Source organism: Coffea arabica, chromosome 3e (genome assembly GCF_036785885.1).
Source record: "Coffea arabica cultivar ET-39 chromosome 3e, Coffea Arabica ET-39 HiFi, whole genome shotgun sequence".
Taxonomy (NCBI): Eukaryota; Viridiplantae; Streptophyta; class Magnoliopsida; order Gentianales; family Rubiaceae; genus Coffea; species Coffea arabica.
Window position 1 is genome coordinate 38233218 of NC_092315.1, and position 70954 is coordinate 38304171.

General features: G+C 35.3%; 6 protein-coding genes across 43 annotated transcripts in view; 2 read left to right on the forward strand and 4 right to left on the reverse strand.

Annotated features, from left to right (window-relative positions):
• The first annotated feature begins 2324 nt into the window (after positions 1–2324).
• On the forward strand, positions 2325–12116 carry LOC113736779 (protein NLP9-like). 9 transcript variants are annotated; one of them, XM_027263883.2, is made up of 7 exons: positions 2325–2518; positions 2860–2914; positions 3054–4275; positions 7229–7273; positions 7437–8192; positions 9879–10002; positions 10533–12116. In XM_027263883.2, exons 3-7 carry the CDS (start codon positions 3334–3336, stop codon positions 11669–11671), a joined length of 3006 nt encoding a protein of 1001 aa, XP_027119684.2. In that variant the 5' UTR covers positions 2325–2518; positions 2860–2914; positions 3054–3333; the 3' UTR covers positions 11672–12116. The 9 variants fall into 9 exon arrangements, with proteins under 9 accessions (XP_027119684.2, XP_027119679.2, XP_071939503.1 ...); XM_027263878.2 differs by having other exon boundaries at positions 3062–4275; XM_072083402.1 differs by lacking the exon at positions 2325–2518 and adding an exon at positions 2541–2737.
• Positions 12117–13243: 1127 nt separating this feature from the next.
• On the reverse strand, positions 13244–30874 carry LOC113736780 (uncharacterized). 3 transcript variants are annotated; one of them, XM_027263885.2, is made up of 11 exons: positions 30595–30874; positions 26421–26487; positions 24189–24249; positions 23918–24022; positions 23432–23619; positions 20415–20559; positions 20258–20329; positions 19198–19231; positions 15465–17241; positions 13720–13934; positions 13244–13593 (listed from the first exon to the last, which is right to left on the reverse strand). In XM_027263885.2, the coding sequence occupies exons 6-10, from the start codon at positions 20480–20482 to the stop codon at positions 13900–13902; spliced, it is 1986 nt and encodes a 661-aa protein (XP_027119686.1). In that variant the 5' UTR covers positions 20483–20559; positions 23432–23619; positions 23918–24022; positions 24189–24249; positions 26421–26487; positions 30595–30874; the 3' UTR covers positions 13244–13593; positions 13720–13899. The 3 variants fall into 3 exon arrangements, with proteins under 3 accessions (XP_027119686.1, XP_027119688.1, XP_027119687.1); XM_027263887.2 differs by lacking the exons at positions 23918–24022; positions 24189–24249; positions 26421–26487; positions 30595–30874 and having other exon boundaries at positions 15465–15800; positions 16032–17241; positions 23432–23590; XM_027263886.2 differs by lacking the exons at positions 23918–24022; positions 24189–24249; positions 26421–26487; positions 30595–30874 and having other exon boundaries at positions 20415–20525; positions 23432–23590.
• A 3557-nt stretch (positions 30875–34431) lies between these two features.
• Positions 34432–38226, forward strand: LOC113736782 (protein FLX-like 2). The gene is made up of 5 exons (XM_027263888.2): positions 34432–34606; positions 35287–35864; positions 36240–36385; positions 36480–36580; positions 37176–38226. Exons 2-5 carry the CDS (start codon positions 35305–35307, stop codon positions 37740–37742), a joined length of 1374 nt encoding a protein of 457 aa, XP_027119689.1. The 5' UTR covers positions 34432–34606; positions 35287–35304; the 3' UTR covers positions 37743–38226.
• A 3188-nt stretch (positions 38227–41414) lies between these two features.
• On the reverse strand, positions 41415–43025 carry LOC113737163 (uncharacterized). Its single transcript, XM_027264423.2, has 2 exons — positions 42575–43025; positions 41415–42473 (listed from the first exon to the last, which is right to left on the reverse strand). The coding sequence occupies exons 1-2, from the start codon at positions 42892–42894 to the stop codon at positions 41615–41617; spliced, it is 1179 nt and encodes a 392-aa protein (XP_027120224.1). The 5' UTR covers positions 42895–43025; the 3' UTR covers positions 41415–41614.
• Positions 43026–44770: 1745 nt separating this feature from the next.
• On the reverse strand, positions 44771–49845 carry LOC113736783 (uncharacterized). 2 transcript variants are annotated; one of them, XM_027263889.2, is made up of 6 exons: positions 49482–49845; positions 47372–47817; positions 47047–47192; positions 46461–46737; positions 45990–46262; positions 44771–45539 (listed from the first exon to the last, which is right to left on the reverse strand). In XM_027263889.2, exons 2-6 carry the CDS (start codon positions 47678–47680, stop codon positions 45060–45062), a joined length of 1485 nt encoding a protein of 494 aa, XP_027119690.2. In that variant the 5' UTR covers positions 47681–47817; positions 49482–49845; the 3' UTR covers positions 44771–45059. The 2 variants fall into 2 exon arrangements, with proteins under 2 accessions (XP_027119690.2, XP_027119691.2); XM_027263890.2 differs by having other exon boundaries at positions 47372–47833.
• A 13522-nt stretch (positions 49846–63367) lies between these two features.
• LOC113736785 (uncharacterized) overlaps positions 63368–70954 on the reverse strand; it is a 14997-nt gene continuing 7410 nt past the window's right edge. For 7 of the 27 annotated variants that reach the window (XM_072083413.1, XM_072083409.1, XM_027263891.2 and 4 more), the window contains 5 exons: positions 69686–70954; positions 68642–69493; positions 68427–68512; positions 66419–66520; positions 63368–63890 (listed from right to left, as the gene is read on the reverse strand). The exon at positions 69686–70954 is cut by the window's right edge and continues 1909 nt beyond it. In XM_072083413.1, the coding sequence (XP_071939514.1) occupies positions 70048–70954 (907 nt within the window). In that variant the 3' untranslated portion in view covers positions 63368–63890; positions 66419–66520; positions 68427–68512; positions 68642–69493; positions 69686–70047. Of the gene's footprint in view, positions 64371–66418; positions 66555–68426; positions 68513–68641; positions 69494–69685 lie in introns of all 27 variants that reach the window. The other 20 variants (XM_027263907.2, XM_027263906.2, XM_072083412.1 and 17 more) reach the window with 20 other exon arrangements.

The window sequence follows — 70954 nt, forward strand, 5'->3', positions numbered from 1 at the left end:
TTCACTTGATACTTGATACAAATGCCATATGTGAGACTTGCAAAAAAAATATTGTAAAATTGTATGTTGAACAAAATAATTTATGATAATAAATCAGATAATTTACAATTTGTTAGAAATGTTAATACTATATCTTTCTGATTTTTGCAACTGAAAACCGTGGCCTTTGTGAATCTCTATTTGTACATGACGTGCTGGGGGCATGATACAATTTACAGGAAATGGGGATAAAATTAATTATATTAAAGCCCTTCAACATATATTACTATGTAAATGGAGATTTTTTTAGTTTTAGTTTTAGTTCTACCCTCCAAAAATTTGGGTTTCCACAATGTAACATTGTAAGAGTAACTTTTCTAATTATCATCTTGAGCTTCCAAAATTACCATGTTGTGGTCTATTAAATATAATAAATTAAGGGAAATGTTGATTGCACTTTCATTTTGTTAATCACACACTCACTATCATTTTTATCATATGGTTTTCATTTATGAGACTATCTGAAAAAAACTAATGGTGGGATTGCGACTAACAAAAAGTGAAGTGTGATTAATATCATATTTTATCTTATTACCACTCAAGTAGTTTAGTGATTATAACTGTTCAAAATACACATAAATTTGGTAGGACAAAATTTGATTTCCCATCCCACCACATAAGATCACAAGGGACCAGCATAAAAAACTCCACCTCCGCACCAGCGGATGTTGGTGCAAATGGAATAGACTTGCACTCCTTAACCTTAGGTTTGAAATCTATGGAAATAAAAGGGCAACATCAGGAAAGTTTCTCTCCACAAAGGGTTTAACCTGACTCAAACAGAATTAGTCGCAAATTATAAAACGGATGCTGATATTTGTGGTTTATACCAAAACAAAAAATGAAAAAACTCCACCTCCTCTATTAACGATTGCAAATTGCAGATGTTGATTAGCTCCTCAGTTCGGCTGGAACCTTTGGGTTGCCAGGAATAAGGCAATATTTGAACCTCAACTAAGATTTAATGCTCATCAGAGGAGAGCACCCTTGCTATCACTTTTGAATACTCCTCTTTGGAACCGAATCAGAATTTAGTGAGTAGTAAATGAAGGTTTTTTTTTAAGAAAAGAAACATTTATTCAATACATTTTTTAAACAACGCATTCACGGGACGCAGTGTTTAAGAAATTATACATAAGAAAAATGAAAAGTTACATACATCGAAAAAGTTGCATTTGCTAAATACATTTTTCACTCGAAAAGATATAAAAAAAAAAAAACATCATTCTTTGGGAATTCTTTTTAAGAAGTAGCACTTTTTGAGATTTTACTCGGTAGATGAGTAGCTAGACTCTCCAGAAATCTTCGTTATGCTGCTAATATTTTGGCGGAGTTAAAGGGAGATAAGAGATGGATGATCTCTTGCTAAATCTCTAAATCAACAGGCTGTGGAGATTGAAGTTGATGCACTATGTTGCGATTGATTTGATGAAAACTACTAACGTTACAACCCCATGAAATATGCTTCTATTGTTTAAGCTGTACTTAAGCATGCCAACTTAGAGGCAAACATATGTGGCAAAAACGACAGCTCATCATTGGAATGCACTTATAAGAATGGACTCTAAATCACGACATTCTTTAAACGGTAGGCACAAATATGAGGTGGGTATCCATTAATTAGTTTTTGTCACTTAAGTCGTATGTCATTTAACATAGGATTTTCCTTTCCAACGTGTGTTGTGCAACTTCTTGTTAGATATGTTTTCCTATTTTGTAAATGTTGAATAGTGTTTTAATGATATCTGAATTAACCTTCTAAATTAGGCTACAAGGGTTGCGGGTCGATCTAAAGTACAAAGTGAATTTTACAAATCTAGCAAATTTCAAAAATGTTGTCCAATCTTCCTATTTCAACCCATACCAAAAGAATTGAACAAAAATGTAATTATTTACCAAACCAAACCACCAATTGGTTGGATTGTGTTGATTTGTGGGCTCTTTCTTAGATTGTGTTTTGCACTAGGATTTCGATTATCTTTGAATGTTTCTAATTTGACTGTTCTTGTGTGATTTCAACTTGTTGAAAAAAAAAAAAAAACCAAACCAAACCAAACCAAACGAGAGAGACTCTAGAGTGAAGGGATGAAACCTGGGAAAGAAACGTACGCTCCTGAGACTCTCTGAATAAGCCAATAAGCAGAAAAGGAAAGAATCATTTCTTCCTATATTTCTATTTTCAGTAAGTAAGCTGTCCCTGAACGGCTGAAGTCAGCAGCCGTAGATTCCCCTACCGGCAATTTTCTCTTTCGCATTTTCTTTTCTCAGACTTACCCAATTATGACTCTACTTCTGTTTTTTCTTTTCTCTCTCCGCCCCTCTCTCTCTCTTGTGTGAGCTCAGCCGCAATTTTGCTTTAGTTTCAAGAACAGCCCTTCATCTTTCTCTCTCTCACACACCACGCAACATACTCAGCCTTCCATTTTTGTCGACATCTATCCATGTATTTTTTACTTATTAACAGATGCAAAGTACAATAGTAAGTTTTTTCTTTTTCTTTTTTTTTTATTTGAGAGAGTAGAGTAGTAAGATATTAGTCAAAGAATTTCTGGTCTTTTTTCGTTTTAGGCTGTTGCTTTATTCAGTACTGAGATTTTTTTTTTCTATGTATGACCCTTTATTTTATGTATGTGATGAATCTGGACATGGTTTTATCGGAGTTTCTGAGCTATGTATTAGCTGCGCATATGGTAGAGAAGTGGGATTTTCATTTGATTTGTTGTTTGTTTGGTAATTCTTGGACTTTTTTGAAAACTCTTTTCCCAAAGCACTAATTCAAGGCTCTGTCCTTTTTTTTCCTGTTTTCGTCCCATCTTGCAGAATTCAGGCTTTTTATAGGCGGAAATATCTTTTGCCAATTTTCTGAATCCCTCAGGTCAGTCCTCCCTCAAAGCTGCACTTTGTTCTTTTCTGAGGCTCAAAGAATATAAAAGGGATTTAAGAAAACTTATTTGTCTGGTTATTGATGATATTTATGCTACAAAACTGGTTCTGGAGAGTGATTTTCATCATAGTTTTTCAGGGTTTGGTGTGGATAGCGATAGATTGGTCGATTGGATTTTTCAAGCTGGGAATTCTCAGTGGAGAGGAGCTGAGTTTAGATGAGTTTGAGGTTGAAATGTTGGGTTCTTGGCGTTCAAGTAGGGGAAGATTTTAGGGACGGAGGTTTTGGTTTGAGGATTTCGAGGATTCTTTAACATTTGCTGAACTAATATAGAAATAGGATAAATCCTCTTTTGTGGAGGGTTGGATTTTACACTTTGTCTTTGCTTTTATAATTTTGGGTTGTAAAAAATGGAGTACCCTTATCCATCTACGGAAAAGGGTGGTTTTTGGGCATCGCCTCGGGCTCAGAAAGATGGAAATGCATCATTTGATGGAAGTACTAGGACCTGGAATTTGGAAGATTCGTTTCAAGAATTGATGAATTTCGATGCATATGCCGGATGGTGTAATAGTCCAAGTTCAGCGGACCAGTTTTTCGGTCCTTTTGGTTTGTCTCCCATGAGTTCAAGTTATGTGCCTTTAGATGGAATGAACTTTGGAGAACAGAGTATTGAGGGCTTCCGGGTGGCAGATGGTGAAACCGGGGGAAGTTCTTCTGGTGGGGAAGATAAAATGATCCGTCAGGATTTGGAGAACCGGTTCCATGTTCCGATGGATACAGCTAGTGAAGGGGTTGACCTCACTGGTCGAAATGATAAGAGCTGTAGACAGCATGATGATGATGTTGTGAACACGGTGAACTCTTTGATTTCAAGGCCACCTTCCCAAACTCTTCCTGAGAAAATGCTCAAGGCGTTGTCTCTGTTTAAAGAGTCAGCTGGAGGGGGTATTCTGGCGCAAGTTTGGATTCCAATTAGGGATGGTAACAGATACATCTTAAGCACTTGTGAACAACCTTATTTGCTTGATCAGGCTCTCTCTGGTTATCGTGAAGTGTCCAGGGCATTCACTTTTTCTGTAGAAGTGAAACCAGGGTCTTTTTTGGGGCTTCCTGGACGTGTATTTGCCTCTAGAGTTCCAGAGTGGACATCGAACGTTATGTATTACAAGGAAGCTGAGTATTTGCGAGTGCAACATGCTCTTGACCATGAAGTATGTGGATCAATTGCTTTCCCTGTTTTTGAGGATGATTCCTTTGATTTGTCATGCTGTGCAGTGCTGGAACTTGTCACAATTAAAGAACAGCCACACTTTGATTTGGAGATGGATAGTGTTTGTCGTGCACTGCAGGTGAATCTTTGTGATCTTTTGTTGTCTCATATTGCTTCTAGATTATGTTACTTTATGCTTTTCTATCAGAGCTCGTAACTAGATAATTTGGCAAATTTGATCTCTGTGTTACCTGCAAAACTATCATTGAGGGTGCTCATAGAGATGCCATGTGGTGAAGTGGATGCAATGAACTTTAAAATGCTTGTGCATTTCCTTTTCAGCTCTTTTCTTTTTGTTTTGTTGGGGGGGGGGGGGGGGGGGGTTGGTTGTTGAGGTTCAAGGTGTCATAGGTGCACTTAGTTCACATTGATGATTCCGTTTTGCCATCTTCAGATTATCTTTTAAATATGTAATCAGAAGTTAAGAGAGTAAAGCAAGAAGTTCATTGACCATACATGGTTAAGGAGGATGAGGGTCAACCTGAAGTTGGACTACTTGCTTCTGCAAACGAGAGTCGATTCTAGGGGAAGGAGATATTTTCATTAAATTTTTGAAAAAATATTGCTTAAGGTGAAGCTTTGAATGGTTTTCTGCTCCTGCTTTTCTGACAGTTTATTCTAGTCCTGTTTTTTGATGATTGATGTTTTCTAAATATTTCGGTCATTTTTGGCAGCTTAAGGAAGATGTCTTCCATTTCCGGGCCCATATACTTACCCACCCAACACCCCCCCCCCCCCAAAAAAAAAAAAAACTCAGCCTGTTTGCTGGACCTCCACAGTTTTGAAGCATCTCAATAGCTTGATTAGAATGAGTATTAACTGTGACATCTACGAATATGAAGCAAATTTATGGAACTTATCACTAGGCATGATGGTTTTCTACGATGCTTTAGCTAAACTGTCCACTATTATCTGTTACACTTTTACCGACCTTGACTGGAAAGAGAAAGTGGGAATGGGAAGGCAGGATTTCTCATGCAGCTGGTCTTGCCTTTAGCATGATTAAAGGTGCAAGGGAAACCAAAGTTGATGAAACTTGTTTTTTAAGTATGGAATTGCACAGTGTACAAGAGATTAATACGTAAGCATAATTAATATATATTACTATTGAGAAAGCTTTTTTGGGTCTAACCACCCGGTATCCCTTTCGGACTAATCCGGATTCGGCCCGGGGAGCGCCCGCAGAGTTTGACTCTTACTCGAGGGTGAAGGCCTGGCCCTGGAGTTATCGCAGGAGCGCAGCGAGGATCGAACCTTGGTCGTCCTGCTCGCATTACCAGCCGCTTACCACTGGCCCCAACTCCTCGGGTTTCTATTGAGAAAGCTTTACAGATTTGAAAAGAAAGTTACTTCTCATGATGATTAATACTGTCAGAATTCCCCATTGGTGATTTGTTTTGTAGAAAAATTTTGGTACATACAGATTTTGCAAATATAATCTGTGATACCAAGGGTCCTGAGGGTGTAGGCTAGGGAAGCCAATGACTTCTTCTGATTAAAAAATCGCATGGATAACCTGCCGCCTGCTTCTTAGAGATCATGTTAAACCACATATCTGTTTGTTGGCCATTAAGTTAATTGTGAAGATATCAAGTTAGTTATGTTCATTTTTCCATTTTTTTTTGTTTCACTTGGATTACAAACTGAAGAAAGGTTGAATTGATTTTTGTAATTCAACATCATACTCCTTAAATGTTTATAGTATCAATTTGTCTGTGTCTTCTTTTCCTTTCCAGATGTATTTTGTGCTTGCATGAATAAGTTGGTAATCAATTCAATGCTCACTTATAATCTTCTATATGTAGGAAAAATTTATTTAGTATGACTAACATCTTCTAATCACCTTTTTCATTTTTTTTGCCTCTTGGAGGACAATTTAATTCATGAAACATTGTATGAAAAGTGTCAAGCTTAACTGTTAGTTAATGGTTTCATAGTAGTTAAGTGGATTGCTACACATTATAGGGATAGTGGAGTTCGCTTGTCTATGGAAGTATTTGTTAGCTAAGTGCAATATATCCTGCTCTTTGTAGTATCTTTTAGATGCTTCTAACATGTGAGCAACATAAGTAATTTGTATACAAAACTCCACATTCGTTTTTATTTAAAATTCCCAATGGATGGCTGTTGATGCCTGTTGGTATGTACACTGTGCTTTAGGTGTAATCTGAACTTTGGTTGAATCAAGTACCCTTCCATGCATTTGACTATGCTATTTGATTGGACAAGTCATTAACATGACTTGGTGCCTATAACTGACCCAATTTTGTGGCTTGTCGAATTGAAAATGCCAAATTGTTTTTAGTATGATGGCAGTAAGCTGTAACACCAAATAGATACATGTTATTTCCATGAGAAGCTAATCTGCTCTCTTGTGTGAATCTTGTGTTTTGCTTAGAGAGAATGGAATTTACTTTTGACAGATGGAAAGAGCAATAATTGATGTGTGTTGCAGACATCAGATCAAGAACCTCTGCTTCTGATTATGAATATAGTAACTTCCTAAACTCAACTGCCTCTTAATGACAGTAAATCACAGACCAAGAGAGGACATTGTAAATCACAGACCAAGAGAGGACATTGTAAATCACAGACCAAGAGAGGACATTGTAAATCACAGACCAAGAGAGGACATTTTTTCCCATTGAACATAGGTCCTTTGATAAATGATAAGATGAATTGGTAAAAAATTTGCAATTCCAACTGATTAATTGTCCATACATGTAAGCATTCTTCTTTGTATGACAATAAGAAATTAAAATTATGGGAGCATTTATGTAAGACACTGCAAACATGGATGTGAAAGCTCATAATTCTTTGTTTCAATTTTCTTATCATGATTAAAGAGAGTCATGAAAATGTTAATTGAAGTATTTGTATTATTGTTGTTGTAGACATGTCTAGTTTTTGCTTGGAATTGGCATTGTATGTCCTAGGGAATCTGATCCTTTTTATATTTAGACACTGGTTATTTTTTGTTTTATTTTTTAGCCATGAGATGTATAGTAAATTGGTCTTTTAACCATTTGCAGGCTGTAAACTTGAGGAGTGCTGCACCACCTCGACTATATCCCCAGGTATCATGAAGATTTCTTGATTGGAGAATTAAACTCTATTAGGAAAAAGAGAATTAAACTCTATTAGGAAAAAAAAAAATTAACTCTATTAGGAAAAAAAATAGTCTTGCATGTTCAATCTAATTGGATTGTAATGCGGCTTCTGCTGTTGGATGATTTGCAGTGTCTATCGAAGAATCAAAGAGTTGCATTAGCTGAGATAACTGACGTTTTACGAGCTGTATGTCATGCACATAGGTTGCCTTTGGCTCTGACATGGATCCCATGTAGTTACACTGAAGCTGTTGATGAACCTGTAAAATTACGCATTGGAGGAAGTGCTGCCAGTTCTAATGAAAATTCCATACTGTGCATTGAAGATACTGCTTGTTATGTCAATGATCGAAGTATGGAAGGATTTGTGCATGTGTGCATGGAACATTATCTTGAGGAAGGACAAGGTATTGCTGGGAAGGCTCTTCAATCTAATCATCCATTCTTCTTCCCTGACGTGAAAGATTACCATATAAGTGAATATCCGCTTGTTCATCATGCACGTAAATTTAACCTGAATGCTGCTGTAGCAATTAGGCTAAGGAGCACGTATACTGGTGATGATGACTACATATTAGAATTCTTTCTTCCTGTCAATATGAGAGGGAGTTCAGAGCAGCAGCTTCTGTTAAATAACCTCTCCAGTACTATGCAGCGGATCTGTAGGAGTTTGCGGACAGTGTCAGATGCAGAATTGATTGGGGGAGACGATATTAAAGTTGAGTTGCCCAATAGGTCAGTCAATAACTTACCTACAACTGCATTACCGAGGAACTGCTCTCAACAATCTCTGTTGAATAGCAATTCGAGTTCTTCGGATCATTTGTTCTCAGGTACATCTGAGACAAAGAGTTCTCATAAGGGAGATACTGCTTCTGGTGAGCAGGTATTCTGTTTTCATTACCTTTCTTGCCTTCTTATTAGATTTTAGTACTTCTTTAATCTATTGTTCTGATTTTGAAGATTTGGGGTCCATTTGTTGTCCGTTGAGTATGATTTACTCTGAGGAATTTAAGATTTTATTAGATACTAACTGTAGTAGCTTAAGTATTACGATTGACATTATTTTAGTCGAATTGTCTCAATTAGTTGCCATGATATGTTTAGCTTAGAAAGAAAGAGGTTCATGTTTAACCTCAAATACGATCTCTTGTTTCTTTTTCCTCTTAATCTTTCAGTATTATTTCTAGTTGTCCTGATATGTGCCATTTATTGCTTTGATTTCCTTCATCTATTCTCAGTCCCTGTGGGACATATTGGGGTTATGTTTGAATTCTTTTATTGTTCTCCTCTAGTTGATTTCAAGTGCTTCATGAGACCCAAGACTCTAGGCCTTTCAGTGATAATGTATCTTTCTGATTATTTAGTATCTTGTGTCTTATATTTCTTAGTTACAGTTACAGTTGAAGATGAAGCAAATTAGTAACATGCAGCTTAATTGACAAACCAAACATGATTTTGTCGCCTGTATCTCTTGTCCTTTTTATCAGTTGAGGGTGGAGTTTGGTTTCAAACAGTAACCTCTTGTTGGTTTATAGCTAGCCCTGTTTCAAAACTGATTTTTCTTGTTCTAAGACATTCACGTAATTCCATTTCCTGGAATAATTTCATATGGACATTCAGTGACACAACAAGGCCATGGATAACTTCTGGCTGTATGTCTCGCCTTAGGATTAATTGTTCTCGACTTCCAAGTATTTATATTCCATGTTACATAAACTAGCTCATATCATCGACCAATTGACAATGTGTTACTTGACTTGGGTCATAATCCATCTTAGCTCATATCATCTTTGTAAACATGCTTTTAAGTCCTCCCCCATTATGTTATTTAACCAAATCAAATTTGACAAGCTACAATTAGGGTTTTACATATTTGGGAAAATAAAAAATTCATATTGTACAATTAAAAAAGCAGTTAAGCTCCTGCATGTGGACCCACCGATATGCTTGGGTAACATTTATTGCATAGATAGGTTTTGTAGTGAGCCCCTTCCTAGGTGATGCATGATGCTGTGGAGCCATATAGAGAATTCTTGTTATACCATCTTCTTTCACTGTACTCACTAAAATTCTGCTTAATGTTATGTCTGTAACAGGGATGAAGATGAACCCAATATCTAGAGAAAGCCATGAAGTTTGGATTCCTAACCATTTTTCTTTCTTGTTAACTCTAGGAGGTTGAGTAATTGGAAGATTTATGTTTATTTGGTGATTAGCCAGTATAGGACTAAGAGCATTGTTTATTATTCCTTCCTATGATATTGTCAAGGATTCTTTTTTGGCTTCTTCATACGATGTCTGGAGCGAAGTTGAGAGGTTTGGAGTGAGGGAGAAGCTCTAATTAGTTGTTTTAAACAGCAGTCACATGCTGCCTAGGAGAGCAAAATGAGATGAAAATAGTAGAGTTACTATATGTGGTATAAAGACGCTTTAAACACTTGTATAGGATAATGTTGCTTAGCAATGCATAAAGACTAAAATTTCCTTTTTCTTTCAGATATTTGTGATTCATTCTTTTTGGTGGTTGGTGGAGTTTGATCCATCTATTGCTTCTTGGTTTTTATTGTAGGCAATGGCTGGACCAAAAAGGCAATCTGAGAAAAAGCGAAGCACAGCGGAAAAGCATGTCAGCTTAAGTGTTCTCCAGCAATACTTTTGTGGGAGCTTGAAGGATGCTGCCAAAAGCATTGGTGGTGAGACTTCTTCCTCATTTTCATACCAAAGTTTATTGTCTTTGCCTATACTAGAAACTATGTTGATTGCTTTTATAAGAACTGTGTGAATGGAATTTTGAGAAGGATGTCAACAAATTAAACTTTGATCTTTAGTTTCTTGTTCCTTCTAAAGTCTTTCTACTTGCTACCTACATTGTTAGCTACCTGTGAATTGAAAATGGTTCTATTTGTTTTTTTTTCCCCTTGTTTTTGGACCTGATACTACTTTGTATTAACTGCTCAAGTGCTTGTAGTGAATAATGAAAATTATAACAGCAACTGCATCACACTGATTTCAACCTGCTTTATGTGGAATTGATGGAAAGCAGTTTCTATTGGCCCCTCTTGCACCCACATTGCTTTTCTTCTCTTGTGACCATGTAGAAAGAGGGAAACAGGGGCAAGAATAATGTAAATGGAATTTTGTTAACTTAATTCCCTTTCTCTGGAATGATGAAATGTTTGTCACTGGTCACTCAGTGCTTACAGTTTTGTTTCTGTTTTTGCAGTTTGTCCGACTACACTAAAAAGAATATGTAGACAGCATGGCATCTTGAGGTGGCCATCCCGCAAGATAAACAAAGTGAATCGTTCTTTGAAAAAGATCCAAAGTGTGCTTGACTCTGTTCAGGGGGTGGAAGGAGGTCTGAAGTTTGATCCAGCTACTGGGGGCCTATTGGCTGGTGGCTCTGTCATCCAAGACTTTGATACTAGAAAAGGCATGCTCTGTCCAGTAAAAAGTGCTTCTCTCAGAAACCCTGATTCACTCACCCAAGATACAACTTCTGCTTGTCAAACTTATTGCATGGATGGCGAGAATTCTGTGGTCAAAATGGAAGAGTGCGATATGGATGCCATTGAAGTGCAGAATGCTAATATGCTGAGTCCAAACTCTCGTAAGGAAGCAAGTAAACTGCAATCAAGCACAGTAGTATGCTGCAATGACGGCAAACTGGCTGCATTAGATGCAGGGCAATCACAGCCAGCTAGTCCTTGGCCATATTCTGGTAATGCATCTCTTGATTCTTACCTAAAAAAGAGTAGCGACAAGGAATGGTGTCTAAATGGTGATAGGCAGAAGTTAGGTAAATCCGACCATCAGTTAGTTTCCCTTAGTTCGAGCTCTCTTGTTGTTGTTGATGAGATTGAGGCGAAGATGAAGAGTGATAATGGATTGGATGGTGATGACGGAGGCCTTGAATATAATCAGCCTACCTCCTCAAGCATGACTGACTCATCAAATAGGTCTGGGTCAATGATGAATGGCAGTTCATCAAGCTCTAGAAACTTTGGTGAACAAAAGCATTCAAAAAATGAGTCAAACTTCGGAGACAGCAGTTCAAAACTGACTGCGAAAGCTACGTATAAGGACGATACGATTCGATTTAAATTTGATCCTTCTGCAGGATGTTTACAACTTTATGAAGAAATTTCAAAGAGGTTCAAACTACAATTGGGGGTGTTCCAGTTGAAGTACATGGACGATGAAGAGGAATGGGTGATGTTGGTAAGTGATGCAGATCTCCAAGAATGTCTTGAGATCCTAGACTTTCTTGGTACTCGGACTATCAAGTTTCTGGTACGAGATACACCTCAGACCGTTGGCAGCTCAGGTAGCAGCAATTGTTACTTGACAGGAGGTTCATAAAGTCAACGGCGCAGGCTGATAACTGTTGTTTCTTGAAGTGAATTATGTTGGCTTCGAAGCTGATCTCAAGGAGTGACTAAAAACATCTTGTTTTGCACTCATCTTCTGGAGTTTTGTCTTTATACTGGTTGTGCCAATTGTATTTTGGCTGAAAAACCAAGCATATAAAAGAATAAGAAGGAAGAAGCAGGCCAACGGCTAGCATTTTTTCCAGTAAGGTTTCTGATTGAAATCCATCCATGTCACTAGATCTTTTTTTTTACTTTTGTACATGTAGAAGTTACTGAGGTTTGCAGTCTTTAGAAGAGCTAGGCCGCTAAATGTTTGTGTTCTAACCCATTCTGTATAGTAGTTAGGTAAAACATATGTAGGAAAGTATGAGAGTATCAGGGGCTAATATCTCTGCTAATGTATGTTTTTGTATGAAAGGATAGTAGATTTGTTACTTTCTGTTTCTATCTTACCCTATTTTGTGCTGCCTTGTCGTTGTGCATTAGAAGCCCTTACAGGGCAAACCTTACTGTTGTTGTTTTACATTTGGTGACCCGAATTGTTTCACAAACCATAACGATAGAGCAATTGATATGATCTTTTCTAGCAATTTTAAAAGCATCAAGAATGATGAACTAAAGGTTGAGTACACAAAATCTCCAATGGCCTGGCGAATTTGAACATAACCTTATTTTAATTTTATAACCTTACCCTTTAGTACGTTGTGTATAATTGTCAAGTTTTCTAGTAGCAGTTTTACGAGTAAAACAATGATGCTATTAGCCAAAAGGGTGTGTTTTGGAACCTGATTAGTGAAAAGGGTGATAGGCATGAAATCTTCAAGTAATTTAAGGTCGGATAAGAATCAAGTAAGCTATTTGCTTGTTTTTAGGCATGTTAGTTGGATTATGTGAGCTGAATTTTGATACGTACGAACTACATGAAATATCATTGTAAGTTCAAATTCATTACTCTTTTATTTGATTGAATTTAGATAAATAAATCTTCTCAATTCTCACATAAACTTATAAAATGCCAAAATTGAGTAAAGAAATAATGAATAAAAATTTTAGGCAACAAACTATATATGTGTGTGTCTCAACTCAATTCACGTTGCATGAGTTCAAGCCAGTAAATTTAGGGCCAAGCAGAGCAGCCTAGCCCAGCCTATTTGACAGGCCAACTTCTTGCCCATCATAACGCAAACAAAAATTGAGCAAAACGGTCGTTTGCTTTGCATTTCATGGACTAAACCACATGTACATAAAAACATGTTCTTCAACGCTATAAGAATTTGAGTTGATACCCTCTTTATCATTAACTTTTGAAAGATTTGCTTATTAGGCTTGAATGGTTGGCTTCTTCCCAAAATTTCCCTAAATCAATTGCAATAATACATGTTCCCTTTGGTTGTTTATTTTAATTTATCAATTGTTCTCCATTGCCTTCATCCACAAAGGTACTGCTATTGCACATCTTCTCCGACACTGAGCTGCTTAATTACCAGTCATTACAATTATTTGTCTACCGAAGCTATGCTTTAAATTAGAAATTTTAAAGAGCATTTTTAAGCAAAATGTATTGCTACGAACTGGCTGGTGTAGGATTGAATCAGAATAGGTTAGTAATTGTATGGTGATTTCTTCCCCAAGAAAGACTCACTAATGACAACTAAGCTTTATTGAATTCAGAACTCTCTAAGCACAAACACCAGGATGGCAAGTGTAAACCGTCTTTGACATTTACCATGAATTGGATCTCCAATCCCGATGAAATATGCTCTAGAAAACACCATAAAGCACAAACACCAAAAGCTAAATACTGCCTCCATCCAGGAAAATTTGGACAGCGCAAGATATGCAATGGTTGCAATGGTTAATGATGTATCTCTGTCTCTGTTGTCCCAGATTCGAGTATCCTCAATTGCAAACCTGCAGCAATTTATTGTAGTTTATTGCTCCTGACTAAATGAAAGGTTCACCAAAAGTGAACCATATACCAACTCAAATAGATAGATGGCAAGTTTCCCCCCAAAAAAAAAAGAAAAAGGAACTTACTCATCTACGGTGGATGACAACACGAGGTTTGCAGTGTCTAAGGATGTGCTCATTCCTTTCTTTTGCTCTCCATTTTTTGCTTTTCTCACAAATTGACCTGCATATGAAGTTTGCGAAAGTCCAACCTTCTCATGAACCTGAATAAATTGCTGTGGCGGCCTACTATTTTACATCCATTACTCAACGCAAGCATGCAGGCCTAGCACGCTTCATACCTGCGGCATGATGTATCATAATTGTCAAAGGAAATAATGAAATTTAGTAGATAAAAGAAACTTCAAAGGGAGAAATATATATAAAGAAATAAAATAGCACCAAGATTTGAGAATAAATGGTTCAAATCTGGTCTGCCGCCATAAAGATGATGCTCATAGAAATAACTTCAGTGCATAATCAAGAATGGGGATGTTTAGGGAACCCACATAATGCCCGATTATTGGAGTTTGTTGCTGCTATAATCCAGTGAATGCTAGATACATCAGCTCTCGAGGCATGGAGTCATCTTAGGCCATCATCTTAGGCCATAAAGGACAATATCTACAATTAGGACTTTCCTTTTGGAGTCAAATTTATGTTGTCAGGTCAAACTTATACTCTCAATTTTCTTGGCCTTTAGCATCCAAAATGTTAAGCATCCTCAGGTTTAGTGTTTGCTCAGTGCCTGGGAAGCTTTCGGCCTTCAAGTCTCGTTTCTTTACGTACACAATTACTTTCATGAAGGTCTAATGGAACAGACAAGGTTAGTTGGACTAGAATCTCTCCACTGAATTGATGGACCCTGTCTTTTGCTTATTTTTCTAGGTCTCCTCTTCTAAGATTTTGCTGGTGCCCTTTCAAATCCTCTAATGTTTACCAGTTTCTGAAATGGAAGGATGCACATCCATCTTTAGCCACTAACTCTAATTGGTGCTGGAGTGCTTGCTATCCTGCTTTCTACTAGAAAAGTAAGCAGACAATGAGTGAATTGGCACCGATAAGTGATAGCCAGTTACTATTGCATAATCTCTCCCAAAAACTCCCTTGAAATTAGAACTTCATAGATTTCATGACTAGCTATCCAACTTTCCAGTAAATACATTAAACTGACATCGAGAAAATAAGAATAAAGGTAAGTTTTGGTCTTAAGGATCTGTTACAGTTAGTGAATGACAATCTAAATACTTTAATCACCCTAGCCTCTCTTCAAAAGGCAACTCCATAAATTCTCTCAAGGTTTTAAAGATCAATTCTAAGCGCAAATGGTGTCAATTTATAAACATAAGTAATGACACAAATCTGGGATCTCTGACAAAACTCATTATTCATCAATTGACACAATCTTTATGCACAAAGAAACAAAGTTGACTCACAGATTGACCTGTCTGACACCATTAGATAAACATACACTCCATACATCATTTTCATCAACATAAAGATCTAAGAGAACCACACTTGAGAACATTAATCATAAGGGCAATCGTTAAACAACCAAACACAGTTGGAACTCACAAAACTCAAATAACAACTTTTCATTCCTAAAGTAAATAACAGTTAAGTTCTGATTCTTCCAGTACACAACATGATGATTTTAACATAGTATTTGTTGCCAATACGTTGTAGGCATTGCTTTTTTAGGCAGGAACCTGAACATTAACCGCAGCATTCTCCTATTTATTTGAAGTTGTCTTGTCACACTAAAGCTCACCAAAAAAATCTACTGTGTTCAGAAGGTGAAAAGAACAAAAGAACATGTTAGTAATAAGTACCTTTGGAGTCATTAGGTACTGATTCACGGTTTTGAAGATATGTCAAGTGATGCTTGCCTAGGTTCAGGTGTTGTGCTTGTGCAAACTCATCTAACATGCCACCAATAATACTGTAGATGGCCATACTTGTCTCATCACAAGCTGTCTGTATAGAAAGGTACTTATTTACACCTTTACATTGCTTGTGGTGCAATATACCTCTCTCTCCCAGTGGAGAGCTATAATGCAGGGAATCTCCATTTCTTGCATTGTTATTCACAATTTTGTCTGTCTTTAGATCATGGCCACTTTCTCTTCTGCCAGCAGAGAGAGGTGAAGAAGATCCACATTGATTGACTGTAGAGCAAAAAGGATGCAAATCAGTTGGTTCAAGCTTTAACAAACTTGCCGACTGGCGCTCATTTCCATTAGAGCTTTCTATGTTGTCTAACATTTTTGATTGTGAAACAGAAGAGCAATAGACAGAATCATTGGGCTCAAACATATCCCTCGCAAAATGCACGGATTCCATTCTACTATTTAACTTACTCGTGGGTGAAATAAGTGAAGCCCTGCCATCTCCATTACCTGAAGAGATGGGCGAATCAATATCACGGGGGTTGGTTTCACCAAAACACTCTGTTAAGTCCTTAAAATCATCAAAACTTGATTTAGAACTTTGAGGAAGATCAATCCCTTTCTCATCCTCGTCATCATCACTTTCCTCTAATACCTCCATGTAGGCGTTAGCAAAATCTTGATCAACTTCTTGTCCAGGTAGAAGGTTCCAGACAACCTGCTTTGTCTCAGCACTCAAGCATAATAAAAATTCCACCTCCTGTTCCACTTCATCCTTTGAGGTGCTCCTACAAGCTGGATTACAGAATCTTTTGTTAATGTAGTAAACTGCCTGCACTAAACATTCTGGAATAATTTCCATATCATCACACTCAAAAAGAAAATCCATGAAAAGATTCCTTATAGTCAAGCACGACCATTGCTTTGAATTCTCAACTTTAGAGTCTGCCCACTGATGCAAGATTTCATGCAATGCTTCAATTTCAGCAACGACCACACTGTTTCCAGAATTAAGAAGACAAATAGCCCTTGCAATATCATTCTGTAGGGATTCTATATGAGGTGCAAATGTTCGAAATTCAACTACAGAGGGGCGGCCAAGTATCAATTTTAGCGTTAAGCCTGCAACTGCCAGAGCTTTGACCAGAGGTTCCTGTAACTCTTCCCCTTCACGCAGTTCTGATAGCATCTTCATACAACGTTTCCTAACAGTATCTATCAAGACATGTTTCACCTGATGTTTACAGGGACCTAACTCAGGAATGTACCCACTTTGACCTCTAAGCTTCCTGTGCATTGCATTTAGCGTCTTAAGAGGCAACTCCTCAAGTCCATCTAACACACTAGCAGCAGCAGTTTGATAATCAGTTGGTACCCTATCCAACCCCAGGATATACTGAGGATTATTGAGAAGAATGAAAATCTGATTCATTCTCATTTCAACATTATGGTTTTCCTTGTTAAGAAATGTGGGAAGGTATTCTTTGATTAACTTTCTCATTTTCCACCTAGTTTTTTCAAACTCAATCGAGCCCTCTGTCAGCAAGCCAGCAAGACAACACAATCCGTTGTTTGTCATTTTATCAAGCAGGGATGACAGATTGTTCAATAGATACTGTGAATCAAAGGATGGCCCATCCTTTTTAACTTCCTGATTTTTTACCAAGCTTTGAACTCCAAAACCCCTTTCGACGAAGGACCTGACATTGTCATAGTATACCTGTAAACCAATTATTCACATAAATATCAACTAATGATGAACAAAGAATACTTGTCAAAGCATTCAGTAAATCAGGACAACTGAAGCACCAACTTCACGTGAACTAGGAGGTTTTACATCGTAATAAAAATGGTAAAACATATATTTATCTTCCTTCTAACAATTAACATGTTCTTTAAGCGTAATTACATTAAACACCCCCCCTCCCCTGATAAAGCAGACTTAAAATTTACCTCCCTATCCTTTTGATACCTACAAATGACCCCCTTGTGTTTTTGGTAAAACTGAAAATTTTTACTTTTCTTGTAAAGTTAATCACGCAAAAGACAAACTCAGTAACACATTAATTTAGAATTACAATACACCCTTCAAATAATTTCCACAAGAGTTCAAGGTAAGCATATTTTTTTAGGGGTTTAAATAAAATAATACAACAAAAAAATCTGGGCAAACTTAAAAGGTCATTTTTTTTCTTCTTTGACAATCATCAGTGACACAATATTTCCCGCATAATTCTACCACCATGTTCAACCATTTCCTGGTGACTTTAAAAGAACACATAATCCACTCTGATTTTAGCGAAGAGAACATTATTTGCCATCTAAACAATGAGTCTGAACCAACAACCACAAACAAAATACCAAAAATCCCATCGACCCCATTATGAGAAAAAGGATTTTATATCAATTAATTCTTCAAATTTGAATATCAATCCCTAAATGTAATTTGATACAGGAAACACTACAAAATTTTTCATTTCGCCCAATTTTCAGCAAATTTTGTTTACATTGTTCTGAGAGTCTAAGAGAAGTGATTGGTGGTAATTAGAGGCAGAAATTTGAATCTATATCCACTTCTGAATCAAATAAACCAAGCTTAATGAACTTGTGATTTAAGAAAGTGACTTTAAATGGATGACCATTTATACCCAGTCAAGTTGGTGGATATAAATAGCTTATCCATGCCATCTATATGCCCAATTATCAAAAGAAGAATGAGAACCGAAGAAAGTTACAGGATAATGAGTGTCACTAAGACTAGTCTGAAGATGACTAATTCAAAAAGTCAGGAATAACACCAGTGAAATCAGTTGCTCTTGAGACATGAAGCTGGTGCACACGAGTTATATGTTTCAGGCACAAACTCACCATGTAAAACCTTATAGGAAGGACAACCCTAACAACCTGACCTGGCTGGATTCAACTCCTCTTGAGGAAGAGCAGTGAACTGTTTGTGAGTAGTGGATAATAGGTTCTAGTCAACGTTAGCTACGCAATAAATACGATCAACAATATTCCTCCATTTAGACTCATTTATCAAATAGTTGTATATAAATCATATTAATTTTATCCACTACCCATTAAGTAATACCATTCATCCATTTTGACAGTTCTAGTGATTGATGGAGAGTACTTGTGAAACTGACTAGCATAAAAATGAAGAGAGACAAAAGCCAGGAAACCAAACTACAGCAACAGGAAACGAAAACAGAAGAAAGATAATCTGCAAATAGATATCAAAAAAGGCAAAGCAAGGAAAATTAGGATGACAATGCAGAGATAAAACAAGATAAACTCTCAATCAAAAGAAGAGGCATCTGTGGTCCATTGTGCTGTGTAAAGGGAAAAATATAAAAAAAAGGGGGCCAAAAAAATGAAAATTATGTTCAAGTATAGAGGTTCATCAATCAAATGCATGCTATCCATGCATTCTGAAATGTAACTTACCTTCAGTTTAGGATGAGCTACATACAAGGACCTGACATTTTAAAACTGCAGAAGATAGGTAAAGCCATGTCCCGTGATTTAAATAGACAAACAAGAATAAACTGATACTATTGGAAACAATATCCCTAGGAAGTTACCCAATGAAATATTGTATTACCATAAGATTTATCAAAAAGCAAATCATCACAATAAGAGAAAGAACAAAAGGGGAAAAAAAAAAGAAACTTACATCATCTTCTCTAATCAATGTTTCAGGTGTAAACCTGCAGCATAGGAAGGAAAAGCAAAATGAAAAATGGCAATCAATCCTAATCTGACATACATTATCATAAGAAGAACACAAAAACTTGCATACCACTATTCTCTTATAGTTCAATAACTTTGTGCTCAAAGTTACTAGAATAGCAACATTAAAAACATATCAAATCAAATAGGGGCATTTTAAGGCAGACAAACAACATGAAGAGGTATGATAAAGCACCAACGGTGAACTGATCAAGGGTAGAAACAAGAAGATGAACGAACTCTTAATAAAAGTGACGAATGATCACAAGACTGATTAGCATTCTTTCTATCTCACAAATTTATCGTGCGAATTTGTTAGCACATCATCTTTGAGGATCTAGGTACCAAAGCACAAGTACAGCCAACAGAACTGCAAGTGATTCATTATCTTTTCCTATAGTTTCCTCCATTCAGATAGGTGCTAATATCATGAGACTTTGATTCTCATACTTAAGTTTGGTACTTTGCAGCTACAAGTTTTTATCAAGAACCAATAAACCCAAGAACTCTCTTACTGAATTACTACCTAAATTGCAAATCGGTTGAAAAAATTGAAAGTATTTCAAGTAGTACTGCCCAATAACATTTTATTTTTATTTCTTTATTGTACTTACCAACTAAAAATGGATTACTGATAATGGGACTCCCAAATTTCTTAATGGCACTCTGTTTGATAAACATACCCCAAAATTCCATTTCAATTAGAATATAGGAGGAAATGGTGTAATCCTAGTTGTAAAGCTATTTGTGAATTATCACGTGATTAAAAGATAAAGAGCGAGTTTCATTAACAAATATGGGAGCATCAATCCCTGTATATACCTTTTGTGATACTACTAATATTTACAGCTACTAAAGCAAACCAATTAATATGATTCATGAGTTTACACTAGAACAGAGTTTAGATAATTATTAACATTTTTTCAAAAATGCTACCAACGAAAGGAAAAAAGGGAAAAAAAAGGTTTTAAGCAGAAGAAAATGAAAGATAACAATTAACATACATGTCTTCCAGATGATTCAATTCCTTGTGTAGCTTTTTCTCCAACCCAGACAGAGGCAAATCCATCAACAACCTGTGCCAAACAGTTCTCTTTTTTTGGGCCATATAGTGACAATAATAAAATCATATTATCCATTGGAAAAAAGACAAAGAGAAACCTTCTTTTGAGCTTGAGAAGATTATCTTGTTTTGTAGTTTGTAATAGTAGATTCATAGAATTCTCCATCGTAACCTAACCAGCTGCGCCTTAGCTTTCTCGTTTGTGAGTTCTGTAGGTGGGCATGCGACCGCACAGGTCAAAGACTGAAAATATAGATAATAGTTACCAATATGTAGAAGTGAACAAAAGAAGAGGAGCCAGCTATTAATAAGAGACCTAAATTGTCAATATTCTAGTTTTAAGGCAAAAATGATTTAATTAATGCTGAACAAATAATATGTACTTAATTAGCATTAAAAAATGCAAAAAAAAAGGATGATCAAAAGTAACAAAACGTCTAATTTCATGTTTATGTTGGACCACCCCTAGCACACAAGATCATTCCACAATAATGAAAGTAAGAAATAAGTTTAGAGAAGCAAAGAATAACACGATAATAGAATCATATTAGCCTCTAGCAACGACTTACATGACAATAAGTATTAAAAGGAACAACTAATTAAAGCTTAACTAAAGGTGAATTATACTTAATTTGACAAATTGAAACTGATAATTGACTTGTCTAGTAGTACGGATCTAAAACAAAGCTAAGGAGTCAATCGAAAAGAAACCAAGGAGCGTCAAAACAGAAAACTAGGAAAGTCAATGGACTAAAGTTGCATTTTTATTTTAAAAAAATCGTTTTTCTTCGCTGAACCAAAATGCCACCGCTGCTATTTGTCATTCTCCTTTTTCTCGGATTGGTTCTCAACTCTGGCCACGTATCATCCATCTGAAGAATGGACGGTTGAGTATGTGGCCCCATGTAACTTTAGTGGCGTGGGCCGAAAAAGACGCTAGAGGCGGACATGTGAATGATGGATAGGGGGTCATGTGTCATCCATCCAAAGGATAAACCAATGTTTTAAAACCCGGACCGTCAAGCGAACCGGTGAAGTGAAAGGGTCGAGGTTCAACCGGTCGAACCGGTTCAACCCCGGTTCAATAAATTAATAATATATATATATCCTAATTTGCATCTCCTGTTAGTGTACTATCTACATGCCTTTCCATGAACAGCAGAATTAGATTAAATCTAAATGCAAGTTTCCTAGCTCAGGAAACACACACACACATCTATGCACAGAATAAGATATAAATGTTAAACTACAATTAACATAAGAGCAATATCCAACAATTAACACACACAATTAACATAGTTTTCCAACTTACATGTCCAATTGTCTAAATATTAGAATTAACAAAAAACACTACAAGTCTAGAAAACAACCAAAAGGTCCAAACAAGTCCAATTTATTAGTCATCATCATGATAAGTCATCTTGACAACAAAGCTTCATCATTCATTCTGGGACAACAAAGCTTCAAAAGGTCCTTTATTAAGCTTTGGTTTTTCTTCCATTGTCTGGGATAGTCTTTAATTCTATGTTTGGAATCTGTTTACAAGTACTTAAGTAGGTTTGACCAGGACAGTTTCTTTAGGGTTGTCAGACTAAGGCCAATTGCAGAATCATTAGCCTCAAGAACATAGCAAGAATCATCCACGGTTAGAATTGTTCTTAGTGATGTCAAAAATATATTCATGTAACTCAGAATTTTTATACCTAGGATAGAATTTATATTCTAACATTCTTGGTTACACGTGGCAGCTTTTGGTTGCTTCTCTAGTATTCAGACTCCTTGTACATGTTTGGTAGTAGACAGCAGTCCTAATATGTAGACATAATAGTTTTCCAACTGTAGGTTGTGCATAATTTAATGAGCTCTAATTAGTCAACAATAGATTTGGTTGTTTACCTTTCAGAAACAGGAGGTCACGGAATGATTTAGTTGCATGTAAACCTAGCAAGGGACTTATATTATTTAATAAGTGGAGTAGCATTTGAGCTTCTGTGAAATACACTAATGGTGGGTTGTAGAAAAGATGATTTGAAGAATATACACCAAAAGGACAGAAACCAGATATGTATAAACATTTTGTCTTATAGACAGAAGCAGAAAAAGCTTTGGCTAAAGTAAGAAAAGAACCTTGCTGTACAGAAAATCAAATTCTGTTTCATCATAGAATCTTTGTGTCACTGCACTTTGGTTAATAAAGTTTCCTAATTATAGGATTAAGTGTTTACCTATAACAGCTAAAGATTGAAAGACTGGCAACTATGATAAATGGTAGTATGAGATTATTATTGAAAGAGTCATGGTTATTATATCTATGTTAACCTGTTATATTAACCTGACAAGACAAACAAGAAGATTTGTTCAACAACTGAAAAACATGTTTTGGAAGATTGTGTCAAATTCTCACTTCACTTCACCAAGTAACCAAACGTGTCAAAAATTCATCCCAATTCGCCAAATGGAAGTACTTGAAGCAAGGGAAACTTTCTACATGCTTCAATATCAAATTATAATACAACTCCACAGTGACATGGTTATCAATTACTGAATTAAGTGACAGAAGGGACCATATGATAGGCTGTCCAACTGAAAGACCGAGGACTTTTTTTTTCTTTTTTTTTATCCAGTTTTCAGATAATACCAAAAGAAAAAGACTTTTACTGAGGCCGTTGGTGGAATTTAGCAGTGAAATACTGGGAATTTAGCAGTTTAGTACCAACATCTGGTACCTGACCACCAATTAATTGACATTTTTTATTGTCGGCCAAAAACATTAATAGGGAGTCTACCTCCCAATTAAGTTCCGGTTTCACCAGCGGCGCAACTCAACAACAGGGCAACCAAATTATCTAACGAGTCAAAAAAAAGAAAATTGCAGGACAAACAGACTGACAGCTTATCTAATTTGAGGACAAACCAAAAAAAAATTGATTTAGGCTGATCAGCTTATAATATAATCATTTAGCTGCTGCTGCAATGACAAGTTAATAAGGATCATATGCCCAAAAATTACGGCAGTATATATACATTATACAGAGGGCCGAGGGGACGGAAGGGCAACCAAAACCCAATAATCAACAACGAAAGGAAAAAAAAAAGGGAAAAAGGATAAACAAACCTGGTATAAGCTTGAGGCCTTTCAGGAGTGCAATAGTAAATCTTAAATGAGAATCGTGAAGGTAGCAGCTGAGATGAATTGAGAATCGTGAAGGTAGCAGCTGAGATGAATTGGTGAATTGATGTCCCTAAACCTAAAGCTGAGAATCGTGATGTCCCTAAAGCTGTTGATGAATTGATGGGTAGCAGCTGAGAAATGAGAATCGAAACAAATGAATTGAGTTGAAGCGGCGAAGCGAAGAGTGTCGTGAAGGCTGACGACTGAAGAGTGAACTGAAGAAGTGAAGATTAGGTTTAGACTTTAGATAATTGCGGTCAAAATTGAAAATTCGGTCAAAAGTTGGAGAACCGCGGTTCACAGGTTGAACCGGTTTTAACGGGTTTTACGATTTTTACAATTTTGACCGATTCTTGGCCCAGGTCAACAAAGACTATGAACTGGACCAAACACATGACCGGTTTGCGTTGGAAATGAGAGGAGATGGACCTGGCTTGTTGAGATGGTTGACAGTGGCAGTTGATCTTATAATCATGGTGCTAAAGGATCGGACAGCGCAAGTGAGAGAGTTCTTCCAGACCATGGAATTGGCATCTGGGAAAAACAAATACATAAAGTAAGTTGAGAGCAACGCAAAATCCATAAAGGAACATTTCAAACTCAACATCATACTCTACTTATATAGCACACAAATAAAACTGAGAATTAGTCGTGTTAAAAGAATAAAAAAGAGACAGCTAACCAAATGAGACAAACATACCAATTTAAAAGCAATTCCACACCAGAAAAGACTGTCTTGAGCAAGCAAAGAGCCAGTACCCCTAAATAAGAAGTCAGAATACTAGTAAAGTCAGAGAAGAACTGTACCATAAGCAATTCAAAAAATGTGAAATTCATCACACACTCTAAATTGTGACAAACAAAATATCTGATTCATGAATTTTACATACATGCAAAACATCCTAAATGCCAAACATCCAATCTCAGAATTACTTCTAATAAGAAAAAAGGTGTACAAGTTCTACATGTTTTAGGAATGCAGGTTTTTGAGACTGTAAGAAAGAGCTGAACATTGGTACAAGGTCCAATCTTGCTCTATAACAGTACCACTAGCTGAAAGCCAAAATCAATTACCACAAAATAATCATAGACAAAAAGCCTAAACCTTGCCTTGAACATGCTGTGCTAATAAAATCTAAGAGCAGAAGCAAAAACAAATATTCAAGCTCGAACAACTTAATTGAACAGTGGCATCCAGAGCTTTTCTTGTAAGTGCTAAAGCAGCTGGTGTTCATAACAGCATATACATTCAAAGCTCTGATACAGTTCAAAGGGAGGTAAAATCACAGGATAGAGAGGGTTTGGCGAAAAACTAATAGCAATTAATTTGCCAATTACCACAAACTCAACACCAAAAAGCATAGACCTTGTCTTGAACTTGCTGTCACAATTTAAGAGAAGATGCAAAAACGGATTTGTGAGCAATTTATTGAACTGTGACAACCAGAGATTTGCTTAAAATGTTAAAACACAATAGCATCTACATTCTCCTTACAGAATCAAAGATAGTTTAAAAGGGGGGAAAACAGAGGATAGAATGTTAGTTGAAAAATAAGAACTATTAAATTGCAAATAAGCACATGGGAGATATAAAACTATGATAGTTGAGTACATCGGAGATATAAAATCTAGTGAATTCAATTAACTCAATATTACCTCTTCTACTATAATTTTTTTTTTCTTTTTTCAAATTATTGTTCTGCCTCCTAACTATTGTAGCTTGTCCCTTTAGCTCTTGAAATTGACACTCCAATGTCTCTAGCAATCCATGATGTATTCCTACTAATTTTTTTCAAGTTGCTAAAGTTTACATTTCAATTTAATTGAGATACTATGATCCTCAATTGCTTAATTCTTAGCTTATCCTAGAAGCCAGTGTTCTTACTTCCTGAAAGTTCAATATGGATGCATACAATATCTCATTCCCTTTAGGATCACCCAGAATTGTCCCAGCATATAAAATGACGATAGTTGAGTGCATCAGAGATATATAAAATCTAGTGAATTCGAATAGAACTTAATTTTGATACATAATAATATAATGCCTTCAAGGTATAGATTCTGAACTATAAAAATGGCTTTTTAGTAAATGAGAGTTGTTGCTAATTTTTAAATTAATGATTAAGTGTGTCAGTAATTAGGTTATCCACCACTAAAATCTTAGGAGTAGAGTTGGGGTGTAACAATAGGAAAACAATAATGACAACCAAGAAGCGCTTGACAAAATCAAGAATTTTGTCAATGTAGATACGCATCTCCCCCAAATGCTATGGAAAAAAATTATGATTTTGATTGGAATCAAATTCACCGTGCTTTAATAACTCTTCAGATTGATTTATAAAATAAACTACTAGTTGCACTCCCCAATGTTTGATTGCTACATAATATCGTCAGTAATCTAACTTATTCAAAGACAATGTCAACAAAGTTCTTTGCTTTGAAAAGGAGAAAAATAGAAAAATTGCTTATGTAGAAAAAAGGACAAACATCAATAATTGGAAACCAGTCACCTAATGATCCATCTCCACCTTTAAAATAAAAAAATAAATGAATAACACAATTATTACCTGCACACACAAAAATTAAGTAAACTAATAATTAGACCATGGATAAAGAACAAAAAATGGATGTTTTTAACTACCTAAATAAATTTTGAAAAGGGGGAAAATAGAAAAATTACTTATGTACAAAGGAGGACAAACATAAATAATTGGAGACTAATTGCCCAATGATCTATCATTAATTAATATTAAAAAGAATATGCGAGAAGTCCCAGATTCGAGACCTCCAAAATATACAAAAATACTAATAATTAAAAAGGATATAAGCAAGAGGTCCTATATTTGAGAGCTCTAACACATAAAAAAAAAAACACTAATAATCAAACAATGAATAAAGAATACCAATAGAAAAAGAGATGTTTTTAATTAACCTTGAGCTCAATGAATGGAGACCAACATAAATTATCGGAGACCAGTCGCCTAATGATCCATCACCGCCTTTAAAAAAATAAAAAATAAATGAATAACAAAAATTATTACATCCACACATAAAAATTAAGTACTTATGTACAAGTACACAAAGACTTGGGCACAATTTATCATTTCACAGAGGGGAAAAAGGGGAGAAGGAAAAAAATTAAATAAAATTGCTTATTGTGAAAGATTCATAACATAGATGAAAAGTTAATAGGCATTAATAAATTTGTCGTAGAGGGGGGAAAAAGAGAAAACAAAATAATAGTATATATTGTTAAGTTAGGCATTGGTAAATTTGTCATAGAGAGGGAAAAACAAAAGAATAATATATATTGTTAAGTTGGAGGAAAATTTCATAAACAACAAATAAATGAATAAAGCAACCACAAGTAAGAAAAAAAATAAAGAAACAAAAGGGAAAAAGGACAAAAAAAAAGAGAGAAAGGAACAAAGATAGTACATTTGCGATCTGAGGGGAGAAAAAAAAGAGCAAAAAAAAAAGAAGAGAGACAAAAGAACAAAGCAAAGGGGAAAAAACAACAAATCAGGCATACAAAAAAGAAGAAGCAAGAGAGAAATGTGCAATGCACATGAGGTGGACAGCCACCCGTGAATAGTAATCGTTAGATGGTTTACTATCTTATATTAATAATGATAAAAATATCTTATAATAATATCTTATATTAATAATATCTTATAATAATGGTAAAAAAAATAAAATCATCTCTCAAATATGGTGTGCAGCAACCAAGAAGATTCTGTTTTTTTAAGCTACAATGTTGCTGTACAAGCTATGTGCGGCAACCGTTGTAAATTTATTTACAATTCAGTCCTCCAATCGGGGACTAAAATTGCAAAGTCTGAAAAAAAGAGAGTCTATTGCGAACATCAAAGTTGTGCGACATCCAAGGCCGTTTGTCAAGCTAGTTTTTTTTTTGGCTGTTTATCTAAAATTTTACTGTAACTTACTATAAAAGTTGTAGAAAAATTTTTTGAAGTGTATAAATTTTTAGATATTTTGAAGAGTATAGTTTAAAAATTTTGAGAAATTTTTTGAGGTTACCGTAGTTAAAGTTATTAAAAAATTTGTAACAAACAAATTTGGCCAAATAATTGCTTGCCAAACAATACCAAAGTTGTACGGCAATACTCACCAGTATTTTTCTTTTCTTTTTTTTTTTTAAAGTAAGTCTATTGCCGCACCAAAGTGGTGTGGCCACAAACACCTAATTTAAAAAAAATTACCATTTCGGTCCTCGATTGTTGGACTGAAATGCAAATAATTTTGCAAAGATGGCTGCACAAGCTTTGTGCGGCAATAGCATAGCTTTAAAAAAAAAAGAATATATATGGAGAACATAGGGAAAAATCCCTTACTCAAGGGTGATTTTATTTTTTTATCATTATCTAAAGAAATTTGCTGATTTACTTCTATTATCAGGCTTTTTGTTTGGATTACCCTTTCACTAGAATTTTTTTGCCTCGTGTTTTCTTTCGCTATACGGATACAAATGTCATTTTAGTTGCGATGACAGAGTTAAAATTGACCGCTTTGAGAGTGGTAGGGAAACGCTTTGCGTACTTTTCTTTCCAACTTACATGGGGCAGCAGATGCTATAGTTCATCTTGTGAGCAAGGGAATCACTTTGAGAGAGGGAAAAAATTAATGAAATTGAAGGTGGGGTTATTTTGGAAGTTTGGTGAGCCCTTTCTTCGTAGTATACATGACAAAAAGGTTTAATACTTTTTTTTTTTTTGGTAATAAAGGTTTAATACTTAATAATCTATAGAAACGTATGAAGAGGAGCTTTTAAACATATTTTTTATTAATATTTGACTTTAAATTATTGTTTTAAGCTCTTCTTGTAGCTACCAAAAAGTCATTGGTTCAGACAAAAGACGTGCTTGATATAACTCGTTAAATGCTTCAAAGATTGGAGGCAAATTTCGGGGTTCGTAAATTCATGAAACAATAGTTTGTTGTTATTTCTATGTGTGCTTATATGGTTTAATACATAGGAAATTGCTTGTATGATGGGAAGTGGTGCACAGGAAGTTAACCATTATTGTCTGATTTGCAGGTAAAACAAATTGGTTCTGTGTCACTAGACTCAACACAAAGCAAAGACAAAGAACATATTCAAAATTATTTCAAAATTATTTAACATGTTCAGACGCATTTAATGACAAAAAATTGAACATCTGAATTAATTAAGTGGCACTGAATTCCTAAAAAAAATTTGTTCCAAAAAATAAGTGATAAACTATTCACTTATCATTAAATGTGGTATATACTCAAATGTATTAGCATTTAATAATTTAATAACTTAATGGATTCAGACTTCAGATTTCAAATTTCAAATTTTAGTTTTATCAAACGCACTCTAAGTTAGCCATTATTGCCTAATTTGCAAGTGAAACAAATTGGTTCTGTGTCAATAGACTCAACACAAAAGAAAGACAAAGAACATATTCAAATTTATTTAAGAACTATGAAATCTTGTTTATCTTGTTTGCAAGAGTTTTGTCTTAAACTCTTTGTATGTTTATCATGCAAGACCTGCTTTAACCCATTTTTCAGCAATGACACCTGTTAGGGAGAAATGTCGTCTCGAAAGAACCCATTAAAGAGTTCAACATGTAAGTCAGAAATCCAACTCTGACCCAAAAACTTAATTATTAGGTATCGAATCCTTACTTATATATTAATCGCTCCTTTTTATCTTTTGAATGAACATGAGATATGATCATTTACTCATGAATCTAACATCACTAGGGTTTGTTAAAGGGTAGTGATTGATTATTATGCCATGTTAAAACGTATATGTGTTCCAAAGAAACCACTATACAAGTTTTTCAATAGCCGAGGTAAGTGATGCTCAAGGTTTTGAGCTTGTTATGATTAGGGATGGCAACGGGGCGGGGGTGGGGCGGGGGTTCCTTCCCCCGTCCCCCGCCCCGTTGTCAAATAACTCCCCCCGTCCCCCGCCCCTTGCCCTCCATCCCCCGCCCCGCCCCTGCCCCGTTTCCCCCGCGGTCCCCCGCGAAAAAAGTAATTAACTTATCATAAATATTCACTATAATAGCACAATAAGTGGACTGCTCACAAACATGAAATATAACTATAATTTTTCACTTACACTAAAATTACAGGTCCTCTGTTTAGAATCTAAAGGAGGACAAATGGATCATTACTGATCCGAAATATATCATTTGGAGTTATTTCAGCATTATACATATATCCATGGCTATCTTTTTTTTTAATAATACTAAAATCTTAAATCATTTAATTGCCGTAAATCATTAGGCTTTCGTATTTACATTTTCATTAAGACTTTTCACAAACATCTTATATGCACGCAAACAACTATCCTTTGTTTGATTAATTTCGAATTAAAGCAAACCAAAAATTGTAACACAATGCATTTACAATACTAATACAAACTAACAAGATAAAAGGGGGAAAAATTAGCAGTGAAATTTAAATACACAGAAGGTTAAAAAAGTGAAAGCAAAAGGACCTTCACTCTGCGCCTGTTTTCAAATTTAGTACCCAAAGAAATTACCTAAAGTCTCTCTGAGATCTGGTCCTTAATGAAAGTTCGTTTCTCTTGATTTGTTAATTGACAATCCGAGAAGACGACAAATGCTCAGAGTGTTTCTGGAAGCAACGGAAGATTGATCCGAAAAGCATGAATAACACAAGCAATGATGAGCAGATTTGTGTATGCATCAACCATTTGAAATTTATATTCAACCTTAGTTCTATGGCAGCTTAATTGGACTCGACGATTATTACCCAACCCCAAAAAAAAAACAAAAAAGAAAGAAGAAGACTGGACGACCAGTTATTATCCCCTGCCATAATCTGTAATTGCAAGCTTTGGTGCACTAATTTAAGGGCAAATATATCCACAATTTTCCGGATCATCGACCTGGAATTCCCTACTCCATACTTTATTTATTTATTTTTTTTTTGGTTTGGGGAGGTAAGAAGGTTTCCTTCTACACACTTGATACGACGACCGTATTTGACACAATTTGAAAAGTCATGCAAGAAAATATTTGGCCCAATAGTGGAGATTTGGTCGAAGCAAAGAAACAAATCAACAGAAAATTACGTAGAACCTGGAATTCGAAACTTCCAACTTGTCAATCAGTTTCTTCTCACTTGCCGACGAAGATATGAGCTCGATCTGGGATTCTGGGTTGGTTGAGCTCGACGAAGAAGGATTTAGACAGAATGGGTTTAGTTGAGTTGAGTAGTGAGTAGTGACTGATTACTGATTTACTGATTAGAATTGAGGGAAATTGGAGTTGACGGCGGTGGCTGCCATTCTGCGGAGGAGGGAAAAATAGGAAATTAGGAACGGCCGAATGGGGGAAAGGGGATAGATAATTAGGGGTTTTGTTACTTGACTTACGCCACTTACTTCTAGAGATGTAATCGAGCCGAGTCGAGCTCGAGTAGTGCTATACTCGAGCTCGACTCGACTCATATATCCCTAGGCTCGAGCTCGGCTCGAGCTCGATCGAGTCAAAAAAATTGATACTCGAAACTCGACTCGATGTACTCGCTCTAAGCTCGAAACTCGACTCGATAAGGCTCGATAACGAAGGGTATTTTGTAAATTCCATATAACTTATACCCATAATGGTCATTTTATAATTATAATACATATATATTATTTAAATTATAAATATATTATTTAATAACCCCGGCTCGACGAGCCTCGAGCCGGGGATTTTTGACTCGAAACTCGACTCGATTTTCATTCGAGCTACTCGAAACTCGGCTCGAACTCGGTCAACCCGAGTTCGAGCCAAGTCGTTGACCAAGCTCGCGAGTAGCTTGGCTCGCGTACACCCCTACTTACTTCTGTGTATTAATTATATATATATATTTTTTTTTTCTTTTTTTTTTTTCCGGGGGACAGGGCAGGGATGGGGCGGGTGTATGTTGCCCCATCCCCGCCCCATTTTAAGGCGGGGGTAAAAAAATGGCGGGGGTAAATATTTTACCCCCGCCCCATCCCCTGCCCCATTTGTATCCCCGCAGGCACCCGTCCCCATTGTCATCCCTAATTATGATCCTAACTAAATTTCGATGCAGTAATCTTGCCAAGTATGCTTTTCACTAGAGCTAGATTTGTAGTCACAAAATTTTAAAGAAGTTGTTTTTTCATTTCTCCCACTGAATAGTTAGAAATTTAAAAGATTGAAACTATTAATATAACTGTCATAAGATGTAAAATTGGTGGTTCAGACCATTGACGATAAAATCTTTTGCGGGTTTCCCTTTTTTTTTTTTTTGAAAATTTAGATATTGTGGCTACTTGAAAAGCCTCATGGATTACGTAAAAAGTTACAAGTCTTAACTTTTACATTTTTCCAATTAAGAAAATCTAACAAAAATGGAGCCGATTTTATTGGTTGTTGGTTAACACAACTTAGTTGAAGATTATGATTTTGTAATAGTTAGCCTATGCACAACTAAGTCCTAATGGCTTTATGCTTAAACGATCAAATAAATTTTCTTAATGTTTTATGTAAATTGAATAGAGTTAAAGTAGGAGAAGTGCAACAACAATATCACTGCTATGGTACTGGATAGGGAAGGGAAGAGAACCTTAGAATATGCAGATAAATAAAAATATTATTCAGTTCAAGTAATATTTTTATTCTTCAATTTCCATTTTGAGCAATTGAATTTTGACAGATTGTTGTTAATTAAGCATTTCATCCAGATTCTTGATATTTAACTAACAAATTTACCTTAGTTTTTGCCTTTTCATTCTGTGTTTGTATGAGGAGATAATTTAATTTACAGGAGAGTTCATCAACTGCAGTGAACTGGTATGTTGTATGCTTGTTATGATATGATCTAGCCTTTACTGAACCAAAAGTGAAGAAAGTTGACTTGGTCGTTGGATTTGGGTTTCGTATCGGATCCTGGTCAGATAAAAAAGGACAGCTAGAAGAGACAGCAAAAAATGCAAAAGGGATTTTGCTTAGGAGTTTAAAAGAAGGCAATTTCAGGCTTTCTTACCCTGTTTGGATTGTCGTTTTCTATCGGAAAATTTCGTCATTTTCCGTGGTCATATTTTCCTATTACCTTTTCCCCTCACCTACATTAAATCGCTGCAGTAATTTTTTCATGAAAAATGCAATCCAAACGAGGAAAATGTGACCACGGAAAACGACGCAATCTTCCACGTTGGGTTTTAGTATAGGTGTCAAATAAACACATTTAACTAAATTTATCTATACCTGTCCATGAATAGATGGGTATGAGTATCTTAAATTTTTGTATATAGATATAAATGAGTTATCCAATAATACCCATTAAATAAATGGATATTATTTGGTAATCCATCAAATCCAATTAACCCATTTAAAATTGTTTTTCCCCGTGCCTTCTCTCTTCCCCGCCCCCTTTTTTTTAAAATTTTTTTTCATTTTATCATGATATTAACTACTTTTGTTTCATTATTATTATTATTAGTATTATTTGTTAGTTTTATCTTATCATTTTATTATCTCATAGTTTGTTAACTTGCTCATTTTTTAGCATTATTAATTTATGACAAGTTTTAGCCTCTTTTCCTACCTTTCTAAAATGAAATTTTAAATTTACACATGAAAAAATGTTAGGGGTTCAAAATTTTTGAATTAAGTTTTTATATTAGATTTTATAGTACTTAGTTCAAAATTTTATATTCTTATTATTCAATTATTAAATATTGCGTCATAGAATACAGATGGAAAAAATTGGTAATTAGGTTTATTGAGTATTATAAGTAAATATTTAAAACAAATGATGGGTGCAAAGGATGGTACAAATTGATAACTTAGTTTGCAAAAATGAATTTAAATGAGTTTACAAAAAGTTAAAATAAATGGGTTATAAATGGGTAATTGGATAATCCAATTTATTTTTTGATTTACCCATTTATACCCATTTAATTAAATAGATATAAATGGATTGACTCACTTATACCCATTACCCATTTTAACCAATCCAAACCCACCCAAATCACCCATTTTGACACATCTAGGTTTTTAGGAATGCTTAAAGTGATTACCTTCAAATTTAGATATTCACTTACCGACTAGAGTCATTCGACGAGTCTTGCAGCTCTTTCAAATTGTACGACAAGAAAATGAGTGTTTCAAAGTTTAATGCCCAACAGGGAAAATAATTGAAAGTACAAGTTCATTGTAAACTTAGACTAAAAGGTTTGACGCCCAGCAAATTTACTATTTAAAATATTTCAAAGCTAAATTTCTCACAATTGTTACAATAAACATCGGTCTAATTTTCTATTAGAGATGCCTTTGTCAGACAAGTACCTAGAGCTGTTAATCGAACTGGGTAACTCGCGAGTTGAGCTCGATTAGGCTCGTTAAGGGTTCGACTCGACTTATTTTTCTAAGTAAATGAGTCGAGTCCGAGTTCTATATGTATTCGTTTATGAATCGGCTTGGCTTGCAAACTACTCAAAAATCTCAAAATATAAGGATATTAGTGTCATTTCATTGCAATTTTGATAATTACATCCTAAACTTCAATTCTCAAATGAGGATTCTTATTGCTGTCCTAATTTTTCTTGCCTCTTCCCTTTTCCACAATCTGCACCCGCACTTTCTTTCACACCAATCCATCCACCACTTTACAACCATCACTTGAGCTCGTTAAGCTCGACTCGAATTTTAAATTCGAGTTCAAGTTTAAAGTCGAATTTGACGAGTCAATCTCGAACAACTTTTAACGATTAAACTACTAATCGAGCTAGCTCGATAAATATTCAAGTTGAGGTTGAGTATCTTGTACTCGATCTATCGTGGCGCCTCGCGTGAGATTGTGTCCTAGCACTTTATACATATAGGCTTGTAGTGGTAATTAAATCTTGAGACTGGGACTAAGTGAAACACTTTAAAGCCCTTGGCATTTGATCAAAAGACGAACAAACAAAAAATGCCCTTGGCGTTATTAGCCCGCCCCGGCCCATCTCTCCTCACCCGTTCCATTTGCCCCCGCGCTTGGGCCCCTTTCTACCTTCCTCCACCATCGACCCCCTACAAAGTTCTTTCCTCTCGATCTCATCCTGCTCCCCTTCCCCGCCACTAGCAAATCCAGGTAATGTCCCTTTTTATATGTTTTCTACCAAAAGCACTGCCCCCTCTGCATCGGATTTTTTTCGGAATTTAGAACGTTATTTCGGGTGAAATTTAGCTTGAGATTGTTTGTGACTTGCGATCGAATTTGAGTAGTTCAAATTGTTTATTGTCAAATATATCGAGTAATTTTTTGGGGGCTAGTTAAGTGTTTCTTCTATTTTATGTAAATAATTTTCTGCCTAATAATCAAATTGACGAATGTGGACTGGCTGGCTATTGGTAGACTCCTGCTCATTTCTGGGCAGTGTCGAATCAGGTGCTGGCAGAGAATCTTGTCTTTTTTTTTGGTCATTTTCTCATGTCATTAAAATGTTAAAAAATTACTTTGGTTGGCGTGGTTAATATCGGATTTCTGCTTTGGGAGCTAGCTGAAAAAATGGGCAGGTTTTGTTTCTCCGTTAAAAATTTCTAGGCTTGGGCATGCGAATTTTGCAGGTGTGGAAGTGGTTGCAGTCGGAGGGGGAAAAAATCTTAAGATGATAAAGAAACATTAGAAAAATATTTAGACAAATTTCAGTGATAGGCCGAGCTTCTAATTTCTTGGATTAGTTGATGCTTCTAATGAATTTTGCGCATGTACTTTGATACAACTATTTCATAATTGGGGTGTGAGATTGTGTTTATGGTGTTAAACTGCAGGTTAAATTGAAATATCAAATGGGAAGCAAAGGTCGAATCCCACCTCCCCATCTGCGGCGGCAACTTCCCGGCCCTGGTATGGGGCATCCGGACCCCTTTGGTCCTGCTATTCATCCCCCACCTGGTGGTTTCCCTCCTTTTGATATGTTGCCTCCACCGGAAATTATGGAACAGAAGCTTGCTACCCAACATGTAGAAATGCAAAAACTTGCAACAGAGAACCAAAGGCTTGCTGCGACGCATGTATCTCTGAGGCAAGAACTTGCTGCTGCGCAGCATGAGCTGCAAATGTTGCACGCAAACATAGGGGATATTAAATCTGAGAGGGAACAGCAGATGAGGGGTCTTATGGATAAAATCGCAAGGATGGAGGCTGAACTCCGAGCTGCAGAACCGATTAAAAAGGAGTTGCATCAAGCTCAAACTGAAGCTCAGAGCTTGGTTGCCGGAAGGCAGGAACTTATTTCCAATGTGCAGCAGCTAAATCAAGATCTTCAGAGGACTCATTCTGATATACAGCAGATTCCTTTCCTGCTGTCTGAGCTTGATGGTCTGAGACAAGAGTATCAACATTGCAGGTTCTTCCCCCACCCCCCCCCCCTCCCCCCCAATCACCCAACCCAAAAAAACCCACTTTTGTGCATTTATAGATGCCAAGAAACTAGATGGATATTGATATTCATACCTTGGAATAAGGGTCAATCTGCTTGAACATCCAATTACTGCGCTTGATTGGATCTTTTCATTTGCGCTTGCCCCCCCCCCCCCCCCTCTCTCTCTCAAATAAAAAAATGCTTGAAGGGTTTATACTAAGTGATATATGATCTAGCCTATTAGTTGCAGTTAAAATATGCTTGTCACTTTTTTGGCTTTTCTAGCTTAATGTTGTCATTTAGTATTAGTTGGAATTTAAGAATTAACTGCTGCTGATGTTTTGTGAACGTTTGATGCAGGGCGACCTATGACTATGAGAAGAAACTGTATAATGACCATCTCGAATCTCTTCAGGTGATGGAAAAGAACTACCTAACCATGGCCAGAGAGGTGGAAAAGCTTAGGGCCGACTTAGCTAATTCCTCTAATTTTGACAGGAGAACTGGTATTATAACTAAATATCCTATTTTTCTCGTGTAGAAATCTGGTTTTTGTAACACTGGAGGGTTCATATAGATATGATGCATTGGCAAATGCAGGTCTGACTTATGGTGGTAATATGGGATATAGTGAGAATGATGCTTCTGGGAATTACCCAGTTGGACCAAATGCCTATGGCAATGGTTATGGTGTTTTGCAGGTTTGTAGCTTTTTCAATTATAGTTTGAATTGTAACTATTTATCATCCTTTGCTTTTGGAAAATACTTTAAACATCATATTTTCTAAACTTAAGCAAATATATGCTCACTTTGCCTGTAATAAATTGAATTTGGCCAGTATTGCGCGATTTTGAAAATTTATATCATATAACTGGCTTTTTAGTCCTATCAGTTTTCCTAGATACATGGAAACATCTCATTATGGAGGATTTTTTGTGTCTTGATGATTTCAAAGTGGTAATGTGTGATTGCTATGCTTAGAAGCAAGTGTTGCAGGCATGTCAAATCTTGGCTGTTCTTTAGTTGTGATTGCGACTCTTACAAGCAGACAAGTATTGTTAAGGATGTCATACTTCTAATTTTGTGATTATAGCTAGCAGGTTTAGGGTTTAGGCTCTGGAGTATTAGATGTTTGCTGTCCTAGAATTTTGGACATCTGTTGCCTGGGAAAGATGCCAAATAGCTGAATATAAGTTGATTTTCTCTTCTTTAAAGAGTTGAAGAGAATTTGATCTCACGATGCTACTTTTAGCTTTCACAGTTTCCTGATTACATGGTTGTATTCTGTAATGCAGGGCAGAGGCCCTCATTCTGGAGATGGAAGCAGTGGTGCAGCTGCAGATGCTGCTGGTGCTGCTACTGGTGGGGCTACTCCTCCTGTTGGAGCTCCCTCTGGCTCTGGAAATGCTCCACTTGCAACAAGGGCTGCTTATGATGCAGCAAGAGGTCCCACTTTTGACACCCAGAGGGGTCCTACTGGGACTGCTTATGATGCACACAGGGGAGTTGGTGGCCCTGGATATGATGCACAGAGAGGAAATGCAGTACCTAGTTATGAAGCACAAAGGGGACTTGGGTATGAAGCTCATAGGAGGACTGCTTCTGATGGGCATGGCCCCACTTTCAGTGGAAATGCTGCAGCCCCATACAATTTCCAGAGAGGTTCAGGCTATGATGGACAAAGAGGAGGCTATAATCCCCAAAAAAGTGTTGGATACGATTCATCATCAAGAGCTGCAGGGTCTCAAGGACAGGCAGCACCGGTGAGGAATGCACCTTATGAGTCAGCAGCTCCATCTGCTCGTGGAGTGGGGATGGGATATGAGGCACCACCACGAGGTGGAAATGCTGTTCGAAGATGAACTGGAGAAGGTATCTACATTTTCCTGGTCTTGTTCTGGCAGGGAAAACCATGACCTTTACTTACTTTCATGGAACCATGTGCTTAGAGGAGGTCCAAGAATTGTTCTGGAGCTATCCTCAAGGTTTAGCAAACTGCAAGCAAACAGCTAATTGTTGATAAATTGGTGTATGCTTCTCTAGAGGAGCGTGATCAATTATCGCCTGAAAACGGAGATTTCAACTCTCTCTCTCGCACCTGGCCCCTTTGTGCTACCTTCGTGACTGGATAAAAGCTCCCCAGGCTGAGCCATTATTGAGTAGTAATTGACATTTTATTCTCTTTTAAAAGTTAAGGATTTCTGAATACTGCAGTCAGCAGCAAAACTAAGCATACGTACTAGAACTGAAAACCATTGAAAATCACTAGTAGTTCTTACGGCTTCAGAGTATCACCATTTGTATAAGTTATTCTGGCGCAATCTACCATTCCGTTGCATTTTGATCTTTCTCTGTATGTGGCATTCTGGTCTGGTGAACTGGGTTTACTGCTTCAATTTGTCAGTACTTACTACTTATAGGTACTTGGCAACGTTCATGTCGCTTTCTGGTGAATAAGAGCATGAGTAATAACTCGAAAGTGCTTTATCAAGCGTGTAGCTATACAAGATAAAACCATTTGTTGCCTTCATGGTGTATTTTATGAGCTAGCACCGGCCGCACAATGCAGAGGGCATAAGAGAAATGGAAGAAGACAGGAGAAATAACAACATACGGAAAAAAAGAGAAGGGGGGGGGGGGGTGGGGTGTGATATCGGTTAGTTATCTTCTTGGCTAGGAGATTGACATCTCAAGCCTTGAGAAGGGAGTAATAAGAGTCTTCACTTTCAACTCTTAATGCCTAAATTTAAATTTGACAATATCACCTTTTATTAACTTGCGTGGCTTCTTAAATTGAACAATATCAGCCAGATCAAGTATGTAAAATGTCTTCAAGAGAGAGGTAATTTGTTAATTTAGGGAATGAGCTTGAAAGAAATTGTGTCAATTTGCAATGTTTTCTAAAAGTTTGTTAATGGTAATTGAAACTTTTGCAGTTAGTATAGGCCAGAGATATTTAGTACGCTATTTTCTTTTTTAAAAATCTAAAAAGACTTGATATCCATGCAATTGTTAATACTAACGTTTTGTATTATAAAATATTTGTAGAAAACTAATTTCAAGCTATTGCTTCTTGAATTGATCTAGTTTGGAACTGTGTGCTCTTTACTAGTCTAACAATCTGTTTGGATGAAAGAAAATGGATTGAAAAAGAAGAAGGAAAAGAAGAGAATGGGTGGGAAAATGACGATTTTCTTTTGGTTGAGAGTTTTGACAAGTGGAAACAGAAAAGAAACGGAAAGAAATGTAATGATGCATCGCTTAAGAGTTAGATATGCAAGGATTGATACTGGAATTTGAAGAATTAATTGATATAAAATCCTTTTTCTCATAATGGAGTCTATGCCAAAACTGAAACCTTGAATTATGGGGTTTTTGGCAGTTTGTTTCATTGTTTTGATGGCAAATAAAATGTTCTCTCTTAGCTGAAATGAGAGCGGATTACGTGTTTGTTTAAAGTCACCGGGAAATGGTTGCACATGGTGGTGGAATTATGTGGGAGATCTGATCATTTTGGTAGAAGAAAGAAAAAGACGTTTTAAGTTTGCCCATTTTTTGTATTATTTTATTTGAACCCCTAAAAAAATATTCTGGTCAAATTTAAGTCTTGTGTAAATTCTTTTGAAGGGCATATTTTTAATTCCAAATTAATGTGTTACTGAGTTTGTCTTTTGGCTGATTACCTTTACCAGAAAAGTAAAAATTTTCAGTTTTAGCAAAAGCACCAGAGGATCCTTTGTAAGTATCAAAAGGATTGGGAGGTAAATTTTAAATTTGCTTTTTTTTTTTTAATGAGAAAGAGGGAGTTTCATGTAATTGAGCCTAAAGAACATGTTAATTGTTGGAAGGAACATATATACTTGTTTTCCCTATGCTTATTACGACATAAAATCTCTTATTACGATATAAAATCTCTTAGTTTGCCTGGAGTTGTGGCTTCTGGCCTTCTAAATTACTGAATACTTTGACGAGTATTCTTTGTTCACAATTAATTCATATTTTTATTAAGAGTTCACCTACAGAAAATGGTTCTAAATTTTAACATTCGTAAGCAATAAACACAAATATAGAAATTCTTAAAATCAAGAAAGTGGGTTATCCATTAGTTTGCTTCTATCGCTTAAATCGTACATCGCTTAGCATAGGATTTTCCTTCTGTAAATAATTGGTCTACACATAACTATGACACGTCGGGTCCTTTTAGGGGTTTTTGGAGTTCAAAACTTAGTAAAGAATCAGGAAGGAAGTTATCGAGGATGTGCAATCCTTTGATTCACATTATCCCTCAGACAATCTATCATCCTTGCTTTGATAAAATGACAAACAGCGGATTGTGTTGCCTTCCTGACCTGCCGACAGAAGAGGCTTGATTTGAGTTTGAGAAAACTAGTTGGAAAAATGAAAAAGATAATCGAAAGAATAAATATTATCTTCCTGCATTTCTTAACAAGGAAAACCATAACGTTGAAATGAGGCTGAATCAGATTTTCATGCTTCTCAATAATTCTCGGCACATCCTTGCAATGGATACACTACAGTACCAACTGGTCATCGAACTGCTGCTGCTAGAGTGTTAGATGGACTTGAAGAGTTGCCTCTTGAAACTCTGAATGCAATGCACAATTCTATTGCTTAAATTCTGGAAACAATGTGGTCGTTGCTGAAATTGAAGCATTGCATGAAAACTTGAATCAGCGGGCAGACTCTAAAAAGTTTGAGAATTCAAAGCAATGGCCGTGCTTGGCTATGAGGAATCTTTTCATGGATTTTCTTTTTGAGTGTGGTGATATGGAAATTATCCCAGAATGTTTTTCCAGCTTTGCAGGAGCAGCTCAAAGGATGAAGTGGAACAGGAGGTAGAATTCTTATTACGGTTGAGTGCCCAGGCTTGATGTCACTAAATTCTTGATGAAGGACGGATTACGCCAGACAAATGATAGAGACCCCTTCATGATACTGAATGACACCTCCAGCAAACAAAAGAAAAAAAGGGTAAAAAAATAAAAAGTCCCTTGTGATAAATTTAATACATAAAAAAGCCCCTCATAGTTTCAAAACGTACAAAATGACACCTCATGCTTTGAACTAAATTGTAAAGGTGATGAAATCTGTTAAAATTAACGGAAATGACTTATTGGAACCTAAAAAAAAATTTTATGCCTAATTTTTAATAAATATACCTGTTCTACCCCTTAACTCCTAGTTCTCTCTCTCTAGAGAATGAAACAAATAATTTTGTTGAACTATCTTTTGTTTATTTATATTAGAGCATTTTTGTCATTTCATCCGTTCTCGTTCATTTTAACGGATTCCGTTAGTTCAAAGTATGAGATACTATTTTGTATATTTTGAAACTATGGAAGGCTTTCTTGTATGTTAAGGGCTTTTTTATTTTTTACCCAAGAAAAAATAAATCACTACATATTGACGGAAGACAAAAATTCTTCTACAGTTCATGGGAGGAAACCGTCCCAGACAACTCATCTATATACTCAACTCAATTATGGACAGGAAAAAGTTTAAAGAGAGCTTAATTATCCAAGCAGCCATTAATTTGCCTTCTCTTCATGTTTCTTTGGCTACAGCTGAGATGGTTATGGAAAATAATAGAAAGAATCTAAGAAGGGATATGCATGGATGGCTACGGTAGTGAGTGGTGGGTATACAATAAAACCACAATTGCGAAACGAAGCAACAAACAGCCTTATAGGCTTAGACAGGAGGAAACAAAGTATCACTCGCATTTGCATTGAATCCTATGACTGTTCTTGAAATTGAAGTTGATCAGCAAGCTTCCATCCATTCTCCTGAAAACAAAGCTCTCAACCAACAAATAGCACCCAAACCTTCTCCACCCGTTCTCACTTCTAATCTCGTTTTCCCCCTCTACTCTAACATCTTCCACTCCTCCATCAAACCATCCTCTGCTCTCTTGCATCCATCTTAATTTCTCATATATAACTCTACTCAGACCTGCAGTTGCTTTCTTCCCAGATCTGGCTTTGGCCCTAAACCAAATGAACCCGTCACCATCATTTCTAGAGGTGTCTTGTTTCTCTGCCTCCATACCATAAACTAACGTAACAAACTTTCTTACGCATGCATCTACTACTACAATATTGCCTCTGTCGCCTTGGTTTTCACACGAATAAATTTGTTCCCACCATTGCTTAAGAGTCAACTCATAGAACAGAGAAGCTTTCATCTGTTCCTTCACTTTGGCTCTTTCTCTGACAAATACGAAAGGGCAGTACCACTTGCCTATAATAATGGGAGAGGATCGCCTGGGAAGTAGCGGAACATGAAATTCAGGGACATCTGATAGAGAAGTGGTGCGGATGCCTTGAGCTTCTCTTAGGTGAAGTCTGAATGAATGCGAAATGTGAACTTCCCATCCTCTCTTTCTCAGGAACTTTGGAGGAAAACCATCCCAAGCAACCGGAATCGCGTAAAATCCACCATTTCCATATGGGCGAATCTCAAATTGCTGATACACGTCCCTGTGATCAAAAGGCTGTGGCTTTGCATCCACTCTCACATTGTTGTAGCAGCATGTTTCGATACCATCCTCTCTGGAACATGTATATGCTTGCCTACACACAAGCAGCCAAAGCTTGAGTTTCCACTAACATTGATAAGCAGTAACTAACTATCCTATGAATACTAAAAATATGAAACAGATAATTATGCATACCCTTTGTGGTAGCCTCCTGCTTTGATTACATAATACCGATTGGATGACAAAGGTTGATCAGGGACTGGTATGAACCAGACCTTCGAAACTCTTGACTGCTCATGTTCTGATGTGTGAACAATGTTCAAAATCCTGTCTTGAGGAAAGGGTAATCTCTTGATTCTGTTGCTCTTGCATATGCCCCAACAAAAGTTATCCATTTCTTCTGATTCCTCATCACTGACTACTATGAACCCTGTACATGGAGAGTCCGAAGGGGGACGGGCTAAGAGGGCACTTGGATGGTTACGGTAGAGGGAGAGTGGTCTAGTGACAAACATAGCTGATTTTCTAGCAACTGCAACAGTGTCCTTATAATTCAGGAATCAAACTTACAACTCCTAAAAAATTGAGGTTGCGCAATTACAACAAGCGACAGTGACAAATTAAAGCTGAATGACTAATGTAGCTTTACACACAGTGTATGCGGAGCAATGCATGGAATGCAAGCTAGTTGCTACTGCTAATAATTGTCAATATCAAGTTCAATTGAATAAAGTGATCAATCCACTGAGAATTAAGACAAGAAAGTAGAGGATAGATTGAAAAGTTAAAAAAAGCAACTTTGTTATCTCATTTCCCACTTTCCTTACGTCTAAAGTTAAAGGCGGTGCTCAAAGGGTACTATGTTGTTTTATTGATACTCCGACTCCCTCACCATAATCAGTTGACGTCTGGCACCCATTATACTGAATCAGTACATCGTAGCCAAAAACAGGATGTGATTATTAAGAAATATGACCCATGGCCATGAGGCGATAGCAATTAGTAAGGACTAGGCCATGTCAATCGCCTAACGAGTCGGCTTTTATAAGTTTGAATTCAATTCATTTAATTTATAATATTTTGAGTTTCGAGTTAATAAATGTGAAGTTCATACGTAATTCGCATAATATTCGTATTGCGAGCTTTATTCGAATTAATCCAAACTCATTTATTACTCCTTAATTTTCTTAATATAATTACTATAACTATTAAATTGTAAAACTAATTTAATATTTATAAGACTACAATATTAAAATTAAATATAAACAAATAATAGTTCTTAAAAAGTATATAAATAAAAAAAATTTCAACAATATTTATATTTAATTCGTACAAAATACATGAAAAATAATAATAAAACATGTGGTCATAAACCAATACGTCTTTGAAAGTTGAAACTTTTTTATAGCCTTGTGATTTAAATCCAAACACACTTGATGATTTGTGTTTCTAGATCAAAAAGAAATCAACCAATATTATGCCAATACAAAAATTTACTTAACTAATAAGAAAAGTTAGAGATTCAGTTATGCATTATTAATATTGGCTCTCAAAAAAACTCATAGAAAAGTTTTCAGATGGTATTTTTGTGTTTTGTAATTTACATATATTTAGTATTTAGTAATAATATATTTGAATATATAATTATACATAATATCAAAATATAAATATTATATATATATATATATATATAAGTCTTAAAGGGCCAGATCTATATTGAATTTGAGCCTAATAAGACTCAAATTCGACTCATATTTAATTCGAACCTAATTTTTAGACTCAAACTCAAATCAACTCACTAAAAGATCGGGTTCATCAAGCTTTTTGTCGGACCGAACGAGCCGAGCTCAGACTGATCCAATCCTATCGACTGTCCTAGCAAGTATTAAGAGCTAAGGAGCCCAAAGCCATTTACCAGATTAAGCTTCTGCAGACTCATCGTTTCCACCTCTAGCGGAACTACCGACTACGTACTTTCTCCTTTTTCAGGTGCCAAATCCACTCTATCTAAAATGGTGCTCGATACGATCCCATTCTCTTTATGTTAGCTTCCATAAATTTACTGCCTCATCAATGAATCATTAAGCTTGGCAAGAGCTGTTTCTATCCAGCTCATGTAATCAATCTACAGAATGCCCCTTTCAAAGTTCAGGAAGAGCATCCCTAGAGTGAAACTAGCATCACGCATCAATAAGTTATACCAGTCAGACATCGTGCCCCTGCACAAACATACATCCAAGAAAATGGATACAAAGACACACGTCACTGGCTGTGCCAAAAAGTACGAATAAATTCTTCATGAAGGATGAATTTAAACCAAACAAATAATAGAGACCCCTTCATGACACTGAATGACACTTCCAGCAAACAAAAGCAAAAATAAATCACCAATAGTTCAAAGATTACTTCTATACATATTGACAGAAGACAAAAACTCTTCTACCGTTCATAGAACATCACATTACATGAGCCAGGGGAAAAAAATTAAAATTAAAATTAAAATATAAATGAGTCTATATTTATTTTATGACCTACTCTTACTTGGTTAACAAACAAAAACCACTTATTCAGATTAAGGGGCCCAACTTAGCCAATCAACTCTTATTCTGAATACCTAATTCAAGCTTATCTCTTCAAGAGAAGAGACACAAGTACAGATACAAGTCCCAAGCAAAGCTGCCTATGACTTGAGTTTCAGATATGCTTTTATAATTCCCATCATTTCACTTCCGGGAAAGCGTCCAAGACAGCCTCTTGCAGCTGCTATCTCATCAAACACACAAACAGAATCGCCAGAAAAAGCTTTTGCCTGTTTGCTTTTGGTACTTTCTTGATTACCCAGATCATCCATTATGTCCTCACTAGCACTGATCACCTGTAGTGGAAACGGTTCGAGAGAAGTTTCTGAAAGAAGAACCTCACCAAGTGCACCCACAAAATCTTCTAGTTGACACAATGTAAACGGCACTGGTTCAAAACTGTGGTCTCCATATTCAACTGGAGTAGAGTGGTCCCCAGTGACGCAAAGAAAGTATTTGAATTTTCCAGTTGATTGTGTCTGCCAGAGAAGCTTAGCCAGCTGCCCAATAGCTCTATCAACAGCTTCCAAACCCTTGACTTTAAAAATGCTTGCTTTATCATGACCAGCATCATCTATTGCCTATAGATCCATTAAGGTTAAAAATCAATGTTTTTGGCAAGCTATTCAAGTGATTCAGAGCACCACAAGCATCCAAACTATGTCAAAAAATGCCAAGGCTCTAATCTTCTATATGTGTAATCCTTCTATAAATTCCGTATTTGACCATATGCCAACTAATAGGTCCTACAAAATCTAACTGTTAGCATGAAAGATATCACTCTAACTATAAATATATGTGCAGATATTCTTGTAAATCTCTTGAAATTAAAATTCATGTTTTTGTGTTTAATGCTAATGTTTTCCTTTGACATGATATGTTATAATACTGCATGAAGATAGATTTAATTCAAGTTGGGGTTCTAAACTAGCTGATGTCCAAACTGCAGGGCACTACAACTTCTAAAACTTTGCAGGAGATAAAGAGGCAGAAAGAAAATAAAGGAAAATGCATACACATTAAAAAACCACCTTGATGTGAAGGAAACCAAAATCGTAGCCTCCTGATCGACCAGGTTTGTGTTCATCCTCCCCAGGTACAAAAACATTAGGACAAGACTGCCATGGAGCTGAGAGGGCCTTAGCTACGGCAGTTGCTTTGGAAGTCAAAAGGGTTCGATAGTCTCCTGTAGCTCCTGGAGCTTCTAGAATGTCGATACCGAGGGATAAACCCAAGCCAGCTATAATTTTGGTTGGAGCTACCATGCATGGCCATAGCCCTTGTAGACTTTCAAACTGAGGAACCTGCACCATGCAATGATAATAAGATCAGAAACTTTCACAGACAATTGCTCTGAATCGTAAAAAGTGAAAGGTGGTGTGCAATAAAATATAATTACTTCTCCAATTTTTCTTCCCAGCTGATGGAGCAAGTTTAGTTTCTACGAACATACACCCAAAAGGAAACACGACCAGAGAATTCTTTATATTCACAAGACATACCTCAATTCTAATACCACAACCTCGTAGGAGAACAACGTTAGCGATGCTTTTTCCTTCGACAGCCCTTTTTGCATTTAGTGGATGTGCAACCAAGATTCGTGACATTTCCTTGGACAACTCATTAACCACTTCAGCTGTATGCTTTGCCTCATCAGTTTTGTCAAGAGCTTGAGCTTGTAAAAGTAAGCGATTGTCCTTTAAGGGATCTGTCCCTGATATATTGCCGCTTAACTTTGGTCCTTTTACAACCACCCCACATCTATGCTCCGTTGCATATCTGCAGCAGAGGATTTGCATTGCTTCTTATCTTCACAGAGAAAATAAAAAGCAACATAAAGTTCTTATGACTGACAGGAATATCAACTTGATGGCTGGCAACATAAGAAAATAATTTTGGAAAAACATCTTATAGGACCTATTCCAATCAGTAAAAACTTTGGAACATCATGACTAACTAATACTATGCCTATATTTACCTCTTTTTGGAAACGTGGATAAAAATCTGAGAATTACAAGCAAATAATTGAAACCTCATAAAAGGTATGTCATGTTGCATGGAAAAGAAATGCAAGTAAAAGCACTCGACCTGACTCTAACTTCATACTGGGGAAAAGATGGCAGTTTCATTCCATCCAGCGCTGCACATAGAATAGGTCCTTCCTCTTCAAAGTGCCTATCAGCCCTCCGGCTAATGACAATTCCAGTTTTCTCATCCAAGGTTGCGAAGTTTGACTGAGAATACAAGTTGGAAAAGGACGTAGCTCAGAAGCAACCACGTGATAAGTTGATAACCAGCTTAGATGAAACCACATATGTCATGTCGAATATGAATACCCCTTGCATAGCTGATAGATTGATCACATGCAAACTAATGAGACATTTTTAAAATAGGAAACGAGGTAAGCACATACTTTAAAAGCAATATCTCCAGGTGACATTGCTAGTCCAGCACCCATTGATTCAAATGCACCCCGACCCCGATAATACACCCTTGGATCATAGCCCAATAAAGAAAGATGAGCAGTATCACTTCCACAAGCCAAACCCACTTCCACAGGATCCATCAGGCCATTGACTCCAGCAGATGCAATGGCGTCCAAGTTTGTTGTTTTGGCTGCTTGTAAAGGGGTTTTGTAGCCAAGCTTTGGCAATGATACATCACCCAATCCATCAATTAACACAAATGCCACCCTACTCTTTGGCTGATCCAAATTCACCATGCTTCTATAGGATGTGATAAGCTTTTCCCTCTATGCACTTTGCTAAGATTATCAGTGGAGAAGTTATAGCACAACAAGTGATGGCACCAATGTTTTGGATAGCTTTGACTGATATGAGGATGATAGCATATAGTTTCCTAACCAAGACAACAGCTGTCAAAGATCAAAGAGATAAAGACTTGAACTTGAAATTATGTAAGTGATAGCAAGAGTTGACGCTTTATGAATTCTACTTGTAAGGCTTCCAATCTTGACAAAGAATTTAGCAATCAGGCGATACTCAATGAAAGGGAGCAATATTAGCTGATGCATAAAAGAACCAAATAAGTTTAAGTCTCAGAATCACAAATTAACATGTATTAAATTATCAACAATCAAGATAACTCATGAAATCCAATAATAACTCAAGCAGGAAGAATACATCAACCATAAAGCAAATGTTCAGGTGCTCAAACAATTACTATAATTATATGCAACTTCAACCGCCAAAGAAATGCAGTTCATCCACCAGAATTGGATGGTAATAACGCCATCGTTGAAGCTGTAACTATAACAAACAGCAGAAAGCTGACAGCACTTTCTACCACAAACGCTATTTACCTTTTCCACGATAAATACTTCTACGTGGTGATGCAATACTTCAAATAGGGAATTCATGCCCCCGTTAAACTTTCAGTAACCACTAGAACCCAAAATATAATAATAATAAATAAAGCTACAAGAATCATAATGGACAACCATGGAACTTTACAATCAGGAAACCACAAGAATTATAATGGACAACCAAAGTTTAAACTTGAAAATTTAACATCTGCACTGATATTTAGAAGCTCGAGCATCACCAAATTTAAAAAAAAAAAAAAAAAAAAAAAAAAAAAAAAGAGTACCAAAGCGTAGCTTTCTTAATGCCTAAATGGATGATCAAAGTATCAAAACTTGTAATTTCAAGTTTACAATGGACCATTCCTAGCACACATGACCATTCCACAACAACGAAAATAAAAAAATAAATATAGAGAAAGAAAGAATAACACAACAGTAGAATTATGAATTATATTAGGCTCTAGCAAGGAATCACATGACAATGAGTACAAAAAGAAACAACTAATTAAGACTTAACTAAAGCTGAATTATACTTAATTTGACAAATTGAAAGGCTAACAAAACTAATAATTGACTTGTCTAGAAGTATGGACCTAACTAGAAACATCTAACACAAAGCTAAGGAGTCAATCTGAAAGAAACCAAGAGAAGTTAAAACAGAAAACTAGGAAAGACAATGGGCTAAAGTTGCATTTTGTTTTATTTCGTTTTTCTTCACTGTACCAAAATGCCACAGCTGCTATTTGTCATTCTCCTTTTTCTCCGATTGGTTCTCAACTCTGGTCAGTTCGGACTTCCACCCTCTCCCACACAGATTCCACATAATATACCCAAATTAAAATTCAGAAAGAAAAAGTGGAAAAATTAGTGAAAAAGTGACAAAATAGCAAAAACCAACACAATTTCCCTCAACTCCAATCACCCTCATCTCTCTGTTAGTTTTCTCACAATCTCACGGGCACTCGCACTTACAAACAGGGAGTGAGCATGAAAAGTTTGATACTTTCCTTTTTATAAATCCCTTGTACAGCTTGAGCCCGAATTTTCAATCTAAAAATCTACTCAAACCTATGATCAATTCCAGCCACTTAAAATCGATTAACAAGATGAAAGTATAGCATAACTGACATGATTGCAGACAAAGAAGAAAACAATACAATAAAGGGAGAAAAAAGTACAAGAGTGCGGGAAACTTTACAGAGTGATGATTTCTGCTGTAGTGGCGGAACTCCAGTGAGGCGATGGCAGCGACCTTTGCCTCCTCTACTCCTTGGCACGCCCAACCTGAGTATCTAGTCAGTACGGAGAAGCATGGGGATGGGTTTCAGAGGAAAGAAGAAAAAGGAAAGAGCACGATTATCTGATTTCTTATTTTTTGTCCTAGCAAAGAGAACGAAGGCTTATTTGTGCAGGTGTGGTGGTTGACGAGAATAGCAAAGAAGCGGCCAAGTTAGCAACCGCAAATGGGGGGAGGGGGCGGCGAAGGCGGAGGCGGAGGTGGAGACGGAGATGGCAAGGAGAAAAGGAAAATATGGGGTTGGAAAGAAAAATATAAACTTTTTGTTGGTTTGGTTCGATATAAAAGGTTTTCCTTATGAAAATCTTTTTGAACAGGAAAATAATTAAACCTTTCTTACATTTTCCTGGATCAAAAATAATTTTCATCATATGTAAGAAGTAAATCTTTTTGTCAGGAAAATAATTAAACTTTCTTATATTTTTCTGTATTCTTTGGATCAAAAAGAATTTTCATCATATGTAAGAAGTGATAAGTAACAACATCAGGGAAGTCTGAACTGAATTTTTTTTAAGTAGATATAAGTAGGGGTGGGCGTAGGTCAGATACCCATCCTATTCACCATTTGGCTGATCCAACCCACTCTTTGCGGGTCAGTCATTTTCTAACCTTTATCCTCCTCGCATATCAACGGGTACCCGATTATAAGGTACCCGCTAAGAGTCAATGCGTAGCCGCCCTACCCCATTTATTATTTAATTTGTTAAAAAAATGATTTATACTAATTTATTTTTATATTTTACACCTTTATCTAAGATTGAATAAAGATTTTTTCTCAAAAAAAATCTCCCACCAAGAAACAAGCATGCGAAGAGAATATAAGATAAAGGAAAAAAATTAAAAGAATTCAAAATCAATAAAAAATTGAAATAAGTAGCATATTTTTTAAAATATATGTTCTACATTAATTAAATTCTTTTCTACAAAACATAAGATTATGACCTCTACAAATAAGTCTTATAAATAAACTATAGTCTCTCATATTTGTAATGCAATTTGTCCGATGAAATTACTTATTTAGCTCTAAATTATTATTTTATAGTATGTGTATAAAAATAAAAAATATAAAAATATATATGTTGATGGGTCGGGTACTCGCAGGTTTTAAATTATATGATCCTAACCCGCCCCGCATCTTAGCAGATACTTGACCCTTTTTTGACTCGATCAAATAATACAAACCGGGTATCCTAATTTTTGGATCGGATATGGCGAATTTTCGGATTAACGGATAATTTTGCCCATCCCTAGATGTAAGTGTAAGATCCGAGTTATCTCTCTTTGACACCCAACTCATCCTTCTGAACGGAAGTTGTTTTATAACAATTAGGGGAAATTTTTTACAAGAATTTTTTTTCAATACCTTATATCTAAATTGTTATTATTTTTTTTGTTTTTTGAATTTCTTTATTTCCCCATATGGTTGTTGTTTTTCTTTTCGTTTTTTCTCCCAGTGGTTGTTTTATGTCTTTCAACATTTATATTCATATTGTTGTTCTTAAACATTTTTATTCCAAATTATTTACGTTTGGTTATGGTACTTTCCTCTTTCCTTAACTAGCATTTTTTTAATCTTTTAAGCCAAAAATTTGTCTTTTTTAAAAGGTTTTTTTATCCACATTAAATTTTTGAAACCATTTGCATTTTTGTCAATTTATCATATCCATTACTTAAGTTGAGGACTTGTCATTGACAAAGGGTGCCATAATTTGGTCAAATTTTAGAGTTTATTTTGGAGTTAAATATAGTAAGCCTTCTTACCAGTCCTTTGGTTGGGGGAATAGGGGGGATTTTAATGGGAATACTCATTAATGATAGTTTTTTTTTTTTTTTTTTTTTTTTTGTCAACACAGGGGTGTCCGGGTCAAGACCCGAAGGCGGCCCGATTAATGATAGTCACTGTTAGCGTTTGATACACTACTATAATAATCAATCTAATGATAATGCAAGATCTAAAAGTGCGTATTCCCGATTCCCGACCAAATTGGACACTTTTGCTTAACTATCACCAAAAAAAATTCCAAAATAATATCTTTTCTCTCTCTTTTCTCTGGTCTCTCCATTCTCCCATCTCCCTTCTCTCTCACATCTCATCAGTTGCCTCTCTCTTTTTGGAGAATTGGCGAGCTTTATATAACAAAATAAGAATTTACACCCTAAATGTCAATTTTCCCCTCTTATCTTCCTCTACAATTCTAAGAAGATCAAGGGGAAAATTTGACTCAAAATAACTTTATCAACCCTATTGAGATAATTAGCCATAAAGTCAGCAGTTTGATTATATTGACGATATACAAAAAATATAGTCGACTCCTTGAAATATGAGATTAAATCCTTTATATCAGAATATACAACTAGAGCCTTCCAAGGACAGTCAATTTTGCTATTTAAGATATCTGCAGCAAGCTTTGAATCAGTGCGAACCTCAACACGATCCCATCCTTTGAGTTTAGCAAACACCAATGCTTCTTTAATGGCTTCCAACTTGTGGGTTAATATTGAGTCAACGCCTACTCCAATAGCCCCAGTTGCTAAGATGTCACCATTCTCATTTCTAAGGATGAAGCCTGCACCCCCTATGTCTCCTCGAACTGATCCATCACAATTCAAGCATTTAATTCCAGGTCTGGGAGCTTCCCATTTGCACCAGAATATAGATGCCTCTCTTATTCCTCCATCTTTCTTGCAAAAGTTTCAAACCCAATCTCAAAGCCCAAAGCTCTTCTTATCAAATTCTCCAGGAAACTAGTTTACTCCTTATATTCAAAATTCAATGGCCAGGAACATGTTGAGCAAAAAATTGCTTTGAAAACTGAAGCTTTCAACTTCTCTCCATTTTTCTTTAATTACTTATGGACTTCCAAGTACACGACAGCAGCGGTAAGTCTATAGTCTTCAGAATTATCTAAGCTTGTCGATAACTTGTTTCTTTTGGGTTTAGGGTTTTGTATTTTTCTTTAGCTTTTTGTTGTTTAGATATGATTCTATTGAACTTTATTTTGCCTTGGATTTTTTATTGGAGGTTCGGTATTCTAATATCTATATCTATATAAATTTGAGAAGGGATTTTTAGCAACAAGTCTTCACAATCCTTTCCACTCTCAACTCTATCTTTCTAGTATTTTACATTTAATTTAGTTCATAAAAAACATCATGGGCACATTACACCTCCACGTTTCCCTCAAACAAGAAATTAACTCCAACTAAACACTCCCAAGTTTCCCTCAAACAAGAAGTTAATTCCAACTAACTCTCCTCACACATCTTCCCACTACAATTAAACCTCTTCCAATCCAATTCCATGATAAGATTGAGCAAGATCTCTTTCCACTTACTGTTGGTATCCTTATTAGCCCGTGCGTGTCAGATGGTGGTCATGCCACTACTGATTCCCATAAAGGTAATTCAATTTATTTTATTTAAATTTTATAGTTTATCAATAAATATAGCACATTATGCAGGACCGTTACTTTATACTATTCGAGCAAGCAAATTGTATGTCAATTACTATTTGGATTTTGCTCAATACCTACACAGTTGGTAAGTTTTACAAATACCAAAATATTAAATTATTAATAATATTTCATACCCTTACGAATATGTAATTGAAAAATTTGCAGGTTTGAGAATGATAAATGTGCTCAGAAATTAATGACGTGGTTGCGGTCATGCAGTTTTACAATGTCCCAAGCATTATTGATATCAAATACTAAGAGAATATGGATATCCGAATATGCAGTTATACCTACGGTACAATTCCTCTCAATTAATTAAGTAATGAACAAGTATCTACATGTAGTTTCGAATTAATAATTGTAATCTATACATTCTTTGGATTGTTTTAGATTAAATATTTTCGGATACTTGCTTACATTTAAAGTATCAATATAGACAATATGTTCTATGAGTTATGCAAAAATGGTGGACAACCATGTCAATCTCATTTTGCAAAAATGGTGTGTATCCATTGTAATGACGTAGTCGACACTATTGTCAGGTAATTATTTTCATATATTTTGAATCTTAGTATAATTTTTTACATCATACATCACAATTTCTTCTTAACAGATACAATGTTAACATAAAAGTTAGAGATTTCAGTGGTAACCTATACCTCGGTCTTCAAGACAGGCATGCACGATTCATGTTTCGTTGTGATGCTTCTTATCTTAGAGATTTAAAAACAAAGGTATACATTATTTATATGTATATATTTTTATACAATATTATTTACAAATTGTCTAAAACAAAAGATAATTTTGAATTATGTATGCTTTTAATTGTCAGGAAAATGGAGGTGCATTGTTTGACCAACACATTAATTCATGCAAAAATCGTGCATTCTCATTTATAGTACGAACTCCACAAAAATCAATAGAATTAATTAAACCCCCAATATTGGCGTTCGTACTCATAGTTGATTGGTGTGAAGAATGTTCACACCTCCGTAGAAGATTATCAAATCGAAGGCAAAATGTTTGTAAGTATTTCATTTATTTATCAAATTAAATATTCAATTATATTTAATTGGACCCTTATGTCGCTCAATTTATGATATAGATTTCTATTTTTTTGCAGGATTCAACCTTCATCAAAGTGATAGTTTATAAATAATGGAGATGTTTTTATCATATATTGAATTATTGTTACAAAGTTTCATTTTTTTTTAAATATACTTTCATGTGCCCGTGATTATAAAATTTTACTATTTTTAAATTCCTCTATAGATTGTAATTTTTTTTTCAAAAATTTAATCTACTGTGCATAGCACGAGTATTTATACTAGTGTGTTGAATTCTAAAATTGGGATTGTTGGGTGTGTTGGATTCTTCATAGATTATTTACAGATGGGATGCTAAGACATTGTGGAAGAAGGAAATGCGGTGAAAGAAATAAGAAAGCAAAGAAATATTAGTGGGAAAAACGAAGAAAAACCAATATAAATTCTCATTGAGGTGACAAACCAAACAAGTAAAAAGGAATGCCAAAAACCCATTATCATTGAGGGGGGCTTTTGATAGTGATTATCATTATCAGTATCATTCCCAAGTAAGAACCAAACAGGCGGTTAATCTTATAGTTTCGAGTGTTTTACCCACTAAATGAACGGTTAAACATAACTGTTGAATTGAAGGATATAAGTATCCCTAAGTTAGTAATTGTAGTCTACCCCCATTAACTATGATTGTAGTTGCTCTTTGTCTCATGAAGAATTTTATTCAATTTATCTCGTAATTTATGTTTTAAGGATAAAATTACCCTTGATATTCTACTTATTCTCTTTTTTTTTCCCTTTTTATTTCTTCAGTCACTCTCACTTAGTTTTTTTTTTTTTTGTAATTCTCCAATTTTTTATTCTCTTTCTTGCCTCTACAAAACAATATATTATTGCTAATAGTTGACTAACCACAAAGCTTAAATTTTTACATATATCTCAATAAATATTTTTTGAATTAAATTTCTTAGTTTTCTTTATTTTCTTTGCCTTAATCTTTTCCTTTATCAAATTTTTTTAAGTTTTCACCATTAATAATTAATCACAAACTCAATGTAAATTTTGTTATTAGTTGTGGTTATTTCATTGCTTGTATGACAAATCGTATAAAATCTAGAAATTGAAATACATACATACATATATATATATATAGATTTTTTTATTAATCAATTTTTAATAGTGATATGACAGCTTAGAAATGACAATACTGGATGGTAGAAAAATGAAAGAGAAAGGAAAAATTAAACAAAGAAAAGAAGATAAAGGAGCAAATGAGGAGTAAAGGAAAATAAATTTAATTATAATAATAGGAATAAAATGCCAAAATCATATATTGGCGGACAAAGTACACTTGCAATCATAGTTCATGGGAATAAACTGCAAATTAGCGTTTTTGTTAAGGTTGAAAATGAGGGAAATTTTGGAAGTTCAGACATTATTGAATAGTCAAAATTGATTTTCATTAATGAAGTGGGCAAATTACTTTATACAGGGCAAAGTGTAAGTCATCCCAAACATTAAGGGGATTTAATGCTATTAACCCTTCATTTTGATGCGGACAAATTTTAGGGAAGACAATTGTAATTAATTCTTAAGTTTTAAGCTTTTACTTATTCTACTATGAATTGTTAGAGTATCTTGAGTTTTGATTAATTTTGAGACTATAGTGAGTTTTGCTTAATATTGGAAGCTATTGAGGGAATGAACATTGGAATATTTTTATTCTAGTAGTGGGTTTTTAGGATAGTTCACTAATGATTTGTTTGGTCAATATAATATTAATGTAAAGCATAATTAGGAAAATGATAAATGAATATTAGATACTAACTCGTACTTGGCTCCCGATATAGTATCCCTTGTAAATCTTGACCATTCTAATTTATCAAATAATTAACAACAATTGATTTTAAGAAAAGAGGAGATTATAATTAATGCTATAGAAAATAATTAATCTTATATTTGGAGAGTCACGAAGTCAAACTGTCTATTAATGCATACACTGTTGTTTGAAACAATAAAAAGGTTGAATGCTACTGACAACTTGTATAATTCTAATCCAATTAAAAAATTTTATATAAAATTTGAGGTAGGAGAAGTAACGAGAAAGGGGGAGAGCTTGCAGATGGCAATGGGGCGGGAGGAGCGGGGGACAGTAGACAGGGCGGGGGCGAGGGGAATTTGTAGGCCCGCCCCAATCTCGCCTTGTTGCCATCCTTAATTGTGCCCATGCATCTGCAATCATGTCATATAAACGGCCCAAGTGCCTCATCACATTTTAAGGAATTGTAATCTCCATAATTCCAATATTAATGGTTTTTGATCACTACAATGATTATAGTTTCTATTAGCCATGAACGGGTTTAGAAGGTTGTTATGTTCCTGTGATTTGATTGATTCTGAATTCTTATCTTTTATTAATATTTCATTCGGCTTCTTTTCTTTTCACATTAACCTTTAAGCCATTTATATTAAGTACCAAAATTGATGTTTTGGTAACGGGTTGGCCATTCTTTTGTTTACATAAGATCAACCAAGATTTGATCTTCTCTATTTTCAAGTTTTTGAATGTCATCATATTGTCGATTTTTTTTTTTTGCATTTCGAATTATTAATCACCGAATTAGATGTTTAAATTTACATTATAAGACTATTTTTGAATAACAATGTATTTAAGAAAGGTTATAATAGATTATACAATAAGTTTGTATTTTATGAAAATATTTTTATGAACTACACTAAATAATTTATTATTTTTAGACAATTCCCATTCAACGAATGGGTACAAAACTAGTTAATTAATAAAGATAAAAAGGAAGATGCCCCACTTTATAACCACCCCCTATTTTTCCTCTCTTCCGCGAATAAAGTTAATCCTAGGACCTATACTATTCGTTTTGAAATCTGGTGTTGATATTTTTTTTTATTATAGCAATAGTGATAAATAAATATCATACATCATAAAACTCATTCTGTATTTTTAACTTGTATACAACTTTTGACCCTCTTTTCTCCTTTGTCTTTGCATTTCCTTCATTTGTTTACCATAACAAATTTTATACCACTAATTCTATCGTACAAACACAACCAACATACAAGTCAATTTTCTTTCATGAAACTGATTTATTCTAAAAAAAATCATTTCATATATTTAAATCAACACTTATATAATTAAGTATCAGCATATATTTCTCACAAAATATTCGGATTAAGCGGTATAGTTGTTGTTGCTCGAATACTACGAGAAACACCTACAATGAATAGTATTATTTTAAATACATATTTTAAAATCAATAAAATTGAAAATACCATACCTACAATAAGAAACCTTAATAAACCCACCATTTAATTTATAGATTGTTTGCATACAAATTATAATAACTAATATTTGTATTGTTTCAATTTTATAGATGTCCTCGAAAGGACAACAATTACCCCCATGCACAATTTTCGAAAAATGTACTCGTTCCACCTTCATAAAACCTTCCCATATAGAGAATATAATATGCCTCATTCTATAACAATATAATCAATTAATTCATGCGCAAGACACAATAATCTTATTATACCCGAAAGGTAAATCATGAAATTTACTGCTTATTGATTACTACAAATTCTTGATGATCGTGCCTTTCTTGTACAATTACATTTTGAAATAAAAGTGCATGAGTTATCAAAAAGTGCATCATATATTCTATACAACTCAAAAAATTAATCCAATGTTTGATCATCAATCACATAAACAACGCCTTGCATTCTATCATCTTGCTATTGAATACATAAATATACATATTAATCGAACAAATTATAATTAACTTATATAATTCCAAATACAGAATTAATTCTTATTGATCCATCAAAAAATACAAATTGCTGATATATTCTATCTACAATTCTCATATGCTGAATAGGGTTATTCTCAATTATAATCAACCTTGATGCCTGGCCACAGAGCTTATCATTCAACTGACTCATCATCGTATAATTTGTTATAATCTACATTCCTAAAAGAAAAAAATTTAAGTAAATCAAATAATTGCAACAAAAATCAAAACTAACAAAGAAATTAATTTTATAAGAAACCACCATCTCAAATTATTACTCCAGATATATATAAAAATAGGCTAGACTACTCTCCCGAACACAAAAGATTTCCCAACCATGTCCTTATATAATAAAGTATAAAATACACAAAACCCCCTTGTGGTTTGGTCTAAGCTTGTGAGATCTCTCTATTATTTAAAAATAACTAGAAGACCCCATTTTAGTTTGGACTTATTTGGGAAATGAACAAAAACCATGCAAACAATAGAGAGTGAACTGTACACTCTTGATACGCAAGTATGGATGACAATGTAAGATGGTAATTTGATGTTGATTTTACTTTTCTTTTTCTTTTCTTTTTTTTTTCTTTTTGTTTTCTTTTCTTCTTTTTTATTTCTAATTTTGCCCTTGTTTCAGCAAACTAGAATCCCATAAGCAAAAATATAGTTGTGCGACCATCGGCCCATTCGGCCACCACTGTGCCGGCTGCCACGGCTTACTCTCGAAACTTTATCAAATATGCATCCCGAGCTCTATTTGTGGTGCAGATTTATTTCCGGTGTCCAAGTTGGTCAAAAATGGAACAAGAAGTAGTAAAATAGGTTTAGAATCAAAATGGATCTAACCCTCTTTGTACCCTCAAATCACAACCAAATCTTGTACAATTTAGTACTAAGATGATCTTCAAGAGGCATCATATAGATATGTATCATCAAGTGGTGGTGTTAATGCCCTTTCTACAGATGATGGCTTTAAGGATTTTGCTGTTAGTAATCCTACTATTGGAGTCTCAGTGGTTCTGATTCGTTGTGTATTGAGATATGTAAGCGATTTATTGCAAAATATGTATGGTCAAAAAAACACATAATTGACTTCATTTATTTGACATGCTTTTTTTAATTTTAATTACTTTACATAAGAACTATTTACATGAAATTATAAAGTATTAGATACAAAATAATTATTTCTTCTTTTTTTTTTTTGTGATAGGCAAATCAATCCACCTTACTATGCTGGAAGTCATTCTGGGAGTCATTTTGAAAACAAAAATGGATTATGTCAGAGATTATTATTCGAGGAAAAAGCTTTAGTAAGACCTCCTATGATTTGTATACAAGTTAATATACGAATAGTATTATACTTAATTTTTTTTGGTACATTTTTAACCCTTTTTTTTTGTGAGGAGTTTTATAGCCCCTTTAGAGTACCATACCCATGAGTTTAATTTTACTGTTAGAAGTATAAAAGAGAGCTATCACCCCTTCAATGATAATTAAGCATTTAAATTACCAAAGAATGTAGCTAGGGCTATTTTTTTTTTCTACTTCATGTATTAGTTATAGCTATATGCTAGGGTGAGGGCAAAGGAACGACCCAAAAGGATCAATGGGAAGTTATCGTGTCGACAAAAGACAAATGTTAGTTATAGCTTACTTGGTCATCTCTACCTTTAGTTTTATAAACAAACTAGTTTTATACCTGTTCGTTGAACGGGAATCGTCGAAAAAAAAACTATTTAGTCAATTTTATAAAAATGTCGATATAAAATACAAATTTAATGTATAATCTATTAAAACTTGTCTTAAGTATATTACTATGTGCGCATTGTAATATAAAGTATTCTTATAATATAAATTTGAACATCTAATTCAGTGAATAATAATTCAAAAATGGAAAAAATAACATTCAACAATACCATAACATTCAAAAACTTGAAAATAAATAAAAAGTACGGTAAATAGTATCAAATAATATTCTATTCTTCATAAACTTGTTTTTGTTTTTCTTCTGTTTGAACATTCTCTTCGATTTGTCCATGCAACTCAGCATTTATTGATTTTCCATTATCACTGCATGATAGCAAAGCAGGATAACTAAATATAAAAAAAAATAAATGATTTATCGCATTCAAGGTTGTGTTCTATTATTTTTTCAGCTTCTTGATCAAATATAACAAACCAAGCACTATTGGTTGCATCACTTGCCAAGACTTTTAACATATACCTGTATAAATACACATATTGTGACGGCCCCACCTCCCCCTAAGGCGAACCAAAGAGTTCGGCGAACCGCCTGCCCAACTCTCGCCGGGACTCAGTCGTTCACTACAGTCCTCAATTGAATCACAATATATATCTCAAATATATATCAAATGTTCCACAAATTCACATACACTACAAACTAAAACCTCAGGAGATACAAGAAATATTAATCTTCCGAATAAGACAAAGGTCCTCAGTTCTCACATAAGTACAAGTACAAGCGCAATCTCAAATATTACACAAGATAAAACTAGAACTCCAACTGTACAGTAGATCATCCATCCATTCACACGGAGAACTTTAATACAAATGCTTCCTTCACCTCAAGCCCTGTGGAGGGGAATAAAATAGTTTTGGGGTGAGCTAGAAGCTAAGCAAGTAACCAGTAAAATCAGTAATCAAATCAGTTTCTCAATAGTTCATTTCAATGATATCATGATTCAGTAATCAAATGTACATTTATTACTCTCGTGAGCCAGTGAAATCATTGTACTTAAACATCCAACGCTCAAATAGATCCGTTAACAGTAAAATAGTGATAGGGAGCCTTTGGTGCTCCAGATGAACAGTAAACAGTGGTGGAGACGTTGGTTCTAAACACAAGACTTCCCAAGAACTCATTGAAGCCAAATCATATCATGAACTCACATGCAAGCACACATGATATGCAATCGAGTAAATAATGCAAGAAACAGTTCATAAGTAGCTTTGGAAACAGTTTGGGGTCACTCACCAACCACGGCTCAGGAACCTCTTCTATTATAGACAATTTTGTGGATCGAACTTAAGCCCTTCAGTTCAAATTCAAAGCAACCAAACACTCTCAAAGATCGGACAGCATTTCCCCTTAAATTCTTCATTTCCATCCTACAATCAAATACCCAATCTTACGAGAATCAATCACAATCACACATTCGGTTTATAAACAATAAAACACGTCCAATTAGGCCACAATACCCTTCAATCAAAGCCAATTAGAAACTCAAAAGCCAACCATTAGAAAACCCCCAAATTAAACCCTAGAAAGCGAAATTTCCGCACAAACCAGAAATTTTTCGCAAACGATCGCAATTAACGCACAAAAGCTCCATTTAACACCATTTAGAGCTATCAATCCAAGACCAATTCATGATTATAATATAAAATCAGAAAAATACCCAATAAATCAGAAATTGGACCAACTTGATTTAAAACCATGAAATCATCCACAATATAGCATATTTAACCACTATAAACCGCTAATATACCATTATTAAAATAAAAGGGAACTTTCTTAACAACTCACCTCAAATTCAAGAAAGCTAACACCTTAAAGCTTCCCCTTCCAAAACAACTCCATCAACCTCTTCAAACTTCCATAGTGAGCCCTTGTATGGAGTATTTTCCAAAATCATTGGTGAAATCTCAAGATTTTGGCAAAGATTGAAACTAGGAAAATTGAGAGTTTTTCTCTCTATGATGCACGGACAGGCCAAGTGAAGAAATGAAAATATTTTGGGCCAAAAACAATATAAGAAGGAAGAAAATCAGCTGGTCAAAATTGATGACCGACATGCCACGTCACAATCCAGTCAGAATCTGGCCGGATTCAAGGCAGTGGCAAAAATCATTTTTTTCAAAACTCCAAGGCAATCCGGCCAGGTATCCGGCCAGGCCAAAAACAAAGCTGACCAGACTTTTTTTTTCTTTTTTTTTCTTTTCTTCTTCCAGGCGTCACACATATTCTAAAAGTTATGTTTATGTAGATATTGTAGCAATTAAAATGATAAAAAGGTAAACACCTACGACATACCTCAATTTAGGATACTCCATATTTTGATTGCAATCATTACACAATTTAGGATACTCCATATTTTTCTTACAATACAGGGCCTTGAATGTCGACTACTGACAACATTTGAGAATACTCCTTGGATGTTGACTACTGACAGCATTGATAGTGGTAGCTAATATTCTGAATGTAGATAGAATTTGCTTCTAAACTTCTTGATTATGGGAGCAAGGAATTGATATATTCTGCAAAGCACTTTCATGGTGCTATTTATGAAGCATAGACTATAAGTGTATACAGCCAATAGTTGTCAGAAGTTCATGTTGTTTAAGTGATCAGGTTCTTGACCTCTCTTCTATTTAAACTATGTTGGTAAGACATAAAGCTGGATACTTTTTAAAAAATCCTTGTGAAACCATTCTCAAGTGGATTAATTAAGTAAACGGCCAGAGTCTTGTAATTAATTAATGAATTTGTAGATATTTCTAATAGAGATATTTAAGTCTCTTGTATTTATATCGCATTACTTTTCGGTGCCTTTTGTTTTTGGTTGTTTTTCCTAAAAAAAAATTAACAAGCATCTTAGCATATGATCACAAAAATCAATTAACAAACATGTTAGCAAGAATCTTACAAAAATAACGATGAAAATACTTGTTTAAATCCTATATCTTCATACAAAACAAACAGAAAATAAAACGAAAAAAATAAAATTCAAGATATGTTATTAAACTCTTATAATTGAAGATCAACATACCTTTTTAAAATATATATATATATTGAAAGAAGATGTACCTGATAATCAAGAGGAGTGAAAACCAAAAATCGATACTTTAATGTACCAACCGTTTGCACTGAAAATACCTAACCATGAATTTGATGCTTGAAATCAATATATTAGAGACTATATATAGTGTAGGGATAAGAAATAAGAATTGATAAAGATATAAAGAGATATTGATAAGAATATTAAAAGTAAGTTTATCTTGATTTAAGTTGCTTAAAGTACATAAGTTTGAATAGAAAATAAGAATCCTATAATATTAAAAATTCTTATAGGAAATAAAAATTGATATTAATCCAAGCAAAAAAGAAGTAAGTCACGTTGAAAATTACTTGACGTCTCGTTAAGCCACGTAGAAAAGAGAAAACATGAAAAGATAAGAATGAAAATACGACTTTATTATATATATATATATATACATACATATGATTTCAAAATACGAACAGATTTTGTTGTTCCATCAGCATCAGGATTTAAAAGATGGACCAAACCTTCTCCAAATTAATTCGCTTGAGACAAATGGGCTTTAAAACTGGTTTGTTTTATATTCTTTTACAATAAACTTTAAATAAGACATAACAACCCAGTAAGAACATTGGTAAGTTATAAACGTGTCGTTCAGATTCATAATTGATGAATTTAGAATTTTAAAGCTGCCAAACTAAAATATTCATGGGTGGATTTACAGTTTCAAAAAAGTTAAGAGGTTATTATACAATATCTCAAAAGTTTAAAGCATAAAAGCCATCAAACAATTACAACAAATTCCTACTCCTGTTAGCAATTGCCTTTTGAGTAAACTTGTGGGGCTACTTTAGATTCTGTGTAAGTGTTTCTTTGTGCTGTTGAAAGAAAAAAAAAAATTCCTCCTCCCGCTTCTTCTCCTGTCCTCTTCCCCTGAACACCATTTCCTTCTTTCCTTCCGTCTATTGCTTCACCACTTCAGTTGACTCATCCTTGTTTCCTTCATCGACTTCTCCTCCTTTCTTTGATCAATGTTTTCTTTCCTCGCGACGAACGCACTCAGAACCTTGCATATTTTCTTCATTGTGTTCTCGTTCTCTTCTCATCCATTCTTTCTTTTTTGCTTTTCTGTTTTCATTTTGATTTCAGGCCTTTTAAGTTTCAACAAAGGCAAGCAGCAGCAGCCATGGAATAATCACACGATGCAATAAATCTGCAAAGAAAATATGCAAATAGAAAAAGATCATTTGGCAGAAGAAAACTCATGTGAAATGGCTCAAGGAAGGAGATAAGAAAAACTCAAATCTTTTCATGTTATGGTTTCAGCTAAAAGAATAAAAACCCTCCAGAAAAATTTGAATTTGGCAGAGAAATCCAGAGTTTCAACAAGACAGTCAACCGGTTCCGGTCAAACTGGCCAGTCTGATTTGAGATTTAAAGCACTGACTGAAGGACAGCAACCAAACTTTAAACAGTCAAAGACCATACAATGACCTTTCTCGCAACATGCTTCACTGCTCAGTATTTTGAGGCCCAAAATTATATATAGTGAAAACTCACTTTCGTTTCCCAAAGAGGCAAGCTGTACAATTTAAACGAAGATGTCACGATAAGCATCAGAAAATGTCATGCACCAAAAAGATCAGGAGGAAACTTTTGCTCCAGCCTATTTAAAGTCCATGTTGACATCCATCTGGGAGCATACAGGAAAATTAACTTCTATTGCAATTGGTCACTGCCTGATCAGTTATCAATTACAAAGATAAAATAAGGAAGCAAGAAAGCAAAATAAATCACATTAGTCATAATTTCGTACATGATAAGTGATCATAACGTCCACCAAGTATAAGCAAGATCTCTTCCATTTAAGATCCAAGATTCTTCCTCAGGTATAACAAAATTCAGGACAAGATACAAGTTGAAGCTCAGGTGAGTGGCCAATTCTATGACTATGGCAAAGGTTAGGACCATGAAATCTACTAAGGCACATTGTTCAAAGATATACTTTCAAATCACATCGTGTCTTTGGCCATTTAACAGTTGATTCTCTTTCACAATTGATTTTGAAAACAATAATGTTAATCTTGCCAATCATATAATTTTTTTTCATCTTTAAAAAGATGAAGTCACTTGCAACCCCTTGCTGTACTGAACTTCAGTATTCTAGGTCGAAACACAGACAGCAAAGGAGCAAGAAACTGATTATATGAAAGGAAGCATGAATCCAAGAACTTGAAATTATCAATAGCACAGACCTGTGACCCCATTTTACAACTCCAAAAGTGTATAGGTAGGTCGAAACACAGACCTGTAAGGAAAATTTTTGTCCAGTTGTTTCATGATCTTTTTTTTTTTTTTTTTTGGATTTATAGAATTCCAACTACAGCATTTGGGAAATAATAACAGTAATATTCAACATAGAACATGTAGCATTTAGCAGAAACTGTCTCTAAAATCAATTTGCTATCTAGTTACTTTTTTATGAGAATACAATAAACTTCCACAATAGCATTTCGAGAAATAAAAAATATGGTTGCAATTGTAGTCCTTCTATTTTCCATTTTGTTTACTTTTTCTCTTATAACTTAAAGACGCCATAATCTTCTAAGTACGAATCGCATTCCATGAATTTTCTCTTATAATTTTTTTCTTATGTTTTCAACTTGCGATTTTAAGAATTTTCATTCTTTCCAAATGGTTGAATGCTGAAGCAGAAGGTTTTTGTGCTGGCACACCAAGGACCATTTTTTTTGGTAAGTTGGAGGTCTTGAACTCAAGACCTCCTACTTACACTTCCTCCCCCCTTTCCACCCAACCTAGGACCAATCTTGAACATTCAGAAGTTGACAGTAGATGTAAATTTTTGTCATTAGTTTGACAGAAAGCTGATAGGAAGTTAATGCTTATTCATGTGACTCCAGACTATGGGAAAGAGGCCATCATTAAATTGGCTCTAAGACTGATTATTGTCAGATAAACCACTGATCTGACAAGGTTACCATTCATTTTTTAAATTTTGTTTTGGAATTGTAATAGTTTGAGAATTCCTAAAAGCGAGAGAGCATAACTTGGCCAATACCTCCATTTGAGTCAAAAAGGATGTAACACTCTTTTTGTCCAATTTCATTGGCTAGGAATCTAATCATCACCAAAAGACAACAATTCACAATCCCAGGCTTGGCATAAAGTTTTCAGTTTTGAGAAATTTAATTACTCTTCTTAAGCTCACCTACTTAGCCAACAGTGAAATCTCTAGTTAAGTATTCAGGTTACTCTCCCAAGCCGCATATATTGGTCAATGAAATGCGGCCTAAATGATTAGAATGGTGGAATGCAACACAGAGGTGGTACAGAAATAATATATAGTGGCATGGAATCTTTATGTCAGAATTGTATTACTGTGGCAAGGAGGTAATGTTAAACTGACTAGGAAAGAGATTAACGTGAAATGACACACTTCCCTGACAAGATTGCCATAATTTTCAATCTAGTTTTTGAAGGAATTCTCTAGAAGTGAAGCAAAGTTTGGACAAAACTCAAAAGATCCTTTCTCAATCAAGGTATCAAGACCTCGTGAACATTCTCAGCCAATTAGTAACTGTCCCTTCTTTTGCCATATCACATGGAATAACAATAATTTTCTTATTTTTTATTCATTTATTCATTTATTTTTGGATGGGGTAGGGTGGGGGAATTAATGGCTGGAATATACCACATCTCAGACATACATCATCCACGTACCTGAAAAAACATATTGCAGTGATAAATTCCCAGTTGGATGCATAAGTGCGTCCACAGAAATACGTCCATCAAGCCTCCAAACTCTTAAATGGTTATTGAGCTCTGAAAATTCATTGTGTCTTGTGAGTGAATTTATCTGCAATTATGGTAACCAAATGCAAGAAATGTTTCAACTTACATGATTAGACATAATTACATCATAAGAATCACTTACAACATACCAGCACGAATGGTGCCCCTTAGCCTAAGAAGGGGCTGATCTACAAGACTGAAACAGTACACAATCTATCTACAACAACTTCAGCAAGATAAAGTTTTAGGAGAGAAGGCCAGTTAGAAACTAGTTCAGACTGAATTGCAAGAATGATACTGATGTTATTCAGATTATAACAAAATCAATTCTTCAAGAACAAAATAAGCAGCAAATTAGCACCTACGTTACTTGGACTCAGGTATGGGAGTTGGGTACAGCAATGTGTCTAGCGTCCTATATACATTAATTTTCTATAACTAAGATATGGCAAAACACCTCTAAAGACTTGGACATGAGTACAGGGGGCTGTCCTGTCTCCTCTTTTGTAAGGAGCATATTAAGAAAATATGACAATATAAACCCACTTAAACTATTTTGTACCACATGTTTAAATGGAAAATATCTATTTAAACATGTATTTGTGTTTAAATAATTCCTCAGTGTTGCACGGGAAAAGAAGATGTAAAAGAAGCAAAGAAAATACACATCATATTTAGAATAAAAATCTAGCTCATGCACTCCTAGCAGTTTCAACCATGATATAAACCTTGGACCTTTTTCTTCCTCCTCTGTTTTTCTTCTTGTGTTCATTGACTTTGAGGAGTCCAAAACTTCAAAAGAAGTGTCACACACAGATCACATACCAGAGTGCCAATGTCATATCATGTCTGATAAGGGTATGGTTGGGAGTAGGCCTGTCAACGGGTCGGGTCTAGACCCGGATCCGGACCGGATCCGTGAAATTATTGCGGGTATGGGTAGGGATTTAATTCCGTTTCCCGGATCCGGATCCGGATCCGTTTTGCCAAACAAAAAAACGGGTCGGATACGGAATATAGTATTCCGACCCGTATTAGACCCGGATCCGGATATAAATGAATTAATAATTTAAAAAATATATATTTATCAATATAATTTGATTAGGGTGATGTATTTTAATAAAGTTAATTTGATTTCTTTTCTTATTTGGTTTTTTCTTTGCATTAGTTAGAAATTAGTTTACAAATATTTTTTTTCTCATTTTTATTAGAAATTATAAATTTTGGTAAATTTGTTCGGGTAGACCCGGATCCGGATCCGGGACCGCCGGATCCGGATCCGGAACATAGAATAAAAGACCCGTCGGGTAAACGGGTCGGATCCGGATCCGGAATAGTAATTCGGGTCCGGGTCCGGAATAATGAATTCCGGCCCGGACCCGGCCCGTTGACAGCCCTAGTTGGGAGGAGAAGACTCTTAGTAAGAAACTTTAGCATCCTGATAAATCTTATAACTGCACAGAGGCATGTTAACTGCAGCTATTAAGTAGATCCATGAAAATTTCACTGGTCTAGCTCTAAACTTCCAAAACAACCCTGAAAGAGAACTATGGGCGTGGGTCTGCCTACCATCCAGGCCTAGACCCAGACCCAGATCCAAACCCAAACCCAGACCATGCCCAAAACCTTTCATAGTCTATAACCATACACAAAAACATGTATACATATCTTTGCTGTTACCTTACTATTGCAAAATAGGAGAAAACTTTCATCTATAACTTCAGTGATACAACATTAAAAAATATGCTTTTTCCTTATGTTTCACAACTAAAGACATCCTCTTTTGAACAAATGATTATAAATATAACAGTTGTCTTGCTAAAAAAATTTAAAAAAAAATTCAAGAACACAGAAAGTGGTATTCCATTTGAAACAAGATAATATATTTGAGATGCGAAATGAATTTGAGAAAATGAGGTTCAGATGTTTAAAATACCTGTTGAATCTGTCCTCTCAACCCATCTAGGCTTTCTTTCAGAAGATCAAGGACGCAAAGGTCCTAATGGAGAGAGAAGTTTCACACTGAAAAGAGTAGAGAAAATAAGAATATTTTATATCCACCATAGTTCAGATTTGACATATGGAGCAGAGTTTTGTCTTCTTGAGAAGCCAAATGATGAAAGTCTCATAAAGGTAGCTTAAAGCCCATACCTTAACCACTTTCTGTCGATGCTCTGGCTTGAATTGCTTCTAACAGATCTCTGTGGTACAAATGAATATCACAATTCTGAAGGGAAAAAGATTGAACAAAGAAAATGGAATCTTAAACTCAGCATTCTAGCATTTATAAGACAGACTTTAACAAAAAAGCAATGAATCTCATCATGCTTAGTGCCTCAAAAAGGAATCCTCTTTGAGCAACAGGTTCATATGAGGACGACTTATTCAACTCATTCACTTTGTTAACAGGCTCAATGTTTTCTGGAAAAATTTCTCATTGTCATTCAGTTTTTCTCTTTGGCACATTAGGCAAATTATACTTTCAATTCCTTATTCATTACAGCTCATGTAACTTCATATAAAAGACAACAGCCAGAAGTAGAAAATTGAAAGACTAGCTCTGAGAAAAAGAAAAGGTGCAACTTTCAAATTATAACACTGCTGAAGATTAAAATACAGAAGGAAATTACTTTCAATGTTGCATAGGTTAAGGGGAAGACTAACATGACAGAAGACAGATATTAAGTTCGAACATCCAGAACCCCCACTCCAACCTTATCCCCCAAAAAAAAGGGCGAAGAAAATCTAGACCTCTCTCATCTGTAATAGTGTTGTTTTTTGATTGCCCCTAAGCATGTGTTGGTGTGGGATTTCCTAGAAGAGAAGTATAACCTTCGGCACTATCCCATTTGAAATGTAAAAGTAAGAAGAATCAAGCTTGTTTTCAGGCCCAAAAATATCAGATGAGCTTCCATCCATAGAGCTCAAATTGAAGCTCATGATGGTCTTTCAGCCATGGTTTGCATCACCAAAGGAAACATCAACTCCTGTTTCAAACCATGCCTGAAATATTAAGTAGATTGATCACTACTAAAACAGTCAAACACAACAAAGATACTTCAGAACTTGATAAATTTGATTAATTAAAAATTTTTAAAATATAATGTGTACTATAGCCTCCTACATATTACAGAAAAGAACACTTCATAAACAGGAAACATGATGCAATGGAAACATCAAACTGAAAGCAACTACCTGGTAGGAAAGCACAACATGTTGATGCTGCAACCATGATGGTGTAGCAACTTCCCTGACGGTTCACCTGCCTCCCCTCTGTTGAACAAAAATCTTACGTAAAATAGTAAGTGACTACTTGCCTCTCCTTCATTGAAAGAATTTGCTTATCCTGAATTACTGGGCTGCTCCATTGAACTTTGACGAGGCAAATCAGAAGTCTCAGTCAATCAAGGTATTATCTTAAGAAGCGCAATTGGAAATATTCCTTCACATATAAAATTGAGGACTCTTCCAACATATGTGAGATATACTACGTGTAACTCTAACCAGTACAGTAAAAGAATTCGTCTAAGAGGTACAGAATCACCATTCTATGTGCCCTATGTTCTCTCAAGAAGACCCTCTATTAACATTGAATCTGTTTGGGGATTTAACTGGCAATTATTTTTCTTCATGATGTCCAGCAGTTCAGAGCAACTGTCAACAAGCCCCCTCTTAAGTAAGCCATCAATTAAAAGTTTCCAAGCTACTTCATCATGATTGTAGCCACACTCTAGCAGTAAACAGAATACTGCTTTCGCTATGTCACTATTGCCTTGATCATATAACCCACAAACAAGCAATTTGAAGGACTCCAAGTGTGGTATTAAACCATGCTTGACCATGTTACCAAGAATCTGCAGGGCTTTCTCATGCACTTTCAACTTGCAGCAACAGTTTATCAACAAATCATACATATCTTCTGTAGGAGACAAACCATGCTTATGCATATAATCAAACAATTTCCAAGCTTCTTCAATTCTTCCTTCTCTGCAAAGTCCGGTAGCAAGTGCACTGTACGTGTTCAAATTAGGTGCATAACCATATTCAGTCATTTTCTCAAAAAGCATCAGAGCAGTACCAAAATCCATCACTTTCCATACATCAGCAATGTTTATTAAAGGAACCCCACCTTTCAGATCAAGTCTGACTTCAGTTACATTTCCTTTAGCATGCTTTTCACGTGAAAGATGTTTAACTAATACAGCATAGGTATACTGAGAAGGTGCACATCCAGCATCAACCATACGTCTAAGGGTATCAAATGCGCAGTCTATCATTCCTAAACGTCCATACCCATCCATTAATGCAGTGTAGGTCATAAAATCTGGCCTAATGCCTTCTTCTTTCATTCTAGTCATCACATTCTCTGCTTCATTCAACTGCCCTTGGTTGCAATATGCAAGAAGAAAGGAAGTGTAAGTGCAAACATCAGGTTTATATCCTAGAGAAACCATTTTATCAAGC

Excerpts from the sequence above, each read along its gene's own strand:
- LOC113736779 (XM_027263883.2), top strand. The coding sequence starts at position 3,334 with ATGGAGTACCCTTATCCATCTACGGAAAAGGGTGGTTTTTGGGCATCG. Across the intron at positions 7,274-7,436 it reads CACCTCGACTATATCCCCAG|TGTCTATCGAAGAATCAAAG; the intron begins GTATCATGAAGA and ends GATGATTTGCAG. Across the intron at positions 10,003-10,532 it reads TGCTGCCAAAAGCATTGGTG|TTTGTCCGACTACACTAAAA; the intron begins GTGAGACTTCTT and ends CTGTTTTTGCAG.
- LOC113736780 (XM_027263885.2), bottom strand. The coding sequence starts at position 20,482 with ATGGAGAATTCTATGAATCTACTATTACAAACTACAAAACAAGATAAT. Across the intron at positions 19,232-20,257 it reads TTGAATCATCTGGAAGACAT|GTTTACACCTGAAACATTGA; the intron begins GTATGTTAATTG and ends CCTATGCTGCAG. Across the intron at positions 13,935-15,464 it reads AGTACCTAATGACTCCAAAG|GTATGAAGCGTGCTAGGCCT; the intron begins GTACTTATTACT and ends ATCATGCCGCAG.
- LOC113736782 (XM_027263888.2), top strand. The coding sequence starts at position 35,305 with ATGGGAAGCAAAGGTCGAATCCCACCTCCCCATCTGCGGCGGCAACTT. Across the intron at positions 36,386-36,479 it reads TAATTTTGACAGGAGAACTG|GTCTGACTTATGGTGGTAAT; the intron begins GTATTATAACTA and ends TGGCAAATGCAG. Across the intron at positions 36,581-37,175 it reads ATGGTTATGGTGTTTTGCAG|GGCAGAGGCCCTCATTCTGG; the intron begins GTTTGTAGCTTT and ends TCTGTAATGCAG.
- LOC113737163 (XM_027264423.2), bottom strand. The coding sequence starts at position 42,894 with ATGTTTGTCACTAGACCACTCTCCCTCTACCGTAACCATCCAAGTGCC. Across the intron at positions 42,474-42,574 it reads GCAGGAGGCTACCACAAAGG|GCAAGCATATACATGTTCCA; the intron begins GTATGCATAATT and ends GCTTGTGTGTAG.
- LOC113736783 (XM_027263889.2), bottom strand. The coding sequence starts at position 47,680 with ATGGTGAATTTGGATCAGCCAAAGAGTAGGGTGGCATTTGTGTTAATT. Across the intron at positions 46,738-47,046 it reads CAGTATGAAGTTAGAGTCAG|ATATGCAACGGAGCATAGAT; the intron begins GTCGAGTGCTTT and ends CCTCTGCTGCAG. Across the intron at positions 45,540-45,989 it reads TTGGTTTCCTTCACATCAAG|GCAATAGATGATGCTGGTCA; the intron begins GTGGTTTTTTAA and ends ATGGATCTATAG.